Source organism: Hakea prostrata, chromosome 1 (genome assembly GCF_041222555.1).
Source record: "Hakea prostrata isolate BN-2017 chromosome 1, UWA_Hpros_2, whole genome shotgun sequence".
Lineage (NCBI taxonomy): Eukaryota > Viridiplantae > Streptophyta > Magnoliopsida > Proteales > Proteaceae > Hakea > Hakea prostrata.
Window position 1 is genome coordinate 41,040,346 of NC_142600.1, and position 72,089 is coordinate 41,112,434.

The window sequence follows — 72,089 nt, forward strand, 5'->3', positions numbered from 1 at the left end:
TAGAAAGGTTTGATCTGATGACTAATGAAGAAGGGTTGACAGCAAATCTTGAATTTTTAGATGAAGTCAAAGAGAGAGCTCTATATCGCAATATATAATACCAGAGGAAAACAGCGGCGTACTATAACACTCGTGTCAGACCTAAATCTTTTAGAGTGGGGGATTTGGTCTTGAGAAAGAAATCAACATTAGATCCGACGAACTGTGGAAAACTTTCTGCAAACTGGGAAGGACCATATGTGGTGACGAAAATTGTAAGCAAAAATACAATTGGCTTAAGGATGCTTATGGGAGTTGTTTGAGGCGACCGTGGAATGTAATTCACCTCAAGAAATACTATCAATAGAGAGGAAACAGAATTTTCTGGTATTCTTGAAGAAATCATTTTATCAACCATTTGTCATCAAAAGATTCTTCTTCAATTTGCGCAAAAGGACTTTCTCGTTGAACCAGTCTTCTGATCATGCCTTTAACGCTGATCCAGGGTCATTCCTTCGGAGTATGATCTTGACTTTCCAAAGTCAGGCTCTAGAAAGCCAGCCTTACGAGGCAACATTCTAAGGTCTGATCATGCCTTTCAACACTGATCCAGGGTCATTCCTTTCGAGGGTGATCCCGACTTTCCGAAGTCAGGCTCTAGAAAGCCAGCCTTCCGAGGCCTGATTATGCTAGCTGATCACAGATCATTCCTTCTGAGGGTGGTCCCGACTTTTCGTAAGTCAGGCTCAAGTAGCCAGCCTTCCGAGGCTTGGTCATGCTAGCTTAATCATGGATCATTCCTTCCGAGGATGGTCCTGACTTTCCGAAGTCAGGCTCAAGTAGCCAGCCTTCCGAGGCAGCCTTTCGATCGAGGGCAAAGGAGCTGATCAAGAAAAATTCTCACAAAGCAAATTATATGGAGGATTTTAATAAAAAACGCAAAGACTTTCTCCAAACTATTATCTAAGGATATCTGATCAGTTATGAAAGCTTCATCAGCGATTTTTCTCTAAGGATATCTGATCAGTTATGAAAGCTTCATCAGCAATTTTTCTCTAAAGATATTTGATTAGTTATAATAGCTTGATCAGTTGTATTTTCCTCAGGAATATTTCGTTGGAAACTAATCAAAGATATAGTAGTTGGTCAGAAGGGTGATATCTGATCAGATGTGCAACAGCCTGAGGATGGTTATCATTTTATATCTATGGTCAACATTGCAAAGATTCTCTTTAAAGTATCATTTTATCAAAACCGCAAGGAGCAAAAGAGAAGAGGGGGAAATTCTATTGATATAAAAAGATTGACAAAGTCAGAAATCTTATATTAAAAAGGTTAACAGAAAGGTAAGTTGAAAAACAAAGGAAAATGTTTTCTTAAATCTCTGAATTTGCAGGTGGATCATCATCTGCAACAACTTCTTTATCACCTTGAGGAGGTGAATCATCATCATCATTCTGATCACTGGCAGAGTGACTGTTGCCAGAACAGGAAGAATCATCATTGTCATCTTCTGAAGAACTATTTGAGTTCAGATGCTTTAAACTCCTAAGATCAAAAAAATTTCTAGATGGGAGGAATTCTGGAGGCAGCAGCTTGAAATCCATATTGGGATAAATCTTGAGCATTTCCGAAAAGATTAGGTCAGAACAGTCCTTTACCATATTCTTGCAAAATCCAAGGAAAGTTGGATTATCTCCAACTTCCTTCATGGATGAGGTAACTGAGCTGAGGACAACTTGATGTTCGTCTTGCATTCTTTTCTTCTCTACCTCAAATTGTCTTCTTTCTGACCGCATATCTTCAAGCATAAAGGTTTTATCTCTCAGAGTTTCATCTAAAAGAACATTTAGATTTTCTTTTTCCTATGAAATCAAATTCAAGGAAACCTTGAGATTATCTTTTTCTACTGCAACCTCGCAAAGTCTCAATCCCAAACTATCATTCTGATTTTCCAAAATAGATTTTTCTTGCAAAATGGAGTTAAAGGCTTTAAGATGGTATTCATGAGCCAACTCCAGGTCCACATTCAAATTTTCAATCTTTTCAAACTTCTCTAGGAGCTCATTCTTCTCTCTTTCAACATCTTTTGACCAGGCAAAGGCTCTGGCTAACTTTTCTTTGAGATCTTCTCTCTCAACAGTAGCAAGTCTGGCCCTTTCCAGGGTATCATTCTTTGACATTTCGAGCTGAAGAAGCTCATCCTTGTGTTTCAAAACAACACTCCTTAACATAGAAACTTCTTCTTGCAAGTCAGCGCATAAATCAGAGCAGAGTTGATAGTCAGTTTGTAAATCATCTAGGTCATTGACCAAATCTATTTCTCTGAATTCAGCAGCTGTCAGTTTTCTTTATGAAGAGTTCAAGCTTTTTCGGAGTTCTTGTACCTCATTGACCAGTTCAAAATTTCTTTTAATCAGGCTGTCATTTTCCTGAGACAAAACTTTTTCTCTTTCCAGTACTTCATAAAAAGCATTGAAAGCAGCTCCAAAGCATTTGTAGGTTAATCAATAAAGACCAAATAGAGTAAATACATAAAATCAATAATAGAGCAGTTTTAATAAGAAAGATAGAAATTTGTTCCTTACCCCCATCCATGCGAGTAAAGATCAGGGTCAGACATACAGGTTGTTTCTCTCTTGTCACGAGGAATCCTGCCCTTAGTTCCCCATTCTCTGGCAACCTCCCAATTACGGCTAGCTGTATGATTCTCTTTCAAAAACCATCCAGGGTTAAAGAGATCTCCTGAGTTGGCAACACTCGGGGTATCATCTGGTTGACCAGGATTTGGTTGGAGATTGGCAACCTCAATCATGTTATGAGGATCCACATTCACAGCAACATCATTTGAATTAGCTTGCATAGCAAAATCTTCAGCCACAATGTTTTCTTGATCTCCAAGACCAATTTGGGGATCGACTGCCATATTGACATCTTGAGGAGCAATATTAATTTCTGGAGGGACAACTTCAAGGATTTCTTCAGGTGGTGGGATATTCTGGACATTTTCTTCAGGAAAGGGAGCTATATTAATGTCAGGAATGACATCATTCATAGCAGGAATTGATAAAGGCAAAACAAAAACAGGAGGAACATTCATAGAAATATTTTCTTCAGCATCAACTTCCAAAGGAGGATTGGAAGTATCAACATTCACATCAAATAATTGATCAGCATTCTCTTCAATGATATCACCTGCAGCATGAGCAAGTATATCTTCAGCAATTTTCTTCAAATGATCAAAAGAGTAATCAAAAATTTCCTTACCTTGACCTTCATTCTCGACCATCTTTTCTAGGAGAATCGAAGTGTCATGGGGTAATTCGGCTGATGCAGTGGGAAGTATGTATTCTGTAACTTCTTCAACATTGATTTCAGTAGTAGTGGGGGCTTCTTCTTGAGGATTGTTTTCTTCAGTGGGGGCTTCAGTGGGGGTAGAATCAGATTCTTTCTTCTTCCTCTTCTTAGAACCAGATAACCCCTGACCAGAAGGCTGGACCGTAGACCGAAGCCTACATCTCAAAGTGTTGGAAGTTCTGGAAGTCCTTCTCTTGACATCAGGAGTATTACTGGCAACAATCTTAAGAAGTTGTACATCAGGGTTTTCTTTATCAGGATTTTCTCTAACGGAATCCTCTGGTGCCTGGTCAATTTTCTCCTGACCAAGAGAAGATTTCTTCTCAACAGACTTTCTTTTGTAGGAACAGAGGGCAATGTGCTTTCTTTTCTTGGTGGGTTTGGCAAGCTTGGGATCATATTTTTCTTCTTCTAAAGCAACTATTCGAAGTTCAGCGACACTGGGAATTTGGTGAGCAATAGTTCCTGTATATGCATGAAGTGGAGATAAGGCTTAAAGAAAACGTAATAATAAAAAGGAGGAAAAGTATATCATTGTTATTATCCTTTACCTGGGAAAAGACCATGGTTGGCTAGGCCTGCAGCAGTTTTCAGGTCAGCCGCATCGATCGGAGCTCCAACAGAAATTAAGCCCCAGGTCTCTCGATCATACTCACCGAGTTTCGGACACTTATTTAGAGGAAGCAGAGAGTTCAAAGAATGTAAACACCATCGGGAGCGGAAATTTGGATTTGGAATGGCACAGAAAAAGTATTTTTCTCGCCACTGTTTGTTGTCATGAGGAATGGAAGAGTCAATGGAAATCTGGGATTCTCTACCCAGTTCATTTGCAATACAGGTTCTTCTGGCAAAATGAATGTATCCGCGTTCGCGGGATACTTTCAAAGTGTAGTAGTTCCTAAAAAGTTCAACAGAAGGAATGCGATTCATTCTAAGAATGAAGGCGAAAAAGCAATAAACTAACCTCCAACTATTTGGAGTGAGTTGGGAAGGGCAAACATGATAATAATCCAACAGGGACTGGACTATCGGGATTAAAGGAATTCTGAAACCTGATTCAAGATGGTCAAGATAAATAGTGATAACTCCAGGATCAACGATATATGGATGATCGGAAGGTTCGGGAGCCCATACTCTGGCATTAGAAGGAAAGGGGTAGTTTTCTAAATAAGAAGATATATGAGATTTCTTTACCTTGGTAGGATACCACTCTGGACCTGCGTATTTTGGATCTTTTTTCTCCTTGGACATGTCCACGGGCGTGTAAGCAACGATAACTTCGTCATGGGCATATGGAGAGGGTTTCCAGTCCGAAGGATTCTGACAGGAAGAAGAAGCACCAGAGGTATCTTTCAGTCGTTCGGTACTTGGAGGCACAATGGGCTGTGTAGAGGTACTGGGTGTTGAAGAGGTGGAAGCAGGATCCATGGTTGAAACAGAAAAGAAAGAGGAGGAAAACTTGCAAAATGAAACTTGGGAGGAAACTTGAAGAGGAGTGATAGAAAATGGCGGATGAATATATTTGATATTCTCGAAGAAGGAAGACAGAGTACGGACGATAGTAGGTGACAGTTGACAAATAAATAGACTTCGGATATTTACACTTATGAGGATGTGTTTTATGTGACTGATGAAACATTCATTCATTGTTGTATTTGGAATTCTCATTAAGACCGGATCTGTAACTTAACCTTCTTGATACACTCCATAGATTTTGGTTTTGTAAACTTAACTTAAAGCTACTTTCCGCTGCTGTATGAGGAAGTGACTTTTGATCACTCTCTTTCCTTCCTTTTTGGATTATATATATCTTGGTATCACCTTTATTCTGCAGTCTGATTATCTGTTTTATCTTATTCATGATTCTTTATTACATTCTTAAACCGTGATTATTATCGTTCATGATTGTGTTATTGCGTATGTGGGAGGCATGATTGCTCGATACTTGATCTTCGGGACTGTGGATCACATACCCGGGTATGCCCGATGGGGTACCGGCTAGGTGGATGTGGCAGTTGTCCTATTGGTCGATTGGCCTAGTCGACCAAGCATGATAGCAAGGCCAAAATAGGACTTCAAGGCCCAATCCACTTGAAACACAAGTGGGCTTCTCCCAACTCAACAAATGACCTTCCTAGCACAGTGGAGTACCTTCAAACCATGTCCAACTAGGCTTTAGGTCCATCAACTAAGCTCTTAAACATCAAGGTGTAGTTCATCTCCAATTCGTGTTTCCAAAAAGAGAATTCCATCATCAATTTCCATGGGTTTTGGGCCAAACACCATGTCTTCTATTGAGATGGCCCGCAAGGTCTTCGTCCTTCACTTCGGGTCTTCGGATCGACACTAAGAGGTCTGACTTGACTTCTTAGGACCTTCTAAACATATCCAAATTGAACTCAGGGTCCCACTTCAAGGTCAAACACCCACAAGTCACTTCTTTATCCAAAACAAATAGAGTGTCAAGGCTAGGTTTGGGGCTGGATTCCACACTATTCCCCAATTATACTTAAGCAATCACATTCCAAATCAATCATTCATAAGTACAACTGACGAATTAATACATAGGGCAATAACCACTCATACATGATCAAAACGATAATTGAATTACATGAGCAAGTCCTACTGTAGTTACAGTACTTACAGCAGCAAATTAATTATAAGAAAATTATAAGAACAGTAGTATGATCATGCAATCTGAATCAAATAAAAGTAACATGCATTTTAGGTTATTAGGGAACAACCATCCTTACCTTAATTAACTTCGAAGAATTCCAGAGAAAAGAATGAGGATAGGTTCAAAGTTAGCAATAAACCCTAAACAAACATAGTTTAAGCATTAGGAACAAACCCTCGAAGATCGGAAGTGAAACGAATCAAAACAGACCAAACTTGAAGCTACTAGCACTATGGGCAGCTCAGCTAGGTTGCTTAGGTTGATCGACCCAAGTGATCAACCTCCTGTATGGATAGAAACTCCAATTTTTTATTCGAAACTCAATTTCTAGGATTCGAAACACTCCGAAATTTTAAGGAAAACTCTAGAATAGTAGTCTATGACTATCTAGCATAGATTAGGCATTAACAATGATCAATAGAGGAGAATTCTAAATTAATCAAAAGCTAGGTTTTATAGAAATCAATCCATGAATTCTACGGAGAGGCTAGAGAGAATGAGAATCCACTCTAGAAAGAAAAGAACAGTAGATCTTAGATAGAAATAATCATAGGAATGATTCTAGCAAGCTTTAGAAATAAAAAAACCTAGAATGGTTACTCAATCATGAAGATCACACTTGATTTCCCTTCAAAATCATCATGTGGAGATTCACAAAGTCATAGAGTGTATGGAGATCCACTCTAGAACAGCAGGGATAGGAGGATCAGTCATGGGAATGACATATGATCATCCTCTCCCATGACTGGTCATCCTCCTAATTAAAATAATATAAGGAACCAAAAGAAATAGAAGATGAAGTGTGTTTACCAACCTTGAGAAGAAGAATCGCCAAAAAGCTTGAGGGTTCGAAGAGGATCTTCCACAACTCCAATGTGAAGGCTTGAGAGAGGCTTCCCACATTCTCCGAAGGCTTTAGAACAATGTGGGGTTGATTACCACGGAGTTCTATTAAATAGAGCATAAAAAACCTAAAAATCAGAGATTTTACACTTAAGCCCCAGTCACTGTGGGTCGCTCAGCCTGGTTGACCCAGGTGATCGACCTAGGCTGACAGAAGGCCCAAAACAGGGAAATAATGCTTCAAACCTCAAAGTTTTCAATGGAGCTTCTCCCAACACAACAAGTGACTTACCTAGCATTGAGGGACCTTCCAAAACATGTCCAACTAGGCCTCAAGTCCATCAACCAAGCTCTTCAACACCAAAGTGTAGTTTCTTCTTCAATTCAGACAAGGTTTCCAAGTAGGGAACTCCAACATCAATCTCCATGGATTTTGGGTCAAACAACATGTCTTCCACTGAGATGGCCCACAATTGCCTTCTACCTTCACTTCGGGTCTTTGGACCTACAAACAAATGGGTTTCTGTGTTAGGGTTTGGACTGGATTTCACATCGATAGTCTAGAGAAATTCTCAATGAAGCGCCTATAATAACCAACCATACCCAGAAAACTTCTAATCTTGGTGACTGACTTGGGCTTGTCCCAATCTGCCACAGTTTTCACCTTAGAGGATCAACTTTAATACCTTCAGCTAACATAAAATGTCCCAGAAAGACAACCTAGGACAACCAAAAGTCACATTTACTGAATTTGGCATATAGCTTCTTTTCTCTCAGTCGTTGTAAGGCAAACCTTAAGTGCTCAACATGATCTTCCTCATTCTTAGAATATATTAGAATGTCATCAATGAATACTATAATGAATTTGTCCAAGACATCCTGAAATACTCGGTTCATCAAGTCCAAAAAATGCCGCCGGTGCATTAGTAAGACCAAATGGCATAACTTTGAATTTGTAGTGCCCATATCTGGTCCTAAATGTCGTTCTACAAACATCATTGGACTTCACTCTCAACTGATGATATCCAGATTTTTAGATCGATCTTTGAGAATACAACAACAAGTTTCAATTGATCAAACAAGTCATCGATCCTATAAAGAGGATACTTGTTCTTAATTGTCAACTTGTTCAATTCACGGCAGTCTATGCACATCCACATACTATTATCCTTCTTCTTCACGAATAACACTGGGCTCCCCATGGTGAAACATTGGGTTGAATAAACCCTTTGTCTAATAACTCATTAAGCTGGGTTTTAAGTTCTTTCAACTCAATTGGAGCCATTCAATACAAAGCTTTGAAACTAGGGACGCTCCAAGAATTAGATCAATAGAAAAGTCTAATTCCCTCTCTGGGGGTAAACCCGACAAATCATCAGGAAAAACATCAACAAAATCCCTGACTACCTCATATCAGACAACTATTTCACACCTTTTGAAACATCCATAGAAGAGGAGAATAGTCCAACATCCTTAGTCCATTCTCTAACTTTCACTGTCGCGGCAACAATCTTCTTGCTCAGCTTTCCTTGATTTCCTTGATATTCAAATGGATGAGTATCTTTAGGATGAAAAAGTACTTTCCTTTTAGAATGTAGGATGACAACTCTATGCTTTGTCAGCCAATCCATTCCGAGTATCACATCAAAGTTTTTCATATCCAGCTTCACTAACCGAGCATCCAAGTTTCTATCAGCTATGGTTACCAGACAAGATTCTACCATCTCATCTAATCTCACAACAGACCTAGTAGCACTAATAACAAGTCCCCTTTCTAGCTTCTCAAGTGTGACAAGGATACGACTCACAAATGAAGATGTAATGAATGAATGAGATGCGCCAATATCAAGTAGTACAAAAGCAGAGATAGATGATACTGGGATAATACCTGTCACCACATCATGATCAGTCTCAAGTTCGGTACTAGTGACATTGAAAACTTTCCCTGCAGGAGCATTTTGTGCTGGCTTTGTCATAGCTGACATCTGAGGATTTGGTCTCTGAGTGCAGTTACGGGAATAGTGACCCCCCTTTCCACAGGTGAAGCAAGTAACATCTCTAGCGCCTGCTAGAGCTGCTGAGGTTGGAACTATAGGTCTCTGATTACTCACTGTTGGACTGAGGTTAGCATACACCGATTCAGTACCTTGACTTCTTGTAGGTGGATGTACCGGTCCACTGCTAGATCCATGACTCTAACTAGAGCTAAAACTAGAAGTAGCACCTCTAGGCTGAAATGCAAGTGCAGGATATGGAGCAGGCTTAGAGAATCTCCTATTACGGTCCACCGGATTGTTCCTGTTCGCCACTGATCTCTGAAGCTGATAGTGCTCTCTCTCATTATCTTCAACTTTCTTGGCATTCTGCACCATTTGCGCATATCCTTCTACCTTTTGATTGGCAAGGTAGGTCTTGAGTGATGGCCTCAATCCTTTGAAGAATTTCTTTGCCTTTTCTTGATCATTTTTTGTGGCTTTAGGGGCAAAGAAGAACAACTCTTCAAATTTCTGCTGATATTCCAGGACTATACTAGATCCCTGAATAAGAGCCAAACTCGAACTGTGAAACCCAGCCCTAACCTTGAACCGGAAAACCCTGTTGTTTGTAGGTCCGACAACTCGAAGTAAAGCAAGAAGTCACCTTTGGGCCATCCCAGTGGAAGACTTGGTGTCTGGCTTTGAATCCATGAGTGTTGATGACAATGTTCTATTTATGGAAATTGAATCTTGATGAAGATCAGATTAGTTGATGGACTTGGAGTGTTCTCTATCATGGTTCGAAGGCATTTCTACCTATTAGGTAAGTCACTTGGTGTGTGTGCAAAACCCCTTTATGTTTGGATTTGATCTGAGCCTTCAATTCCCTGTTTTGAACTTGCTGAACTGATTGGTCGACTCATTGGTCGACTGGACCAGTCGACCAATCAATCGACCAATGGGTTCTGTATTTGCTAATTAGGTTTTGCTTGCTTTATTTAAGTCCAATCTCGAGTCTACTTCGTATTTTCTGCCTCCAAACTCTTTGGAACGAACCAAAGACTTCTGCAAGTCATCTCCCTTGCGTTCTTGGTGTTTATCTTGACGGATCTTCGTCAAAACTCGTGTTCTTACACAAAAAGGTATGTTTACACTCTCTTCTTCTTCATCATCCTTGTTTTCTTTCCTTTTTAAGTTGAGACAGTAGAGGAGATGCTGCATTCTCTGTTGCAAACATCTTTGAACTTATCTCTCATGATCTTCCTAAGGATTAATGGCTAAAGCAATGTCCGTAATCATGATCATTGCAAACTTTTGAAGGAATCATGATCTTCTCTTCGTTCATCTTTGATTTAAATTCTGATCTTCTTAGATCTATTTTACTGATCATATTAGTAGTCAATCGCTGTGTTTTCCTTACATGATCCATGATCTATCAATCTCTAGTTGTTTCTCTATCATACCATGCTTTCTTCAAGAATCATGACTGATACATCTATGGTAAGTTTTGTTTCCTTATTTAGATTCATGTTCTTAGATCTATTTTCTTGAAGATCTATTTATGCCTTCTATGATATCTTTATCAAAATCAATGATTCATTCTCCTATTGTTCTTGTCTATGATTTGTAATTTGAATTCTTCAAGAACCATGATTAATCTAATTATGGTAATTTTTATTTCCTAATTTTTAACTCGAAAACTTGATTCGATTAGTGTTTTGAAGTCCTCTTTATGTTAGGATACTACCATTGTAGTTTACCCCTTGTTTAGTACCCTTTTGAACCACAAATTCGGTTCTTTATTCTCAAAACTCTGATTTTGTAGGCCACTATCTCTGTTGGTCGACTGATTGGTCGACTGAGACAGTAGACCAATCCAATCGACCAATGAGTACAACAACTCCATATTTGGTCTGTTTTGGATGTTTTGATATCTTTTCTTTTAGGGATCTTTCCTAATATGTTGTATACACTTGTTTAGGACCTTCTTCTCAAGATTGTCAAGATCTTACATGAATTCTTAAGATTCATTTGCAAGTTATAAAAGGTAAGGATGGTTACTCCCTTAACAACATAAATTGTATATTTTCTATATTTGAATCTTGTTAGTTTATTTCTTTAATTAGATTCTTACAATGTTATACTACTGTTGTACTGTCTTGATATCAGTAGCATTACTTGTTTATATTAAATTGACTCATGTATGATTTACTTACCAGTTATATACAAGTTGAATGTTATTATTGATTTCTTTCCATATATGAAGTTACCATATATGTGATGTTATGGATTGATGCTTGTGTATGCTTAAGTATGGTTTGGGAAGGAGAGGTGTTCTTTTGACACTTCTGTCCTAGGACTACTACGGGAATATTATGGGATGTTTCCGGAGATGCCCTTTGGACACCTTCCTAAACTGTTGGATGACATATTAGGACTGTCTAGTAGTGTTTGGCTAGGATTTCCCGTTATGTCAGACCCTAATCGGAGGGGTATTGAGACCGAACGACCCGTGGTAGCAATGGGGATTTATGGGCGCTCAAGATCGATAACCAATCCGTGAGAGGACATAGATCACATTGTGGATACTCGAAAGAGGCCATTTATAGGTAGGGTTGCATATGGATAGACTTGGGCTCACGGGCGCTTAAGACCGGTAACCAACCTGTGAGAGGACGTGAGAGCTTCCTGTTTACCATATGTGGATGACCTATAGGGTTGATGAGTCCGTAGTCAGGGACTATGAGGACTCTAGTGTGAAGGATACCGGAAAGGATCGCCAGGGGCGAGGAATGGACGTATCTAGATCTGACTTGATGTAACTGAGTAGGAGACTTGCATTTGGTTAGGCTTTGACCCTGACATGCGCCGGTACTTAGACCAATGGTGATGTGAGAGAGTGGTGACCTATACCCCCAGCCATGGAATATCCTGAGGGATGAAGGACCCATTACCAACTGATGATGAGTGAATGAGACTTTCCTAAAGAAGTACGGTCCTATGACTTAAAACATGTCTGCCAATAGAGACCAGCATACATAGAGTTAGAATCATATTGCATCATGTGCTTCATACTATATAGCATTTACTCTATTTGAAATCCTGTTATATCCGTTGTCATGGTTTAACTGCCTTACTGAGTTTCTTTGAAACTCATTCCTTTTGTACAATGTTTTGTTAGATTACTCTACAGGTTCTGAGTATCATGACTGCTCGTATGAAGAAGCGCAAGGAGAAGAGGCATATCTCTAGGAAAGTGATTGCGGTTACGACAATTACACTGAAGATTCCGCGGGTGGTTATGCTCCGTACGATGCTTAGTCCGACCATAGAGTGGAAGCGCCCTTGTGTCATTTATGAGATTTATACTTATAGAGATGTTGTCTATAAGATTGAGAACAATTTAGTTACCTATTGTACCTGCTATTGGGATTAGATTTCATTCTGCTTTTTTTTTTTTTTTTTTCTCTTTTAGAACTACATTTCCGCTGGTTGTAGAGTGGGATTTCGCCTCACTTTACTTTATTGATTTAGACACTTTGATTATAATTCGTACTTTGATTATATATACGATTTACTCTTTCTTAATTTGGATCTTTGGTTTATCTGTTGCACATCGATTATTATTGTTCATGATTATGTTATTGTTTATGTGGGAGGTTGATTACTCGATACCTGATCTTCGGGGCTGTGGATCACACTCTCGGGTATGCCAGTTTGGGTACCGGCTGGGAGGATGTGACACGAACTCCTTAGCATTTCTCACAGTAGCATTTCTCACAGACTCAAGAAAGTAGTTCTTGCAGAAGGCCTCGTTGAAAATCTCCCAGGTAATGTTTTAATGCAAAGCTTCCAAAATTGGTCAAGTAGCATTCCACCAAGCATCGATCTCGTGCTATAGTCTCTGCTCAGTACGCAGGATCTTCTGAGTTTCATTATAGCGGAGGTTGTGGAAAGATTTCTCCATCTATCTAATCCACTTTTTTGGAAACAGAACATCCTTGGTGATTCCAGAAAAGGCAGGGACTTGAAGTTTCATGAAATGCTCCATCAGTTTCGAATGAAGTCTCGAAGCAAAACTATCAACATTGGCACCTACTGCTGTAGTACCAGTCCCAAGAGGATTACAAGTTTCTTGCCCGGTCTGTTGCATAGTCATAAAACCATGCATCATATTGTTGAACTGGTTTTGTTGTTGATGCATCATGTTTCCTAGAATGTTCATCACATCTTGAATGGAGACTACAACAAGTGGGTTCGGCGGATTAGGGTTTCCACCAGCAGAAGGGTCTTCAATTACCTAATTCCCGGCATTCACATTTCCAGTAGTGTTATCAGCATTGGCCTGGTAATTCACATCATTTCCTTCTTCATTCTGGCCATTCAGTACACTGTGATTCCTTAACTAAACCATTCTGCAAATTTCCAAAATTGATAAACAGTGAAATTTTAAGTCCAAGAAACGATTCTTCATGCTAAACATACTTCAATTTAATGCAAATATCAACATACGAAGGTTGTATTTAGCACAAAATCCAAAATTCCAAAACAGAGCCAAAATCCTTCAAAACTTGGGCAACAGCAAACGGGTTGGTCGCTTATGGCGGTCGGGGGCAGTTGCTTAAGGTGGTTGCACTACAAATTCAGAGTCATGCCATTTGGTCTTACTAATGCTCCAGCAGCATTCGTGGATTTGATGAATCGGGTATTTAATTATGTTTTGGACAAATGCATTATAGTGTTCATTGATGACATTTTGATATATTCAAAAAGCGAGAAAGAACATGTTGAGCATTTGAGTTTTGCCTTGCAGCAATTGAGAGAGAAGAAGTTGTATGCCAAATTCAACAAATGTGACTTTTGGTTGTCCAAGGTTATCTCTTTGGGACACATGGTTTCTGCTGAAGGTATTAAAGTTGATCCTGCAAAGGTGAAAGTTGTGGTAGATTAGAACATACCTAAGTCAGTCACTGAGATCTGAAGTTTTCTGGGTATGGCTGGAATAATATGTGCTTTATTGAGAATTTCTATAGGCTATCGGCTTCTATGGCGAAGCTTACCAGAAAGGAAATCAAGTTTGAGTGGAATGAAGCCTGCGAAGAGAGTTTTCAAGAACTCAAGAAGCGGTTGACTAATGCTCCGGTGTTGACTATACCAGATGACTCAAGAGGCTTGACAGTATATATTGATGCCTCTAAAGTTGATTTGGGTTGTGTGCTAATGCAGCATGGAAAGTTAGTGGCTTATGCATCAAGATAGTTGAAGAACTACAAGCATAATTACCCTACTCACAATTTGGAATTAGCTGCAGTGATTTTTGCTTTAAAGATCTGGCGTCACTATTTGTATGGTGAGAGGATAGCAATATTCACTAACCACAAGAGTCTCAAGTATTTCTTAACCCAGATGGAACTGAATATGAGACAGTGAAGATGGCTAGAAATGGTGAAAGATTATGATTGTGATATTCAATATCATCCAGGGAAAGCTAATGTGGTTACTGATGCGTTGAGTAGAAAGAGTAATCGAGAAAGTAAAGATATGGCATCTTTGAGTAAGCCCTTGTTGTTTTCCATCCTTGAACTTGGACTTGAGATCGTGCCAAAAGGTTCCGATGCTATTCTGTCAGCTGTATCAGTTCAACCGAGTCTAAGAGACAGAACTATTTCTTTGCAGTCGACTGATCCGGAACTGAAGAAGAAGATTGATTTGATTACCTCAAAGACTAAGGAAGTGACAGATTTCTCCCTAGCCTTTGACGGTGCTCTTGTTTTCAAGGAAAGAATTTGTGTTCCAGCAGTGGAAGACCTCATGACCGAGATTTTGACTAATGCCCATCAGTCCATCTTCACCATTCATCCAGGTAGTGTAAAGATGTATCATGATATGAAGGGATATTTCTGGTGGCCTGGTATGAAGATGATGTGGAAGACTTCATTGCCAAGTGTGGAACTTGTCAGCGGGTGAAAGCTGTCAGACAGCCTTAATCTGGTCTTTTGCAACCTCTTCCTGTACCTAGTTGGAAATGGGAGGACATTGCCATGGATTTTGTTACAGGTGTACCCCGAACTAGTAAAAGGAATGACTCAGTGTGGGTGGTAGTGGACCGACTGACTAAATCGTCACACTTCATTTCGATGAAGATCACCTATACTATCGACAAGTTGGCAAGGCTGTATGTTGATAATGTGGTGAGACTACACGATGTACCGGTTAGCATTGTGTTGGATAGAGATTCGAGGTTCACCTTTCATTTCTGGAATAGTTTGCAGAAAGCCCTAGGACTCAGTTAAATTTGAGTACTGCTCATCATCCGCAGACTGATGGACAATTAGAAAGGACCATTCAGATATTGGAAGACATGCTTTGAGCGTGTGTCATCGACATGAGTGGTAACTGGGATGACCACCTATCCTTGGTGGAGTTTGCTTATAATAATAGTTACCAGGTGATGATTGGAATGGCCCTGTTTAAAGCTTTGTATGGAAGGACCTGTAGAACTCCTCTATATTGGGATGAAGTTGGGGAAAGGTGTGTTCTTGGCCCTGATCTGATTGAAACCACGGGGTGGATATGATTAGAGAAAGTATCAAGGCTGCTCAATCTCGACAGAAGTCTTATGTGGATAAAAGAAGGTCAAATCTGGAATTTCAAGTTGGTGAGCGAGCATTCTTGAAGATCTCGACTATGAAGGGTGTTATGCGATTTAATATCAAAGGGAAACTCAGCCCTAGATATATTGGACCCTTTGAGATTACTGAGAAGGTTGGACCAGTAGCTTACAGGTTGGCCCTTCCTTCATCTTTAGCTGGTGTACATGATGTATTCCATGTTTCCATGCTAAGGCAATGCTTAACAAGCTCAGAACAATTGCTTCAACATGAACCTGAAGGTTTGAGTGCATATTTGACTTATGAAGAAGAACCAGCAAAAATTTTGGACCGAAAGGATAAACAGCTGAGGAATCGGACCATACCCCTAGTGAAGATAAGATGGAATCATTCATTTGAGGAAGCATCTTGGGAAAAAGAAGATAAGATGCGGACCAAATACCCTCATCTCTTTGGACTTACAGGTACGCTGTAATTTTAGGGATGAAATTTCTTTTAAGGGGAGAGGGATGTATCAAGCCCTGGAATTTTAACCCGGGATCCGTATTGTAGGTCTGATAACCCGAAGGTCTAGCCGGAATAAATTGTGGAGTACCTGGATTGAAGTCCATGATCCATGTCTTGAGTCCATGGATCCAGATTTTGCTACTGAAGAACCTGCCTTGCTGGGAAAGTAGATCACTAGTCAGAGTCAGGAGGTGTCTAAAGATGTCTATAATTAAGGTAACATCTCCCCCACATGTTGTATAGGGTTAGGTTTGAGTTGGGGATCAACCCCTTCAACAAAGCACCCAAGTACTGAAAAGTACTAAGGGGCGGTTGCCAATCAACCGCCCCAAGCGACCGCCAGGTCTGCTCGCTTGGTTTTTGCCCTAATTTCCCCCAGTCCCAAAGATATAGCAAACCCCGAGCTTTTTACTTATTATTTTATTTGGGATTGCTGTTGTGGACGGTTGGGAGGTAGAGAACACATGCTGAAATGTGAGAAAAGCATGGTTTGCGAAGAAGATCCAATCCTTCGTCCGTTTTACGAATCTAGTGGAGGTAAATGTCCCCCACACCCTTTATTTCTTTTCCTCATCTCTTTTAAATGGTGTGGATCCATCCCTTTTGGATTGGTGGTGGTTGAATTGTATTGGTTCTATTCCCCATCAGTGAATTTGATTGAATCTTGTCCGAAAACGAATCCTTGCATTCGAATAAAGGATAGATCTAATTGAAGGAGATAATTTCAATAGTGAATCTTTAGAATTTTAGGTTGTTGTTTCGTACTTGTGTTGTAGGCTCCTTAAGGACAAAATCTGGATTTGAATCTTCCCAAAATCAAATTAAAATTGGGAGATCAAAAGTTGGAATTTCAGACTTAGAGGCTGTCTGTAACAAGGGCGGTCGCTTATGGCAATTGCTTGACCCAACCAACGCCCTAAGCAACCGACTAGGTCATAGTAGCTCTATGAAGTTGGACTTTGCTCTGATTTGACTCATGTCTTCTATGTATTTTTGCAACTATATATTTAGATGATCTCTGAGTTTATTGGAAGTGTTGTGGGTGAAGCTTATTTGCATTTTAGTAAGCTTTTACATAATTACAGGTAAGGACACATTCTTGTATGTATGCGATGTTATGTCCATGATGAATTGTTTAATTCTTATATATATATATATATATATATATCATTGCTCTTTTAACTTGCTATAGTTGTATAATTAAATGATTAATAGTTGAATGTATGTTGTAAATGATGTTTATATGTACTTTACTACTTTGTGATATAGAATGAATGATTATGTTATAATGGTTGATGATGTGATGTAGTTGTGATGGAACGGTATCCATTTGGGTATCCATTGCTTGGGATATCAAAGGACTGTGGTATGTAACACATGCTTACTGATGCCCCCAGCATTATCATATTTGCTGGATGACATACCTAGGGAGTCTAGATTGCATGGCTAGGTACCCATACATCCTACTACCCTTTCGGTAGGGGAATTGAAGCCAAATGACCAGTGATAATATTAACGTGACTCTGTTTCATCCTACAACGGTAGCCAGTCCGTGAAGATTCAGGGGTCCACTGTTGATCATGCATTGGTAGGGTTGCATATGTTAGGATTTGGGCTCATGGACATCCAAGGAGTGGCCGGGAGTCGTGAGGGGTCATGCGAGCGTCCACCCTAACAATATGTGGATGACCATGGGGTTAGGGAATGGAGTCCAACAACGGTAGCCAGTCCGTGAGGGTTCTCATTCCTAGGTAGGGAAGGATATTGAACCGAGTTGGTTGGTGCCATAGGGGAAGTATCTAGACTACATGTAGTATGTTGCTGTATGACCTTGCATTGGATTAGAAACCTCAACATGCGCCAATACTCATGCCAATGGTCGTGGTAAGAGAGTGTTGACTTAAACCCCAGCCATGGATGATTGAAGAGGACTGAACCCCCTTACCTGAGATCCCGACAAAGGTAGCCAGTCTGTGAGGGATCAGAGTGACTAGACCTACCCAAAGGAGGGCTAGTGTTATATCTTAAAGCATGTCAATCATCTAGAGACTTGCATAGTTAGATTTTAGTTGCATTCATATATTTGCATATCATTGTTTACTTATATGTTTACTTGGATATACTGTCGATACGTATGTGAGATGTGATTTCCTTACTGAGTTCATTAGAACTCATTTCTTTCTTTGTATGTTAAACTATATTGTACATATGGTTTTACCGAATCGGGAGAAGTTCCATGTGACTGGAGCAACTCCTATGAACAGATTGTGGTACCGTTAATGGAAGGCAAAGATGTGGGCCATAAAGCCTATTGCGGATGCTTGGAGTGTGCTTACAGCACCCATTGACAGTAAAAGGAGGCAGATCGCTCGGCATTTTGAGAAATCCTTGGAGAAGAACTAGATAACCCCCTATCTTTTTAGAACTAGCCTTAAGAGTTCGTCGGCCATAGTATTTTCTTTCCTGGAGATTTGATAGACTTGAACTTCCTTGAATTCTTTCCTCAAAATCTATATTATTTCTTGATACTATTGCAGCCCAGGTTCCTTCATCCTGAACTCTCCCTATAATTGGTTAACAATGAGCTGAGAGTCACTGTAAATTGCTATCTCAAATATTGCCAAGGCCTTCGCTAACTGAAGGCCCGCTATGAATGCTTCATATTCGGCTTCGTTGTTGCTTGCCTTGAATCCGAACCTCACCTCATATCGTATGATAAAGCCCCCTAGACTTTTTAATAACACATCTGCTCTAGCCCTCTACTTGTTGCTCGAACCTTCTACATAGATATCCCACATGGTCAGGAAGTTGGGCTCAATGACTTCTTCCATTGGAACTGTAGTCTCCACCATAAAATCAGCTAAGGCTAGAGCCTTTATAGCTGTTCAGGGCTTGCAATTTACCTGGAATTCTCCCAATTCTACCGACCATGCTACCATTCTTCCAGACAAATCAAGCTTATAAATAACTTTTTTAAGGGAAAAGTTGTTAGTACCTCGATCGAGAGTGCTTGAAATTAGGGCCTTAGATTTCTGGCCGCCATCATTAGAGCCAACGCTTGTTTCTCGATCTCCAAATATTTGGTTTTGGCACTCAGGAGTACGTGGCTGACGTAGTAGATTGACCATTGCTTTTTGTCCTTCCCCCGAACAAGAACTACACTTACGGCCGAAAGTGAAGTTGCCAAATAGACTTGTAAAGTCTCACCTTTCTCTGGTCGGGATAACAGGGGTGGTTTTCCGAGCATCATCTTCAAGTTCTCAAACATTGCTTGACATTCTTCCGTTCATCACTCTTCCTTTCTCCCTTTAAGATCTTTCAAAGCTTTGAAGAAAGGAAGGCATTTCTATCCCGATTGTGCTATGAATCTGTTCAGGGTTGCTACTCTTTCTGTTAAGCATTGCACGTCCTGAACAGTTTTTGGGCTCCATATCAATCAAGGCCTTATCTTCACCGAATTTGCTTCCATTCCTCTTTGGGAAACCATGAATCCTAGGAATTTACCTGAGGACACCCCGAACGCGCACTTCTCTGGATTTAACTTCGCCTGGTATTTCCTCAAGACTGAAAATACTTCTGTCAAATCTGTTGTATGTCCTGAACACCGAAGGCTCTCACCATCATGTTGTCCACATAAGCTTCCATGTTCTTCTTGATCAGATCTTAGAAGATTTTGTTCACAGCTCTTTGATAAGTTGCTCCCGCATTCTTCAACCAGAACGGCATGACTTTGCAGTAAAAGCTTTCGTGATCAGTTATGAACGTGGTAAACTTTCCATCCTCCACGCTCATCAAGATCTGATTATATCCCAAATACGCGTCCATGAAACTCAAAGTTTCATAACTAGCTGTTGCATCAATCAAGAGATCTATTCGGGGTAAAGGGTAGCAGTCCTTGGGGCATGTCTTGTTGACGTCTGTGTAATTGGTACACATCCTCTACTTCCCGTTCGACTTCTTGACCATTACAACATTGGCTAACCAAGTTGGATACTCGATCGGATGGATGAACCCCGAACCCTTTAGCTTCTCGACCTCATTTCTGATCATGTTTCTCAATTGAGAAATTTTTTCTTCTTTGTATCATAGGTTTGGCTTTAGGGTCTATCCACAACTTGTCTTCTGCCACTGATCGGTTTATACCAGGCATGTCATCTGCTGACCATGCAAACACGTCAATATTCTTCTGCAGGAAACCCTTCAATTCTTCTTTGAAGTTTGTTGATTGCTCAGACCTGATGAAAGTTGTTTTTCCTTCATCATCATAATCCAACTGGATTCTTTCCAACTTTTCTACAAGTTCAGGCTTTGCATCATGTCCTCGTCCCGATCATCACGAACCTCAATTGATAGGGTTGTTGCCTTTCTGGGCCCAGCTTTATCCTTCAAGTATGAAACATAATATTGTCGGAAGGTTTTTTGATCATAAATTACCTCTCCTGTACCCTTGTCAGTTGGGAATTTGATCTTCATATGTTTGGTCGACTCCACTGCCCCCAATTTTGTAAGGGACGGCCTCCCGAGTATCACATTGTATGCTGGCAGCTCTTGAACGACCAAAAAAATTACTCGAACAATGGTTTCTTTCGAAAAATTTCCAACTATCAGGTCCACTTGTACTGATCCCTCTGCAATTGTTGACGATCCAGCAAATCCATAAAAATGAGTAGAAGATGGCTTCGACAAATCCTCCTCCATTTTTTGTTTCTGGTATGCATCATATGACAAAAGATCTGCATATGATCCTGTGTCCACCAATACCCTGTGTACCTCCCGACGGCTGATCTCGACCTTGATCACGATCGCATCGTCATGGGTTGTGCATACACCTTTCTCATCTTCTTAATTAAATGTGATGTTCTCCTCCATGTTCGGTCTTTTTCTTTTTTGTGTCTCTCGTGAACCCATGAACTTAGACTTGGCTTTATATTTTCTGAGGGATTCAGGCTCTGAGTGTAAAACCCAGCCCTAACCTTGACCCGGAAACCTTGTTATTTGTAGGTCCGATGACCCGAAGTAAAGTAAGAAGTCAGCTTTGGGCCATCCCAGTAGAGGACTTGGTGTCTGGCTTTGAATCCATGAAAGTTGATGATGAGGTTCTATTTATGGAAACTGAATCCTGATGAAGATCTGATTAGTTGATGGACTTGGAGTGCTCTCTATCTTGGTTTGAAGGCATTTCTACCTATTAGGTAAGTCACTTGACTTGTGTGCAAAACCCCTTTAGGATTGGATTTGATCTGGACCTTCAATTCCCTGTTTTGGTCTTGTCGACAAGATTGGTCGATCGATTGGTCGATGGGCCGAGTCGACCAATCCACTCGACCAATGAGTGTCTTGTCTTTGGCAATTAGGTTGTTCTTGCTCTATTTAAGTCCAATCTCGAGTCCACTTCGTATTTGCTGCCTCCAAACCCTCTGGAACGAACCAAAGACCTCTCGCAAGTCATCTCTCTTGCATCCTTGGTGTTTTCTTGACGGATCTTCGTCGAAACTCTTCTTTTTGCATCAAAAGGTATGTCTACTCTCTCTTCTTCTCCTCCATCTTTGTTTTTCTTTCCTTTTTGAGTTGAGACAGTAGAAGAGATGCTGCATTCTCTATTGCAAACATCTCTGAACATGTTCTCATGATCATCCTAAGGATTTGAGGCTAGAACAATGATCTTAACCATGATCATTGCAAGCTTTTGAAGGAATCATGATCAAACCATGATCTAATCTTTGATTAAACTTCTAATCTGAATTCGATCTCTTTGGATCTTCTTGTTGATCATGTTAGTAGTTAATTACTGTGTTTTCTTTCCATGATCCATAATCTATAGATTTCTAGTTGTTCTCTTCTACCATACTATGTGTTCTTCATGATGCATGGTAGTTACATATATGGTAGGTTTTATTTCCTTATTTAGATTTATGCTTCTAAGCCTTATTCCATGAAGATCTATGTATGTTTTCATGATACCATTACCGAAAGCAATGATCCATCCTCCTATTGTTCTTGTCTTTGTTTTCTATTTCAAATTCATCAAGATCCATGATTGATTTAATTATGGTAACTTTTTGTTTCCTAATTTGGATCTTGATATCTTGATTGGATTAGTGTTTTGAGGTCCCCTATATGTTAGAATACTACTGATGTAGTCTACCCCTTGATTAGTACCCTTTTGAACCACCAAATTCGGATTTCATATCTTAAAACTCTTTTTTTTTAGGCTATCCTGTATGCATTGGTCGACTGATTGGTCGTTGGACCACTCGACCAATCCACTCGACCAATGAGTACAGCAACTCCAGAATTAGTCTATGTTGGATGTTTTGGTATCTTTTCTGTTAGGGATCTTTCCTAATATGTTGTATATACTTGTTTAGGACCTTCTTCTCAAGTTTGCCAAGATCTTACTTGATTTCTTAGGATTCCTTTGCGAGTTATAAAAGGTAAGGATGGTTATTTCCTTAATTACATAGATAGCATGAATCTAGTTTCTATATTTGAATATCATAGATATGATTCCTAAATTAGATTCTTACAATGATATACTACTGTTGCATAACTTTGATTACATTAGCATTACTTATTCATATTAAATTGATTCATGTATGATTTACTTACCAATTATATACAAGTGATTGTAATTATTGATTTCTTTCCATATATGAAGTTACCATATATGTGATGATATGATTTGATGCATGTGTATGCTTAAGTATGGTTTGGAAAGGAGAGGTGTCCTTTTGACACTTCTGTCCTTGGACTACTACGGGAATATTATGGGATGTTTCCGGAGATGCCCTCTGGACACCTTCCTAAACTGTTGGATGACATATCTAGGATTTGTCTAGTAGTGTTTGGCTAGGATGTCATGTTATGTCAGACCCTAATCGGAGGGGTATTGAGACTGAACGACCCGTGGTAGCAATGGGGATTCATGGGCGCTCAAGACCGGTAACCAACCCGTGAGAGGACAGGAATCACATTGTGGGGGCCATTTATTGGTAGGGTTGCATATGGTTAGACTTGGGCTCACGGGCGCTTAAGACCGGTAACCAACCCGTGAGAGGACGTGAGAGCTTCCCGTTTACCATATGTGGATAACCAATAGGGTTGATGAGTCCGTAGTCCGAGTTGGTCGGTGCCATAGGATACGCTGACTCTAGTGTGAAGGATACCGGAAAGGATCGTTAGGGACGAGGAATGGAAGTATCCGGATCCGACTTGATGTAACTAAGTAGAAGACTTGCATTTGGCTAGGTTTTACCCCCGACATGCGCCAAGTACTTATACCAAATGGTTGTGAGAGAGTGTGTTGACTTAACCCCCGCCAAGGTTTGTCCCGAGGGATGAAGGACCCATTACCAATCGGCTGCTCAAGACCGGTGAAATGATCCGTGAGAGAATCCAAGATATCTTAAATGGTTGAGGATGTGAGTGGACTTTCCTAAAGAAGTACGGTGCTATGACTTAAAGCATGTCTGCCAATAGAGACCAAAGCATACATAGAGTTAGATTCATTCATTCATTGCTTGTCTCATATCATATTGCATTTATGTTTGTTCCGGAATCCCGCCATTTATGTTATTATGGATTTTAATCGCTTTACCGAGTTTCTTTGAAACTCATTCCTTTATTGTACAATGTTGTTAGACTATCCTGCAGGTAGTCGAGTACTATGACGGTCCCTATGAAGAAGCGCAAGGCGAAGAGGCATATCTCCAGGAAGGTGATTGCGGTTACCACAATTACTCTGAAGATCCCACGAGTGGTTATGCTCCGTACGATGCTTAGTCCGACCATTGAGTGGAAGCGTCCTTGTGCCATTTTTGAGATTTACACTTACAAGGATGTTGTCTATAAAGTGGAGAACAATTTAGTTACCCAATGTACTTGCTACTGGGATTAGATTTTATCTAGTTTATTCTTTAGAGCTACTTTTCCGCTGGATGTAAAGTGGAATTTTTGCCTCACTTTACTTATCTGTTTGATACTCTGATTATATCTATTATTCTGATTCATTTATGATTCATTCTTTCTTTATTGGATCTATGATTTGTCTTCCGCACTTTTATTATGATTGTTCATGATTATGTTATTGTCTATGTGGGAGGTTGATCACTCGATACCTGATCTTCGGGCTGTGGATCACACTCTCGGGTATCCCAGATAGGGTACCGGCTGGGAGGGCGTGACACTGAGCCCCTGAATATGGTAAGGATTGGAGATCGGCTGGCTCCTACAATTTCTTTTCCCTTCTTGGATTAGGGAGCTTCAGCCCGACGATCTCTGCTTCTCGAGGGCTCCCTTCTATTTTCACCAATGGCTCTTCTTTCTCGCTCATTGCCTCGACCCTTCACAAAGTTGGACAAGTGTCCCTAGGATATTAGCCTTTCGATGTCCACCTTCAGATGTCTGCATTCATTTTTGTAATGTCTATAATCTTTATGAAAACAACAATACTTTTTTATATTCCTTTCTCCAGGCTTTGCTATCATCTTTGGTGGCCATTTCAAGATGTCCTGATCTTTAATTTGCATTGGGATTTTCGATTGTGGACTATTCAGTTGTGTATACTTCGAATGATCGGGTGAACGCTTCCTCCATCCTGAACGTGTTTTTCTCCCTCGACCATTATTTGCCACCTTCGACCCTTGGCCTTTTTTAGATGCCTTTTGCTCTTTATTTGCAGATTTCATTTCTCCTTGCCGAGTGTCAAGGCTCTTTGTCACCTCAGCCTGTTTTTGACACCTCTGTATGAGTTCGGGGTATGTGACTGGCATATCTTGCAATAACAATTCCAAGAGTCGTCTGTTGGTGAGGCCGGTGAAGAGAGCAGTCTTGGCTACTTGTTCATCCAAGTTCTAGATCTCCATTGTAGCTTTATTAAACTTTTGTGAGTGGTCTCAAATAGACTCGTTCTTTCCTTGCTTTACGGTGAACAATGTTTCCTCGGTCTTTTTGGTCTGGATCCTACTTTGGAACCAACCTATGAACTTTCAGGCCAATTCTTCAAAGTCATCAATTCTTCCCCAAGGTAGCTTGGAGAACCACTTTTGTGTTGCCATTGTAAGTGATGACCCGAATACTCTACACACAATTTCATCCGAATTACTAGCAACAACCATGGTCTGTTGGTAGTAACTTATATGGGCAATTGGACGCGATCTGTCAAACGGGGAGAACATTGGGAGCCTAAAATTATGGGGAACTAATACCTGGCAATGGCATCCACAAATGGAGTTTTCCTGATGATTGAGTATATGTCTTCAGTCCTTCTTCCTCTCATAAATTGTCCCAACTTCTGGTTGATGTCTGCTAGCTTTTGATCGATTTGTACTACTCGAGTACCATATGATCAAACACTATCCTATCCAGGACATTGGGATGAAGCTGTATGCGTGTGAACTCTTAGTTCACGTCTGGTGAGAGTCCCAGTTCGAATCCCTTGCGCTCAATCTTGAATGTTATGCTCATCCCTTCTAGACAATTTCCTAGTTCTTCTTGCTCCCGGTTGACCTTCTAGATCTCTTTGCAGATTTTGCCTGAAGTTTTGGACTTCGGTTTGTTGTCTATTTCTCTAAGGGAACACCCTCAGACTGAGGAAACTCATATCCCAGCCCTTCGTGCTAGCCCTTGAGCTTCCTCTCGATCATGGAGATTAGGATGCTTGGGAGCTCCCAAGCACTGGCCATTGTCAGAAGCATTTGTTACATCTCCAGGAAATTGGGTTTGCATCTGGTTAATCTGTTCCTGGAGGTTATTTGAGTTGTTCAGGCGTTCTCATCCCCTAATTCTTCGTCTTCTTGAATTTCTTCGTTAGGTACATGATTTCCTTTAGGTGGTTTCCTCCCGGAGAAGGGGGTATATTCTGATTCCTCACGTAGTAGATCTTGTATCCACCATGACTCATTGAAGCATTCCCCACAGACGGCGCCAAATGATGTGTCTAAAATCTACTAAGTCCTTAGATCCTTGGGGAACAACTTGCAAAACAGTGTTAGATGTGGCCTGACCTTGGGGTCGGGAGGCCACCTCCGAAGGCTAAGTTAGTAATGGAACTGATCACAGAGCTCTAACGAGTTGCAAAGCTTGAATTGAATATAATAATGGGGTAAATGATTCAGATACCTTCACTGTGCGTAAGTCTTATTTTTAAATAGGTTTTACCTTTGATTCCCGACTACTGGATTCGTTCGTGCCTCCTTTTAATGGCCTTTCGATCTGAGGGTTTTACCCCTCTTTCATAAGTAATGGCAGTTACCATGATTAGTATGATTGCCCACTTCGCATAATGGGAGTTACCATTTATAACTCGATCACATATCCTGAATTCTACGGGATCATGCTTATCTCCTTAGTCGTAAGATTCCTTCTTCCCTATGTAACGTTCTGGTTCGAACTTTAGGCCAATCTCGACCATGGTTGAACCTCTCCCGACCGGAATCTATGGCCCTACTGTGTTCAGACCCGATTTGGTGCTGTTTTATCCACATTAAATTTTAAATCCTGCAACTTCATGTGCATCTGCAATACTATATTCATTTACAATTTCAAATTTTACAATTTCAAGCGCATCCAACAATATTTGTGGTGCAAAACTAACAACTACTATATACAATAAATACAATTATTATGTTGAGATTGATTAATAACAAACCATATTTATTAAACAAACCTAATATCTTATAATTTGTTTGATTTTTAGATTCAATAAATCACATACTTTAATCACGATGCACTTACATTGCAAGATCGACATGGCAAACTCTATTGTTTTCAAAAACGCACGTGGAGATCGATCATCCTTTTTACTTTGGAATATAAAACATAGTTATACATAGTCTGTTGTCTTTCTTTTCAAATGCAATATTTTGAGCGGAGTCGTGCTGATAACATATTATAAAATAAAAAATATATATTAGAGACAAAGAAGAAAACTAGAATGAGATCAATCAAACTATTTACTGAGTTGAGTGCATTACATATTTATAATAGAAGTAATATATTCTCTGATATGAAAATATCAGATTTTACAAAGAAATACAATGTATGATTCTTGTACACAATAAAATGTTATTGATATGGAAAAATAGATAATCACCCAAGATAGAAGGTGCATATAATAGAAATATTAACTGCCAACATTGTGTGTTGAGATGACCGTGCCGTTCAATTCAGATGGGAATGTGAATCACCAAGATTGCATGTTGCGGTGACTGAGATCTTTAATTAAAAGCATCATCTCTTTGGATATTATTTATAACATAAATGTGATAGTCTCTTAACATTATAGTAGAGAGGGATAATAATAATTATCCTAAAAAAATTGGAGAAACCGAAGCAATAATCTAAGTCAAGTTCTTGCCACAACACCGATCATTTGACCGGTGCATGTGGAGACCGAGAATCATAAACAAAATTTGGAGAAACAATGATGGCATTATCGAGAGCAGCAAGAAGGAAGTTGCGTGGGATCTTCGTTTTCTCCATTTGTTTGTTCTTTTCGTTCACATGGGGCCACCACCAGCGAAACTAAACGCGTTGACGCACATGCATTCGAAGCTATATATTTTTCTTTTTCTCAGCTCCAACCATCGAGCAACCAAATGTGCAAACTGTTTGTGCTACTGCAATGGAAAAGAAAGGAAAATGGAATTCATGTTCTTTAGAGTCTGGGTGGGAATACGAGGTGTTCTTGAGCTTTAGAGGTGAAGACACTCGCAGAACCTTCACAGACCATCTCTACAACTCCCTCATGGATCGTGGAATCCACACATTCAGAGACAATGAAAAACTGGAACTAGGGCAAAAGATTGGTCCGGGGCTCTTTTCTGCAATCCAACAATCCAAAATCGCTATACCCGTCATATCACAAAGCTATGTTTCTAGTAAATGGTGCCTCCATGAGCTTGCCGAGATCATTCAGTGTATGAAACAGAGGGGCCAAATTGTGCTGCCTCTATTTTATCATGTAGATCCGTCCGCAATTCGAAACGCGTCTACTAGCTATAGAAGGACTTTTCGGAAGCACAACAAGGAATTCGACTACCAAACTGTTGAGGGATGGAAGATGGCTCTGAGAGAGGTCGGTGAACTGAAAGGATGGGAAGCGTCCAAGACTGCTGATGGGTTAGTACTCTTTGACATTTTTCTTATTTTCATTTAACTTTTTCTCTTCTTGGTCGTGGTTAGGGAAAAAAAATCCTCACCACAAATCGACACATGGCTTATTCCTATTAAACAGAGCAGATTAGAAGGAGGAAATTGACCCACCTTCTGATCCATTTTAAGACCCGCCTTTAGATGAGATTTCTTTCCGTTTTAGTTGGAATGTTTTCCCGCGAACTTCCCTCTCCTCCGTCTCTCTCGCCCCATGAGCAGCTGCAGAGTTGCAGGTAGAAGAGGAGGCGTAGCGGAGAAAGCTCTTTGACGGCTCTGTTTGTGGGTGGTAGTGGTGGTGCAGAACTGATGCTAGTAGGTTTCATTTCACTTATATTGGCAACAACAACACAGAGAGCCATTCCTAAAATCTGTATACCCATTAAAGCTGCAGACACCATGCTTCCATGCCGTAAATATGAAACTAGTAGCAGTTCCAGTTCTGATAAATGTGCCAGTAAAGTATGTCTGCAATTTATTATTAACTGTTTTCTTAATCATCTAAAATCAAATTAAACCTGCGAAACAGAGCAGTTTATAATAGTAATGATGGATTATGTTAAATGATTTGCAAGGAATGGTTTCTCTGGTTTCACAGGAAGGGTTAAACCAGCTACATATTTTCATCTTTATATTAGCAGCGACTCAACTTATTTACAGTCTTCTCACCGTGGCATTAGGAAAAGCTAAGGTACAGAGTCTCCATAGTTGAAGAACCCAACCACTTTCCCAAGAAGAAACCTGTTTTCATGGGAGAATATTGACTCAGACCATTAACCCAAAATGTTAATCCTCCTTCCTGAGAACAATCAATCTCCTATTTTTCTCCAAACCACGAACAGAGCCGTCTAAGAGCTTTCTCCCCTACGCCTCCTCTTCTACCTGCAACTTTGCAGCTGCTCATGGGGCGAGAGACGGAGGAGAGGGAAGGAAAACATTCCAACTAAAACGGAAAGAAAACTCGGCATCCATATCTAGAACCGGGTCACAAAACGGGTTAATTTTTTTCTGTTAAAATGGGTCAGAAGGTGGGTCAGTTTCACTTAAAATCCTCCTTCTAATCTGCTCCGTTTAATAGGAATAAGCCATGTGTCGATTTGTGGTGCCCCATTGCTGTGCACAGCAGAGAGATGTGCACAGCAGAGGACTTTTTTCCCATGGTTGGTGCTGTTGGAAGACTCCTCCGTTAATCAAGGGTCGTGTTACGTGCACAAATATCTTTAAAATTGAAAGAACACAAACAGTTACTGTCGCTGGTTGGTCGGTTGGTAAAACCAACACCTCTTGACGGAGAGTGGAGAGGTGGTTCGATTCTGCTTTGATTGTATGTTATTAATACCCTCATCCCCCAATATATAAAAAATCTCCTTTTTCCAAAAAAAAAAAAAAAAAAGAAAAAAAATGAGAGAAATTAGGGAAAGAAGTTGTGGTTTTATTAAGAAACTATTGCCTCCCTACTCAATGAGCAGAATTATTGTTGCTAACTTCCTCTCAATCGTAGTCCAACTACTAAAAGAACGGGTTTATTACTAGTTGAAGGCTTATGAGTTATGATTAGAAGGTAGAATGAATGTGGAAGAAAACCAAGAACTCTAAAATCTCGGATCTTGCTTTGGTAGTGCATTTGACTTGGTGGTGCCTAGGGTTGTCAATTTATAGCCCAAACCGTTAAAACTGAACTGCACCGGCCCGTTATAGCCCAAGCCGGCCCGAACTGAACCTTTATGGGCCTTAATTGGGCTGAGGGTTATGGAGCCCGCACCAACCCGAAACCGAACCATAACCCGTTATAACCCGTTTTGTAATTTTACATTAAATAGTATTTGAATCATTGTATTACCATTAGGTAGTTGGTATAGACAATTAAAAAAAATAAGCATGAATTCAAAGATCAAATAGTCATTTTACTACTTAATATCTAGGTTCTTGATTTCTATAGAATGGGTGGTTTTTTTTTTTTAATGGAAATTGACCAATAGCAACTTTGCTTTCCATATAATTTTCACTTTTGTTGTAGGATGCTCAATTGTTTTTTCTTGTTCTTTTTCTTACACACCATAAACCGTTGTTGAACCCGAATCTAAACCTTTAGCTCAAATCGTTAGTTAGCCCGAAGCCAAACCGCACCAAACTGAAGCCGGCCCGAAACCGTTATTTTGCTAATGGGCCGTGTTTGGGCTAGGTGTTTTTTAGCCCGAAACCATTAGGCCCAGTCCAAAACCGCCCCAAACTGCACCGTTGACACCCCTAGTGGTGCCTATGTTGCCCACCCTTGGATGCACGCTACCCAAGTGGTGTTCATCCAACGGTGGGCACCATAAACACCACGATGTCAAATGCACTACTGAAACAAGATCCAAAAATCTCATAGCCCCTTGTCATTATGAAAGATGGATATAATGCAACGTATGTGATTCATAGGGTGAAATAGGGCTGGGTTGTGCCAGGTTTTATCAAATCCAAGCCAAACCTTAAGACCCTTTAGCTAAACTTAGACCCGCCCTAACTCGACCCTAATTCATGGTTAAAATGTCCCAACCCAGGCTCTACCCTGCTGAGTTCAGCCCAGCCCAAGCCACCTTGAAAGACCCTAATCGGGTTGGACTGGGCTAGGTTGGCCTTGATTAACCCTATTGACCTTGATTAATCTTGCATTAGAAAAAATTAATGAAAATGCAACATTTTAGAATTTCAGGGTTTTTGAAACCTTAAAATAAAAAGAAAATTTTAGGGACACCCCAAAATGAATAGTGAAAAGCACAAACACCACAATAATATATCAAATTGACAAAGACACCCCAAAATGTCTCTTAAATTTGTACACCCTATTAGCAAATTCTGTTAAATCATGGTTAGATAATTTGATTATTCCTAAATTGCCTTTAATATCTTGTGACTTTACAGTATTGACCTTGACCTTAATGCCTTGACTATACTTTAAGAAAATTTCCTTGATCTACTATATTTGAAGAAGACTTACTTTATAAGGTTGTTTGAAAAGGTTTTTCCTTAAAGGTTTAATTTTGAAAATATTTACTTTCTTTTTGGGTAGAAAGAACGCGGTAACGCAAGACCCAACAAAAAACAATAGAAAGAAAAAAGGGATAATTACTATAGCCCCCTGTACTTTGATTTTATTACTACTGTATTACTAATCCAACCTTTAACTTTGTCTACAATTACTATTGCCCCCCTACCGTTAAGTTCTCTTAGCTTACTGATGATGTGGCATCTTTATATTTTCTCAAAAACCCCAAAATACCCTTATACTTATCTCTTTACTTATTTACCCTTTTGTCAAGTTACAATAGTACCCTTAATTAATTGTGGAGAAAAGAGTAACTATAATCAGTTTTATTCTCAAAAAAAAAAAAAAAACCACCAAATAAAGAAAGAATGATTGAATAAAACTCAAATAGAAACTGAAGGAGAAGGAAATTCAAATTCAACTCAAATTGGAAACTGAATATCACCTAAAATATTCTCAAAATAAATGAAGTTAAGTGAAGGTGGGAAATGAAATTGGATTTGGATTTTGTTCATTTATTTAATTCAAAATAAATGAATTCAAAATAAATGAAGTTTAGTGAAGGTGGGAAACCAAATCGGGTTTGGATTTTGCCCATTTCTTTAATTCAAAATAAATGAAGTTTAGTGAAGGCGGGAAACCAAATTGGATTTGGAATTTGCCCATTTCTTTAATTCAAAATAAATGAAGTTTAGTGAAGGTGGGAAACCAAATCGGATTTGGTTTTGCCCATTTCATTAATTCAAAATAAATGAAGTTTAGTGAAGGTGGGAAACCAAATCGGATTTGGTTTTGCCCATTTCATTAATTCAAAATAAATGAAGTTTAGGGTAAAATTGACATTTAATTTGGTTTTTATAAATGGGGTAGCATCGTCTTTTGATTTCTTAAGTTTAATGAAGGGCAAATTAGACATTACGTATTCAAACTTAATGGCTACTTAACACCATTTTAAGGAAGGGGGGGCAACAGTAATTTCATAAAGAACAGGGTTTTATTAGTAATAAAATCAAACTACTGGGAGGCAACAGTAATTATCCCAAGAAACAACTAATTTGGCCTAGCCAACATATCCACTTGAAGAAGTTCTTCTAATTTTGGAGTTGGCTTTTGTAGGATTTTCAGGATTTCCATTTCATCACAGAACATCCTTGAACACCAATCGGCTACTTGGTTTCCTTCCCGTGGGTGAAACGGACTTGTTCATTTGATATGAATTTTTGACGGATGTCATTAATAATGTTCCCAAACTTTCCTTGGATCTTCGAGTAAGGATGAAGAAGCAGGATAGCCTGCGGGAGTTGGATTCCATTTCAATAGGCCATGCCCCCATATTGAGTGAAATGTCCAATACTTCCTTCAATACCAAAAGTTCAGCTTCTAGAACTTCCTTACGTCGCACATTTTTTTGTGAATCCGCCTTGGAAAGCTCCATTATGGTCTCTAATAACTCCTCTCACTTGAGCAATTTGACTTTGTTTGATAATGGAGGTGTCAGTATTGCATTTAAACCAACCCTTTGGTGGTTTAGGCCAATTACGCTTCTTTGTAATACTTGGTGGTTTCTGCACTTTCGCATTGCAGGATTCCTAAGCTTCCTTTACTGTGGTGAAGTAATCCTCAATTATTAACTTCCCATTTCTAGGTCGGACATAATTGATATTATGCACATCTTTTTTCCTCCAGTTCCACACAAAATAAATCGCACAGATGAATTTCTCTAGCCATCCTGAAAACCATTTAGAAGCTTCTCCACAAATGTTAAGTTCATACCAAGAGGTTCGATCACAAGTATAAAATGAATTTGGACGAGTCGGGTGGACTAGCTGATTCCATATACCCGTAGCAAAACCACATTGTTGGAAGACATGCATATTTTCTTCCACCCCAACATTACAAAAATTCCATCAATTTTCATCCTGGAGTTTCAAATTTTTTTTGCAAGCATTCGTTAAGAGGCGATCTTTGCTTGTAAACTAGGCAAACAAACACAATCTACTCGGTAGTTTTAGTTTCCACACGCCGTCCTAGAAGGCTGCTGTGTACGAATTAGGAGCTGACATTATTAGTTTATTTGAAATAGCTTCATAAGCTATGCGAACAGTGAATCGCCCATCTAGAGAATGCTTCCATATAAACCTGCCACTACCATTATCTTCTAAAGGGGGATCGCATGCTTTAATTTGTTGACAGATATTATCAAGGCAAAAAATTAGTAAATTTGTCATTCCACAACCTCTCACTAGTTTGTACATAAGACTGTATATTCTCTTCTAACCAATCAACATGAATAGGTTTTAAGCCATATCTACAAGAGCATGCTTAGTTCTTGTCCAATTGTCCCTCCAGAAAAGAATAGACTTACCGTTCCTACCTACCGCTTCACAATGTTTCTTGACGGTTACAACTTCTTTTGTTATTGCTTTCCAGAGTGGAGAGTCGGTCAATGAACTGTTTAATGGGTTGCTCCTCTTTGTAAAGCCATATTTCTCCCTTAAAATTGTTGCCCACATAGTATCTTGATGGAGAATCCCTCATGTTAGCTTCATGATGAAGCCTTGTTTATAATAGCTAAATTTTTGAAGTTTAAACTTCCATTTCCCTTGGCATTGTACAAACTTCCCCAATTAACTAGATGAGTTCTTTTTTGGTGTTTAGTATCTCCCCAAACAAATGCTCTAGTGGCCTTTTCCACCTCCTGCAGAATTCCTTTTTGGATAGGATTTGATTGCATCGTGTAGTACGAGATTGTTTTGATTACTGATTTAGCTAATACAAGTCGACACACAAGAGATAAAGAATTTGCTTTCCAGGAAGATAGCCTCTCCTTCACTTTGTTGACAATATAATTGTAGTTGGCTTTCTTGGTTCTTCCATTCCAAATAGGGACTCTCAAATAGCAACTTATATCGTCAGTTGTAGAAAATCCACTGACATATATTATTTCCCTAGCTTTTTGTCTATCCACATTTTTTGAGAAGTATATTTGTGTTTTCGCCACACTAACCTTGCTTTTTAAAGCATTGCATAATTTATTCAAACACTAAAGGACTGTTGAAATTTGATCTTTAGAAGCTTTGGAAAACAAGACGACGTCGTTTGCAAACATTAGGTGGGAGATCCTAGTTCCTCCCTTTCTGATCTTAACTGGTTTTTCCTTCTGCAACAACATCTTGAATAATATGAGTCAATCTTTCTATGCATAGAACAAACAGGTAGGGAGAGAGGGGTCCCGTTGTCAAATTCCTCTAGAGGGCTGGAAATACTCTGTCAATTCACTATTCCAAAGAACATGAGCTTAGAAGTTGTGACATAGTTCATAATGACATTAATCAAACTTTTAGGAATTCTTGCTAGAGAAAGTGAGTTAGCAATAAAATTCTACTAGATTTTGTTATATGTTTTTCTAGATCAATTTTTATAGCCATATATTGGATTCTTCTGTCCTTTTATTCATATCATAAAAGATTTCCTGCACTACAATAGTGTTATCCTAGATGTGACGTCCAGGAACAAAGCTGGCTTGATTAGGGGCAATAAGACTAGGCATAGAATCCTTAAGTCTGTTAGTGATCACTTTAGTAATAATTTTAAAACTCACATTGCAGAGAGATGGACCGAAATTGGGCGATTCTCTCAAGATTGTTAACTTTGGGTATTAGAGCCAACATAGTTTCGTTTACCTTATATCCATATCATCTGCAAAGGCTTCCCGTACAATCTGATGTACAAATTCTCCAATGGTTGTCCATGTTGTTTGGTAAAATGCTATTTGAATACCATCTCGTCTAGGAGCTTTCCACGGTCCCATTTGTTTCACAACTTTGAAGGTTTCTTCTTTTGACACATCAAAGTTTAAAATTGATAGCCAATTCTGGTCTAGAGCAGGAAATCATGCTAGAGCAGGAAATCCATGATTCAAATTAATGGGACTCGGCTCATGATGTTTCCCATTTAATAAATTCTTATAATAGTTTATTATATGCACTTTGAGATTGGTCTCTTCTTGGATCCGCTCACCTCTATCATCTATTAAAGCATTCACTCTATTCCTTGTTATGGTAGAGGTATGAAAAAATCTTGCGTTTCTATCTCCTTTAAAAAACCAGTTTTTTTGAGATTTTTGGGACTAGAGAATCTCTTAGGGCCTGTTTGGTTACATGAATCCAGAGATTTCAAATCTCTAGATTCATGAATCTGAGAATTATACCCGTTTGGTTGTAAAAATCTCTAGATTCATGAAATCTAGAGATTCACCTTTTTACACTAAAACGTGAATCTGTAGATTTATGGGTAAGGGGTGAAATCCAAAGATTTCAAAAAAGCTATACATTTGCACATTCTTACAAAAATCATGTCGATCAAATAATTTTTTACGATGAATTCACAGATTTCATTTCACAACCAAACATCTAATTTTATAAATTATAACTCCATAGATTTGAAATCTACAGATTTGAAATCTCTAAATATTTTAAATCTCCAGACTCATGTAACCAAACAGGCCCTTATATACTTAGAACTTTTTCCAAATACAACCTCAAATTTTTTTTCAAGATCAATTAGAAAGGGATTTAGAGGGCCATCATCTAGTTTTTTTTTGAATCCCTCCTAGTTTAGCATTCGACTTATTTTTTTCATTCTCTAATCTTCCAAAAGTATTTCTATTCCAGTCTTGTAATTTTTCTTGCATGTGGGACAGAGTTGCAGGAAGATTAATAGTTCTTTGCTAGCCTTCTTTAACAATATTGTCAAATCACTCATGAGTAAGCCACATGATTTGCATACGGAAAGGTCTTCTGCGGGGTTCCTCTTGGAAGGATAGAAGTCGACCAAAAGAGGGTGGTGATTAGATTTTATTCTAGGGAGAACTTTGACCACAACGTTAGAAAATAATAACCTCTAGGAGTCCGTACTTAAACTCCAATCTAATTTTCTGTAAGTGTGTTTCAAGCCCCTCCATTTTGGCCCCCTCTAGGTAAATGTAGGTCTAAACGATCCAGACCTATCAAGTTGTAGTGATTTAAATTTTCCTTGAACTTTTTGCATTTTCTTTTCGATACCGACGCTCCCCCTTTTACTTCGGATGAGTTTAGATCATCATTTAAGTCTCCTATAACCAAGCAAGGCTGGTTTGAGATGCTTATAATTGTATGGAGATCATCCCAACCTTTCTGCCTCAATGTATCCGATGGATTTGCATACATTGCTACCATATTCCATATAAAATTACCCATTCGATCTTGAACTTCCATAAACAAATATTGATCATAAGTCTGAATCAGTGATACGAGTCAAATTCCCTCAAACATGCCCACAACGTCACTTCTAAAGTTACCTTCTCCACAAAGCTTTTTAATCACATCCTCGTCTTTTACCATTTATACAGGTCTCCAAAATAATAATTCCATTAGGATTGTATTCTTGTCTGTAAAATTTGAGCGTTGAAGTAAATGCTTTACTTTCTGCCCCTCTACAATTCCACACTAAAATCTTCATAATTAATAGATCGAAGGTTGGACATTCTCTTGCATAAACTCATTGTCCTCAAGGGGATGGATCGATTATTCATTTGTGATTAGTTTTTCCACATGTGCCCCATTTGCAGGGTTGATATCTGATGGTTTACCCACCTCTGTTCTCAATGCCAATTGATCGACGTCCATCTGGTTCTCTATACTAATAGTAGTAATATTTCCCAATATGCGGTTTTGATATTGATTTTTTCTTTCTTCCATTATTGCCCATAAAATTCTGCATGCATTCAACCCCTACATTATTTTTCACTTTACCTATCGTGGCGTGTGCTCGTTGAATCTCTACTGGCAACGTGTAACTTCTGCAAGCATCAGTTATTGGATTTGTTGCTTTTAGACATGGACCGATATTGTTAATTGATAATTGTGTCGGAATTTCATCCTGTTTATCAATGTTGGAGTTCTTTTCCTATTGAAACTTTGTTGAATTTGTCTAACTTGACCAGTTTCTGGAACCATTGTAGGATTTGAATCCTATTGAGACTCTATCGGCACCTCATTAGTTTCCTTCGACATGAGCGCTGCGAACCTAGAGCCTGGAACTTGTACGATAGTTCTGTTTCCCAGTTGTTCCCTATTCTGGTTTTGCCTTCTCTGATCTTCGTTTCCTTCTTTGGCCATTCCTTCGGTAGTTTTCTTGTTATCTTTCTTGTATCTAGTTTTTTGGGCATGCATCCATGGGCCATATGTGGCATCAAGGGGATGTTCTTCAATCTCCTTTTCCTTTCTCTTCAAGTTCATAGCTTCTCCTCTCGAAGGAATAATTGCATGTAGCTCAATTTCTGTAGGAGGTATAGCTGTGCATTATTCTTGGGAATGCCCAAATTTACCACATGTGTAGCATAAAAGATGTAATGACTCATATAAGCTTTGATGAACTCGACCGTTAACTTAGAGAGTAGAGGTTTAGTAAGGTCCACTTCTACACATCTCCTAGCATCTTTACCTCTTAAGGCCTGCGTTGTTGTTGTATCAATTTTGATAATTTTTTCCACCCTATTCCCCAGCCTACATAGGAATAGATGGTCAAAATATTCTATTGAAACACCTAGAAATCAAACCCAAACAATTAATCGTTTCAATACTTCTTCTTTCGGGATGAAATTAGGCTCCCATCTTCGGACCGATAGATAATGATCAGATATAATCCAAGGTCCATTGGTAAGTAATGTAGTACTGTATTTGATTGATCAAAACAGTAGCCAAATAGGACCTTTCACAGGGAATAATGTTCAGATTTGATAGACTTAAGATGAAACAAAAGTTAGATGTGAAAGAGGGCTGAAACTAGATTGGTTTTATAAGGATAATAACATAACAAAACGGGCTAAATAGATCTTCAAAACAGGGGTAGAACTATGATGAAGAAATTGAAAGGACAATATGAGGGAATTGAAAATAATAATATAACACCCGGGCTTCACACTGCAAGGTGGGTCGATTGGATCGAACACCAGCCTACCTTGATCAAACACAAGGAGTCTCCATAGAAAGGAATGCTAACAAAGCAATTTGATTTCAATAGATGAGTTGTGTCTTCCCCTCTTACATAAGTCTCTTTATATAGCATTCTAAAGAGACATAAACATTATGGTAACATCTAACCACTAGCTATCACCACCTACCTAATAATAACTCAACTACTACCTAACTCTTGACAAAGAAAAACTCCTTTGACAATAAGTCCTTTTATTTTCAAAGCACAGCCCCTTTTATTGACTTTTCAAAAACTAGACTTGGGCTTAGGTCTAGACTATGAAGTATAACATATGTGGGCTAACTTTAACCCACTAAAACAGTCTTAGCCCATGAAAGCCATGGGCTGATTCAGGTGATAGCTTTAGACCTTTGATGGGCCTGACCTAATGGGCTTCTTCTTTCTTAAATATGTCTTCAATTCTGCATCAGTAAGGACCTTTAGGTAGTCCTCTTGCTACCCAAATTTTGCAATATAGAATGCATTGCCAATATCAATAAGATCTAGGGCTCCACAAGGCTTCCACAAGGTATTCAGTCTACCAGAAAGGGTTTTGAAACTTACTGTCTTTCCTTCAAGCTTAATTATCAATGACTGTCTCCAATGTTTTCACATTCTTTCTTTCTTTGCCTTTGAAAGCTTGATAGTTGGGCAGAATCTCTCGTCACCTAAACCTTCCTCTTTGCCTTCGTTGGCCTCCAAGTCCCATTCAGATTGCACCAACTAGAAATCCATTCTGATCGATCCGTCCAGTTTCCTCCATAGTTTCATCTCTGTCTCCTGCAGTTTGAAAGCCAGCCAACAATGCAACATAGGTTCTGGTTGGTGGGGATTCCTGCGGTTCCCATCACCAGCCCGCCATTTCATCTTCTTGTTGCTCCGGTGAATCTGATTGAGTTCTTCCACCCACTCCCCAACAACGTCCTTCCCTCCTCACGGCAACATCGTTCCCTTAGCTTGAAAATATTTACTTACTACGTGTTTTAATGCTTTTCGTTCCCTCTTAATAATAATTTTGACCTTAATTACCCAAAATATCATTTTAACGTTTTCTTCTCAATAATTTACTCCTAAAATTTAGTAACCACTACACAATAAACTCAAGACATAAAGGGCAATTTAGGAATTAGGAGATTATCTAATCATAACTTAATGGAATTTGCTAACAGAATGTACCATTGTGCAAATTTAAGAGACATTTTGGGGTGTCTTTGCCAGTTTGATATATTCTTGGGGTATTTGTGCTTTTTGCTATTTTTTCTAGGGTGTCCCTGAAACTTTTCCTAAAATAAAAGGTAAAATCCAAATGTTCACCAACCCAAATAACTGAAATCAATAGACCAATATATGTTCTAAATACCTCCTTATAAGAGGAATTACATGTACTAATCATATTCAAAATAATTTTGAACATCTATGGTTCATGCACAATTTTTAAAACCTAACCAAAATATTGAAGATAAAAGTTCAAGATGCATTAACTGCCTCAATATAAATCATTTATTAGGTCAAGGTTAAAGTAGGGCAAAAGCCTCAACCCTAACCCATCCTTGGGGTTGAAAAAAGCAACCCAAACTCAGTTCAGACTAAAGATGGGTTAAGGTGAGTTCGAACTGTAAAGGCCAACTTTTTTTTTTTTTTTTTTGGGGGGGGGGGGGAAGGGGGTTGAAGTCAAGGTCAAATTTTCACCATTAACTGCAAGGCAGATTTGTAAGCTTAGATGCCATGGTGATTAAGTCCTATAATAATCCATGTTTGACGGCCTCACAAGAGTGGAGTAGACCCAAAATAACATCTAGTTGGACCTGTCTTGAACTTGGAAGGAATTTATGTTGGTCATACGATTACAGTTAGCATGTCAACACTTTTATGTTTTGGGCCCTAAATGATTACGTGATGCATTCCTTTATGCAAGGAGCGCATGTATACCTGTCACCCCTCTTTAGGTCAAGGTGATCAAGTACTGGTAAGATGGCAGCAGCCTCTTTATATGCACAGAAGAGTATTGTGCTAAGAATTTTGGTTTCACCAAGAGAGAGATGATTCCAGTTAGTACATGGTTCGGTTGCGCTTAGCACACCTACATCCACAAGATGAATGATATATTCTTCACAGTATTTTTGCACCCACACAATCATGCTTTTTATAGGAGGTGATTTAATTTATTGAGGATTTACTTTGCAAGGAAACAATTCAAATTGTGTGTTTGCCTTACAAAGAAATGTTTTAAATTGTGACCTTGTCTCATAAGGAAGTAATTCGAATTGCTTCATTGCCTCACAAGGAAGTAATTTGAATTGGAATTGAGTGCAATAACATCTCTTTGATGGGTTCCCCCCACCCCCTCCAGTCATTGGGCTTCAATTTGAATTGAAATTGAGTGCAATAACAGCTCTTTGATTTGTTTGCTTTCCTTCTTTTGGTCTTCATGATTTGAATCTCTTACACACTCCTTCAAACTCGAGGGAGGTGGAGAGACCTTGAGGTTGCCAATAGTGGATAGCATACTTCGAGATCCCCTTTGGCAACTTTATCCCTGTTAAAGTAGCAATCAATTTCAACATGTTTCGTTCTGGTGCGAAATTCCAAATTTATTGTTAAATAGGTTGCCCCCACATTGTTGTACTATAGAATTGGGGCGGTTGGCAAAAAGACCTGGAGCTCTTGTGGAAGAGATTGTAACCAAGAGTTTGGCAGCAGCATAAACAAGGTGCAGTATTCAAATTCAATACTGGATCGGACCACGATGACCTGCTTTTTAGAACTCCAGGAGATCATATTTTGGCCCAAAAAAATAGTGTACCCGCCAATTAATTCAGGATCACCATGGCATCCAACCTAGTCCACATCGGAGAAGGCAGAGAGAAGCATTTTCAAATGGGCGTGGAATGTGATTGCATTAGAGAAGGTGCCTCTCAAATATCGAAGAATTCATTTGACTAAGTTCTGATGGTCCTATATTGGCCAATGCATGAACTGACTGACACTCATTATTCATTGGGAATTGAATGTCTGGCCTTGTGAGAGGAGCATATTGTAGGGACCCAATAATGCTTTGATAGTGAGTGGGCTCAGACGTAAGTTCACCTTTAAATTTGTGTAACTGGGCTGAAGTAGAGAGATGAGAAGACACTAGTTTGCATTCGGCCATGTTGGCCTTGGTTAGAAATCAATGATGTATTACCTCTTGTTCAAGTGTAGTCTCCCATCAAATAGTAACAGACATTCAAAGAAAATCATGCAGAGGACCAAAATCTTCCACAGAAAATATAGAACCAAGTCATAGTAGAAGCTGTGATGGAAGATGTTCCCCACTTCATGTTAGGATGATATCATTCACATAGATCAGAATATAAACAATGCCTTGTTCACCATTGAAGATGAATAAAGATGTGTCAATCTTGGAACTCTGGAAACCTTGTTCAAGTAAAAAGGACTAAGCCATTCAAACAAGGCCTGCAACACTTGTTAAAGCCCATAGAGAGATCTTTGCAATTTAAAGACATGATTTGGTTGGAGAGGATAAAAAAACCCTGGGGGCTGTCATATAAACCGTTTCATTGAGAAAGCCATGTAGAAAGGTATTTTGAGTATCCGACTGTCGAATGAGCCAAGAATTAGAAGTGGCTATGGATAGTACTAGTCGAATGGTGGTGGGTTTAAAGACAGGACTGAATGTGTCATTATAATTGAGGCCGCCTTCTTGAGGGAAACCTTTAGCAACTAAGTGAACTTTGTATCTGCATATGGTACCATCTTCTTTATGTTGGATTCAAAAAAACCCATTTGCCCCTGATAATATTCTCTGTTTCAATGGAACTATTACCCATGCTATCCAACCATCCAGAGGAATTCTACAGGGGGATCCCCTGTCAGGCCCTTTTCATTTTATATTCACAGGGTCTGAGTTCAATCTTGAAGAAGCACCTATCCCGAATCAAGGGCATCAGTGTAAATGGTAGAGCACGCCATATTTCCTGTTAAGTTGTTATTTGTTGATTACATGTTATCGTTTTCAGAATTAAAGTTGACAGCAACTTACAACCTAGAGGAGGTGCTAGACCCATATTGCAGAAGCAGTGGCCAGGTTATTAACTTCAACAAGTCTAGCATGGTGTCTAGCCCCAATATACAAACCAAATCCAAGCGTTGGTGTTCCAGAATTTTGAAAGTCTCTTGCAAGAAAGACCTCACCAAATACCTTGGGTTACCGCCAGAGATAGGGATTTCAAAGGCCGATACATTTTCATATTTGAAGGACAGGGTTTTAGCAAAGCTGGAGAGTTGGAAAGTCAAATTGCTGTCACACATAGGGAAAGAAATACTTCTGGAATCAGTGGCCTTAGCCCTTGCCCAATTTGTAGGTGCAAATTTCAAAATACCTGAAACTATTCATGGAGGGATGAGAAAATTTCAGCAAAATATTATTGGGGTGAAACAGGTGGGGGGGAATCCAAGATACATTGGATCTCATGAGACAAACTATGTATGTCAAAAGACAGCATAGGTTTGGGGTTTAAGGACTAGCTAGACGGAACCTAGCATTACTAACTAAGGTGGCATATCGGCTTTGGGAAGAAAGGGATGTATTATGGAAAAACTTATGAAAGCCATTTACTTCCCCAATAATTCCTTTTTAGAAGCAACAATAGGGCAACAACCTTCTTTGGCATAGTCTAGTATTGTTGAAGGAAAGAAATTCTTGAGGCCAACATCATATGGAGAATAGGAAAAGGAGAACAAACTAGAAGGATACCCACCTTACCAGGTTATAAAGTCCAATATCCAATACCCAAATGGGTATGAGCTAGATATGTCTCAGATCTAATTGATGAAATGAACAGAACATGGAAAGAGGAAGAGTTGCTGCATTTCTTCCACCCAACAGATGCTTTGTCAATTAGGGAGATGCACCTAAGCCTATTCCCACAAGTAGATAGACAAGAATGGGGGGCTTCGCACACTGGGAATTCATAGTCTAATCGACTTGTCAGGCCATTACAAATGCCAAATAGAGAGAAGAAGGCCAAGCAAGCATTACTTTAACAACTCTGAGCTAGAGGAGAATTGAAATCCAAAATTTGGAGAACACATACCAGTCCAAAAATCAAATTTGTTTGGAGGGCCTGTGCAAACATTTTACATATAGGAAAGGGATTAATGAAGAGGAAGGTGCCTCTGAGTCCATGCCTGTCACAGAGGCTGTGAATCAGTGGAAGCCATGTACTGTTTGGATGCAACTTCGCCTAACTAGGGTGGTTTTCTAGCAATGTAAACCACATTCCCCCATCATCCACTTAGCCAGAATTGAAGATTGGCTTGACAAAAGATAAACGACATGGTAGGAACAAGAGGCCAGGAGTTTAACAACTTGTGCTTCTTCACATGCTAGTTTATTTGGATTGCTAGTATATTCAGAAAGCAATAATGAAGCCTAGTTCTTTTTTGGTCAAAATGGATGGAGCCCAGTTCAAGTGGCAAGGAAAGCAAAGGAAGCCCATCAGGAGTACTGGCACATTATGGAGTCCATGAAAAGTCAGCCTACTTCTACAGGACAAGCCCTTGTCCCAATACCAGAATCGAGCACATCAAATTTAAACCAATGGGTTCCGCCAAATATGGGCTGATAAAAAGCAAACTGTGACAATTTAGTTGATACAAAGAAGGGCAAAATGGGTTTGGGCCTTATTATTCAGGATCTTAGAAGCAAAGCTATCATTGCTGCCTCTGAACCAGAGTCATTCAATTATATCCTTAATGGCGAGGCTATCTCAATTAATTCTGCAATTCTTGGATTGAAAATTTGAGGGTGGAATTGGATTGGATTGGAACGAAGCAATTCTTCTGTTTCAAACCAAGCCTGGAAGCCCAATACCCCAGGACATGGAGTCCATAATCATAAATATTAGACATATGAAGCATATTTTATAAATTGCGAGTTTCCTTAAGTTCCTAGGTAGATCAATACTGTAGCTCAGCTTGGAAGTCTCACTCCATTGCGAGCGCGACTGTTTAGTCAAATTCCACTCCTTGACTTGTGGGTTCATGTTCACCCCAGTCCCCAATCCATGATTTTGCCAAAATTTTCCACCAAGTAAAATCCTTTAAAATGACTAAACTATGCTCCTTTCCTTCCATCGTGTTGTTCCATTTTTCTCTCCCTTTTTTCCTACTCTTCCATTTTTTCTTCCATTTCATCTTCCACAATCTTTGAGGGGTGGGGGGGATCCACTATCTGAGTTCTCTAACCCTGTCAATAGGACTGTAGTACTTCCTAACGAAATACGAATTGAAATGTTTTATTCTTCAGTATATTATTCAGAACTTTACAATCAATATATACACAGCTGCTATTTATGACATAGGAAAAAAGCTATACAGCTGCCATCTACAGAATAGGAAGATATCCTATACAGCTACTATCTACAGAATAGGAAAAAATATCCTACCTAGAAGATTAGAATAAATGAGAAATCTACCTAGAATAGAAGATTACAATAAATGAGAAATCTACCTAGAATAGAAGATTACAATCAATGAGAAATCTACCTAGAATAGAAGATTAATAAGAAAAATACCTATAATAGAATATTACAATCTGATCTACTTAGATTAAAGATACTAATAAAATATTATGATATGATTCTAAGATTTTCCACACTTCCCATGGTCAAAATCGCTTCGCTGGAAGCAATTATGCGTTGGATTTCTACAGCATAGGAGATTCTAGTTTCAGGTATGTTGTATTTTGATATGATCCTGCATAAGGGAGATGCCACGGAAGACACCATGGTGGAAGGGAGAGCACATTACGCGTGAGGAAGCTCCAGCCGAACCTGCTCCGCGACATTCATCCAGAGCTGCAAAGCAATCCTCCTGTTTGCAGGATTAGGTTCAATAAGAATGTTCCATCTGTTTGTTTGCTTTTTACCTTCTTCTTTACAAATGCTAGCATGTCATAGAAAGGGGGTGATCTGGGATGTTAGGGTAGCATGGAATCCTAACAGTTTTGTAAGATAACTATGAAAGAGCACTGTGAATATCAGAGAAGGCACAAAAAGAATTATCCCCAACTTATGTTTTCCTCCTCTACAATTCTTCTCCTTCGTCTAATCCCTGTCTTCTTACTTGCTGTCCCCATCCTTCTAAAATTTCTCTTTGAATCAGAAGCAGGTTTGTAATATTTGGTCTGACCTGCCATAGTCGCTCATGGCAGAGAACACTTTACTTAGGCAATTGGACGAAGTGGTGAAACAGCTAGGGGCGAACGCAATTGAGCAAGGAGCGGCGATTGTCTTGCTTAGGGAACCGGTGAACGAGCAAAAGGAGATTCTGTCTTAATTAGTGATCCATCTCATTGCAATGGATGGGTGACTTGCAAAGCACCCCATCTCGTCCCACATTGGAAGCTTCACCACGAGTAAGGGCATCGTTTACAACACCTTTGGCAATGGCTAGCGGAGGCATTCTGATGCGGACCATGAAACTTGACTCCCTAGATTTGATGGAGTTCCCATTGGTTGGGTCTTCAAGGCCAAAGGGTTCTTTGATTAGCATCATTCTCCTGATGATCAACACATAATGGTCTCATCTTTTCACCTGGGTAGACTAGGCTTAGCGTGGTTTCAATGGATGCATAAATCCAAACCATTCACTACCTGGACGACATTCTTTTGAGCTCTAGAAGTTCGTTTTGGACCTTTTGCTTTTTGACGACCCCTAAGTGGTGTTGGCCAAGCTGGTCAGACCTCTACCTTTGCTTAGCATCAGGGGAGATTTGAGGCGCTTGCCAATTGTATATCAAATTTGCCAACCTCTTTCTTGGTAAGTTGTTTCATATCAGGACTGGAGACAGAGATTAGGAATGAAATCAAGGCCTTCCAACCCACTGAGGGTTGGCGCAGTTATAGGAAACCAAATTATAGGAGATGAGACGTCCCCCTCTGCGAGCAATACCCATTTCAACACATCCTCCTCTCTTGCCAACACAAATAGTGAGCCCTATTGCAAGTAATTTGGCTACACCAACCATTCCAATCTAGATGTTCTCCGGTTGAGATGCAATAGAGGAGAGAAAAAGGACTATGCTATAATTGCAATGAAAAATTCACTTGGGGGCATCGCTGCAAGTCATGGCAGTTATTTTTGCTCGAGTATAAGGGAGACGAATTAAAACCACAAGTGAAGGCATTTGGTGCAGAGTTAGAACCCACAAAACCTCTTGATGCTATTCAAGAAGTAACAATAGAACTTTTCTACAATGCGATGATGGGGTTAGTCACATTGACTGCCATGGGCTTCGGTAGAAAGGTTGCGGGAAGGGAGATTCAGGTTCTTGTGGACGGAGGAAGCACACACAACTTTTCTGTAAAGTAGGGTGGTATAGAGTCTCGGTTTGGCAATTGAAGATGCACCACACATGATAGTGCTCGTCGACGACTATAACCGGTTGCAATGTGAGGGGGTTATTTGAACAATGCTGCTAATATGGGGTTACACACTCTCAGTTGATGCATTCGTTCTTTCAATTTTTGGGGCCAACTTGATACTAGGGGTACAGTGGTTGGTTGGGCTAGGACCAGTTCTGTTTGACTACCAAAATATGAGGCTTCAATTTAATGAGGGAACTCGGCGAGTCAAGATAAATGGCAACTTAACTCACTCATCAACTCAGTTGAACTACCATGGGTTAGAGGCCCATACCTATGCAGGCCTATTTAAGATCAAGTTAGAAGAAGAAGAAGGCAATGGCCATTTATAGAAGAGAGCTCAGAACTTCAAAACCTTTTTGAATCCTTTAGCCCAGTTTTCCAAGAATCAAATGTCTACCCCCAAAACGCCAACAAGATCAGCACATCCATCTTCAAGAGGGTTTTGAACCTGTCAATGTGAGGCCTTATAGGCATCCTCATTTCCAAAAAATAGAGATAGAAGGGCAAGTGGCTGAGATGTTGGCAAACGGAACCATTTGAAGTAGCACTAGCCCTTTTTCCTCTCTCGTGTTGCTAGTAAAGAAATGAGATGGCACTTGGCGTTTTTGTGTGGACTACTGAGCCCTCAACGCCATTACCTTTATAGGTCGTTTTCGAATCCCAACCATAGACGAACTATTCGATGAGTTGCATGGAGCCCATTTCTTCTCCAGATTGACTTAAGATTGGGTTATCACCATGGGTGTGGGGAGGAGACATAGGAAGATTGCTTTCAGGACTCATGAAGACCATTGCGAGTTCCTCATAATGCCTTTTGGGCATACCAATGCCAGGTCCATGCTTCAGTCTATGATGATCAACATCTTCAAGCTGTTCCTTTGGAGGTATGTATTGGTCTTTTTTGATGATTTATTGAATATTGATATATAGTGGTACAAAAGCTGAGCACAACCATTTGCATTTAGTTCTAACTACACTTCAGGCCCACCAATGATTTGCTAAAAGGTCCAAATGCATTTTTGAAGAAAGGGAAATTGAGTATCTAAGCCATATAGTATCACCCCAAGGGTTGTCTATTGACCCAAATAAGATCAATTTTGTTTTGAATTGGTCCATACCTAGAAATATTAAGGAGATAAGGGGGTTTCTTGGTCAAACCGGATACTATTGCCGGTTTGCTCTAATCTAGTTGCTCCACTTACTAACCTACTTTGAAAAGGGGGATATGAATGGATAAGGGAAGCTTCATATGCATTCCAGTCGACTCCAAATGGCAATAACATTGGCACAGGGATTGGCCCTACCTGATTTCACAAAATCATTCATCATTGTAGCAAATGCTTCTGGCATTAGAGTCGGTGCCATGTTATCACAAGAGGGGCACCCTCTAGCTATTTCAGCCGTAAACTTTCACCAACAATGCAATAGGTGTCAACTTATACTAGAGAAATGTTTGCTATAATGTAAGCCGTAAACTTCACCAACAATGCAATTGGTGTCAACTTATACTAGAGAAATGTTTGCTATAATGTAAGCTGTTGTGAGATGGAGATAGTATCTCTTGGGGGGGGAAGTTCCTCATTCTCACCATCAAAGGTCTCACAGAGTTAGCCACTTAGGTAATACAAACCCTTGACCAATAGAGATGGTTGATGAATTGTTAGGGTTTTCATTTGAGATTTGCTACAAGTCGAGCCACGATAACAATCCCGTTGACACACTGTCATGGGTGCTAGAGGTAGACTCTACAGTGATGATGTGGCCTGTGGGTGACCACTATTTTTGATTTCCTTGATGAGCTCTGGCAAGAGAATGAGGAATTGGATGAACTCCTCAAACTTCAATCGACGCTTGAAAAGAGATAAGAATGTTGTAGGGGTATATGTTTCGAGATGGAATCCTCTTTCACTGAAACCGAGTGGTGCTTAGTGCTAATTCCACCATGAAAGGGTGATTTCTCTATAAGTATCACTTGTTGCCTCATGAAGGCCATGCCGGACACCTCCGCACATGAAGCGACTTGTGGCTAACGTCTTCTGAAACGAAAGGACACAATATATTAAGTGATTTGTGGAGGAGTGTCACACATGCCAGCAGGTTAAATCTCTTCAATCGAGCCCTGTGGGTTATTGCAACCGTTGCTTGTACCAAACCATGTCTGGGAGGACATATCTCTAGATTTCATAACTGGCTTACCACTGTCCAAGGGGAAGACGACAATAATGGTAGTGGTGGAAGGTTGTAGAAATATGCACATTTCAGTCCATTTCCACCGGGGTTCACTAGTCATCGCGTCCCTGAAGTCTTTGCCACTAAGATTTTGAAACTCTATAAACTACCAAGATCCATAGTCAGTGACAGAGATCCCATCTACCTCAGTTTGTTTTGGAAGGATCTTCATGGGTTGCAGGGTACTACTTTGTCAATGAGCACCTCTTATCATCTGCAAACCGGTGTTTAGAAATGTATTTGAGGAGTTCTGTTGCAAAATAACCTACTCAGTGGGCTCGACATCTTGGTTGGGTAGAGTTATGGTATAACACCTCTTATCACTTGGCAATAGTGGTGACCCCTTCTCAGGCGTTATATGGTTGGCAAACTCCAACTATATCGTCAGGTACCTTCCAGGTTCTTCCCCAATCAAAGCAGTGGACCAAGAATTGAAGACCAAAGACACTGTGCTTGACGGACTGGAACAGAGCATGCATCAAACTAGGGATTGTATGAAAACAATGGCAAACCGTCAAGGGACAGATAGGAAGTATTCTAAAGGAGATTGGGTTTATGTTAGATTCTGACCTCGCTGCCAAACTTCTGTTGCTCGCCAGCTTACTCAGAAGCTGTCCAAGAGGTATTTTGGCCCTTACCTAGTGACTGAGTGAATTGGTAAGGTCGCCTACTGACTAGCTTTGCCGGCAACTTCTCAGATACATCCGGTGTTTCAGGTGTAGGATCTCAAACCATGCATGGCTGTGCCAAATCCATCACTGGTGGCAGAATTTTACCCCTGAGGAGCAAATCCCAGCAGCCATTTTGAATTTTTGCAATTTGCGTCAACAGAACCAAGTCATCCACTGAGCACTTGTGCAGTGGGAAGGTCTGCCCTGGAGGCATCTTGGTTGATGTTAGTGACCTCAGACATAGGTTCCCTACCTTCAACCTTGACGACAAGGTTGGTTTGTGAGAGGCTGGCAATGATACAATCCTGCACAAGGGAGATGTCACGCAGGATGCCATGGTGGAAGGGGAGCACATTATGCATGAGGAAGCTTCAACTGAACCTGCTCCATGATGTTCATCTAGAGCTGCAAAGCAACCTCCTTTTTGCAGGATTACATACAATAAGAATGTTCCCTCTGTTTGCATTTTAACTTTTTCTTACGAATGTTAGCATGTCATGGAAAGGGAGTGATTGGGGATGTTAGGGTAGTAAGGAATTCCTAATGGTTGTGTAAGATCACTGTAAAAGAGCACTTTGATTGCAAGATAAGGCATAAAAAGAATTATCCCCGAACCACTATTTTCCTTCTCTGCAATTCGTTTCCTTCCTCTAATCCCTATCTTCTTACTTGCTGTCCCAAACCCTCTAAAATTCCTTTTTGAATCAGAAGCAGGTTCATAACATATTTGGTATCGCAAGTTTCCAGAAAGAACTGGGGCTTGGGTCACCGACAGAGATTGCCTATAGAAGAATCAAGGTACATTAAAATTAGAACATGGTAAAAGAAGAACAAACCATACTCAAAAGGATGACTAAAAGAAAATCCGTACGGAGTATTGATGTTTTAGAGAGGTCACTGGAGCTCTATCTTCAGATCATGAGCAATTTCCTTTGTTGATGATGAAACCATAGAGATGTTGCTATTGCTGGAGTAGAAAGTTTGGATAGAATTTGATATCTTCCTTGTAAGCATCTGTATTGAGCTCCTGAAATTACAGGGGTCTGCCACATATAAATATATGGGTATCAGCATAAACTATGTTGGGCTTAATCACTTGTTTCTGTGGGAATGAGAAAGAACTCTCCTTTGCTTGCTTGTGCTTCGTCATCTTCAAATTAAGAAAGATGGTTTTGTTGGAATGAGGCATTCTTACCATTTTTAAATTTTAACTAAAGAGATAATACAGTGCAGCAGGAACAGGTGTGTCGTATGTGTGCTGGTGAGTGGTTGCAGTGGAAGGTTTCAACAGGGCTTTTTAGCTTACACAGAAAAAAATGGAACAGCCATGAAGCTGGCAGGTTCATTTTCCAATGGCGAGGCGATCGCCTCGCCATTTTCCAAAATTGGATAAGCTTGCAGGTTCCTTTTCCCTCTTACAAAACTAAGGGTGAGGGGTTTGACTAATATTTTGATTTTGTTGAGAATTGAGTTTCTATTTTTGGAGAAGAATACTTGGTGGACAAGTAACCAAAAAAGGACAGACTAGATTTCCTAGAAAAATCTGTCCAGAAAAGGAAAGAACTAGAAAATAGAAACTAATCTGGAAATAGAAAGTAACTAAATAGGAAACTTCAGAACTTCAAAGTGACTTCAATAACTTGCACACCACGCAACCCCTAACTCTGACTTGTGCATCAAGTATTCTTCTCTAAAATAGAAAGTCAATTACTTGGGCACCAAGGCTGCTCAATTCTCAACAGATTTGTTTTGGGGTGGCATTAATTTCAGGGGTTAACCCTGGGGGTGACATCGAAAATCTTCCTGAGAAAAATGTAATAAAATATAACCAGTATACTTTGTTTATCTATCGTTTTAAACTAATCGACTTATGATTCTTCCATCTCTATTCTAATGACTTTTTTTTCAATTCATTACCTATCACAGCTATTCGTTCTTATTTATTTATTTTCCAGTAAAGCTCTTATTTGATTTGTGCAGGTATGAAGGGAAGTTAGTGCAAATAATTGTCCAAAAAGTTTGGAGTGAATTAAGAAATGGTCTCGGTCTCTTGACTGTTTCTAACAACCTGGTGGGAATCCACTCTCATGTAGAAAAAATGATAAAAATGTTGAAAATGGGATCGGATGATGTACAAATTGTGGGAATCCATGGCTTTGTCGGAATTGGTAAGACAGAAATTTCCAGGTGTGTGTACAATGCAGTGTATCATAAGTTTGATGGATGCTGCTTTATACTGAATACTCAAGACATTTTTGAGAGGTCTGGAGCTGTCTATGTGCAAAATCAGATTCTCAAAACAATCTTAAACATAGAGAATCCAAACATTACAAGCATCGATGATGGAATGAAAATGATAGGGAGAAGATTATCAAATAAGAAAGTTCTTATTGTCCTTGATGATGTAGGTGATAATACTGACTTAAATGTGATAATTGGGAACAGTAACTGGTTTGGTAATGGAAGTAGGATCATTATAACAACCAGGGACAAGCAAGTCTTAAATTGTCTTGAAAAAGACAATACGTATGAGCCGAATGAAATGAATCCTGATCAATCTCTTCTACTTTTCAGCAGAATTGCCTTCAAGATGGACCAACCTTCAGAACAATTTTTGGGTCTCTCAGAAAGAGTGGTTAAAACTATTAATGGACTTCCTTTGGCTCTTGAGGTTATAGGTACATATTTATTTGGCAAAAGTGAATCAGTATGGAAAGAAACAGTGGAGCGGCTTGAAAGAATTGCAAATGAAAAAGTGGTGAAGAAGTTAAGAATATGCTATGATGGTTTAAGTTTTGAGGAGAAACAGATGTTTCTTGATATTGCATGCTTTTTCATTGGAATGGATAAGGATCTGGTGTGTTACATATGGCAGGCCTGTGGCTTTTCCTCTGAAGCTAGAATTGAAGATCTTAGACTAAAGTCATTGGTAAAGATTGGTGAAAAAAATGAATTATGGATGCACAATCAACTTCGGGACCTTGGAAGGGAAATTGTTCGTCAAGAAAATTATATGAAGCCTGGGGAACGTAGTAGGTTGTGGTTTCATACGGAAGCCTTGGAAGTATTGTATACTAAAAAGGTTTGTATTCTATAAGCTAATCCTCATAGCATTGGCCTAGGAATCAGAAGCAGATTACTAAGATTCTGATAGGATCAGAAGAGTTGGCTGCTCCTGATTCTCTCTGATTCCTGTCTATTCATGCGACCTTTTATTTTTCAGACCAATTAATACATATTTTGTGCTAATTTAAGTCTTTTTGTTCTGCAGGGAACTGAGCAAGTTATAGGATTCTATATTGACATGCTTTATGAAAATAGTCAATGTGTGATGACTGAAGGATTCGCAAACTTGACTCAACTAAGATTACTTCAAATCAATAATGCAGTGGTTACTGGAGAATTCAAACCTTCTTTTTCAGAACTGAGATGGCTTAGTCTCAGATTTTGCTCCATACAATTTACTCCAACCAATCCCATGAAATTGGCTGTTCTAGATCTGTCATACACTGACCTCACAGAATGTTGGATGGGCTGGAACCATATCAAGGTCTCATAAGAACTTGCTCTTTTATTTCTAGAATCCTTTAAACATCAATTAATATCTGAAAGAAGTTGTTTTGTCATGCAGGTGGCCAAAAGTCTAAAAGTTGTAAATCTGTCTTGGTGCAATGGATTATCCAAAACTCCAGACTTTTCAGCAAATCTTCTTTTGGAGGAATTGCATTTTCAAGGCTGTGAAAATTTGGCTAAAATTGACCCTTCAATTGGTCTTCTTAAGAGGTTAGTCATGTTGAACTTGTATGGCTGCTGGAGGCTCAAGTATCTCCCAGCCAGAACTTATCAATTGAGCTCTCTCAAAACACTAGACATTAGATATACAGGAATCAACCAGTTGCTTTTACCCAAGAAAAAGAAAAGAATCCATCGGTTGCCAGAAACATTCATCCACTTGGAGGCTTTGACCGAGCTTCTCATTGACCATTCTGAAGTTAGCAGGTTAGCCAATTCAATATGTAATCTGAGAAACCTCAAGATTTTAAGTGCTGAATCTTGCAAAATCCAGCAAGGAGGGATTCCTCATGAAATTGGGAGACTGTCTTCACTGGAAGATTTGAGGTTAGGGGGAAACAAGTTTCAAACCCTGCCAGCAACCATTTCTAGCCTTTCAAAGCTCCAAATACTTTCTATAAAGTCATGTCGTGAACTTCAATCACTTCCAGAGCTTCCTTCGAGTTTGAAATATTTGTATGCTTCCAAATGCAAAATAACGTCGCTTCCAGCACTGTCACAGCTTACAAACTTGGAGGTATTGTGCCTTGATGCTTGTAAGAATTTGGTGGAGATTCCAACTCCAATTACTGCTCTTACAAGGCTGGAGTCACTCAGTATAAGAAGATGCCGCCGCCTTCAGTGCATCCCACAACTTCCCTCAGGTCTGAGGAGCCTGATGGCTTATAAATGTGGAAATCTGAGAGAAATATCAGGTTTCTCAGACATGAAAAAGTTAGCAGCATTATGTCTTAACAGTTGCTCCAGTCTAGAAAGAATTGAAAGTCTTGACGGACTAGATTCCTTACAGACGTTCAACATAAATTACTGTTGGTCGTTGAAAAAATTGCCCAAACTACAGCACTCGAAATTATTGAGTTACTTGGAGTTCTGTAATGTATCCTTAGCTGAGATTGAAGGCCTTGAGGGATTGTACTCCCTGAAAAAGTTGATTATAAGGAGTTGCCGTCATTTAAAAAAAATTCCTGATTTGTCAGACTTGAGAAATGTTGCTTACTTGGAAATCCAATTCTGCAAAGAGTTAGCTGAGATTCAGGGCCTTGAGAGATGTGTTAACCTGGCAGAACTGTATATAACAAACTGCCCATTATTGAAGAAGATAAGGCCTCCAGAAAAACTAACGGTATTAAGAATTTATAACTGTGAGAAGTTAGTTTACATTCTGGGAGATGTTTGGTTTCAAAGTTTAGAAGTCTTTTGTATAGAGAAGTGCACTTCAATTGTAATATTATCAAGTCATGTCACCAACTCAGAGAACTTGAAAATTCTCTCAGCTATTGACTGCAAAAAGTTGATCGGAATTCGAGGTGCTGATGCATTTGAATGCTTAGAGAAGCTGAATATCCATGGGTGCAATTCTATTAAGTCATTACCATGTCTGTCAAATTTAAAGAATTTGAGTATTCTATCAGCTACTGAGTGCAAGTTTTTAACTGAGATTGAAGGTTTAGATGGATTGGAATCTTTAGTGGAACTTAATCTCACTGGGTGCGTTTCTCTTAAAAGATTACCATGTCTGTCAAATCTGAAGAAGTTGAGGATTCTATCAGCAATCCGCTGCAAGAAGTTTAATGGGATCCAAGGTGCAGATGGATTGGAATGTCTAGAGAATTTGAATATCAGTTGGTGCAATTCTATTGAATCATTACCATCTCTATCAACCTTAAAGAAGTTGAAGTTTCTATCAGCCATGCATTGCCAGAAGTTAACTGAGATTCAAGGTGTAGACAGATTGGAATCCTTGGTGGAACTGAATATCAATGGGTGCATTTCTCTTGAAACATTACCTTGTCTATCGAAGTTAAAGAAGCTGCAGGTTCTATCAGCTGAATTTTGCGAGAGGCTTACTGGGATTCAAGGTCTAGACAGATTGGAATGCTTAGAAAAGTTGAATATCTGTGGGTGTATTTCCATTGAAACATTACCATCTCTGTTTAAGTTAAAGGAATTGAAGTATCTATTAGCTGTCCGGTGCACCAAGTTAACCAAGATTCAAGGTGCTTACGGATTGAAATCCTTAGAGGTATTGAATGTTCAGGGGTGCATATCCATGGAACTGCCGGATTTGTCCCACCTTGGGAAACTGAGAACATTAGTACTCCCTGATTCTAATGAGAGCTCATGCTCATGGTGTGAAAGGGGGCTGCCATGAAGTTGAGATCAGTAAGGATGACTTTCCTTTGGCTAATCAGCTATTGATCAGTGACGAGTCTCTGGCCATTTGAATGAAGATTTTAGGAGTACGAAAGTCCATCCATTGCAGATCGACATCCTGGATCTTCACAGGTATTCTCACTTTTTGAACGTTTATTTTCTCTACAACTGCACTCCTCTGCCTTCCAATAATAATTCAACATCGTTGCCTTCTCATTGCATTATTATTATTAGCATGGCCGAACTTTCTCCATCTTCTCAACAATGGGTATTGTTAAATGAATCCCCCTGAAGCCATCTCTTTTCTTAACAGCATCAAAACTACTCCAGCAGGTGGATATTTATTATAGAAGCATATTGGGAAAGGCCGACTGGCACTGGTTATTTTGGCTTCCTTCCAAAAGCAGCTCATCTCCCTCCCAAAACACTTCCCTCCTTCTCTTGAATCAGTGGCACAAACTATTATTCACCTTCACACTCATTCCACAGTCACCATTCATTCGATAACCATGCAGACAGTTGAGTTCTGGGAAATGTGGCTACAAAATCTTAGGAACCTAAGGCATCCATAGAAGACACGTTTTGGCTTGATTTTTTTTTTTTTTTTTTTTTTTTTTGAGATCTGAACAAATATGTGAAAGATTAACATTCTAATTAAGTATAAGCTCTGTTCATAAGTCTTCTCATCTCTTGGAAAAAAAGAAAAAAAATAGTAATTATATCATGTCAATATAAATGTTCAATTGGTTGTTCTGATTTAATGCTGGACTATTTCGTTCTTCATTGTCTCAGAGCCAAAATCAATTAATATTCAGTGGATTCCTCTGATGAATCTCTAGCTGCTCCTCGCAGTCCATCATCCAGGTTTGGTACTGTTTCTTTTCAAGCGCCGGTTAAAATATGTTGCATTTTGATTATGATCACTTGTTTTGTTTTGTTTTGTTTTCTTTCATCATTGTTTCGGCAGGTGGTCCGGCAGCATTGTACGAGACCTAGCCATGACTTGCCAAAATATTGGAGGTTATCTGGTTGAATTTGTATGGTTTATTTTTACATTTGATATGATCAATGCTTTGCTGTATTTGAGATTGGTTTAGTTAAGGACTTAATGGATGGGTTTACGTTGGTTTCTTAAGTGAATTTGGTAACCATTTTTTTTGTGAAATCCATAGTGCTGTGTCTGAGAAAGCGTGCATTTAACAAATTTGTCAAATTTTCCTGTTGCATGTTGGATCAAGAGAAAGGTTCAATAAAGAAGTGCAGTGCATGGCAATAAGCCTTGATCAGGACTGTAATAGGTTACATCCTGTTGCTTCTTTCTATTGAAGATGTTTATTTGTTTCTTTTTTTTTTGCAAATATCCCACATTTGTGAAATTCTTTTTTAGAAGACTGACAAACGGTCAGTGATTAGTGAGTTCTGGGTGATTGTGCTAAACTTGCATATTTGGTTGTAAATTGGCATAGTTTATTGCAATGCCTTAAGAGGTATATATATAAGATACACAACAAATGTTTACCTAAAATAAAATGTATAAAGAAGACATCTACAATCAATTAGAAAGATGTAAATTCAATTAATCAGCTATTCAACATAAATGATCTTTTGACTATCAATCAATTTGCTAGCAGATTGGAGGGAGCAAATATGGTGGATTAATGATAGATTAATTATGTGAATTGTCATGCTAAGATTGCCCCTCAAGTTGGATCATGCAGATTTCGAACGTCCAATTTGAATATAAGTTGATCAAAGTGTTTATGCTAAGTGATTTAGTAAAAATATTAAAGATTTATTGAGTCGTGACAATTTTGACCCGTTGAATAAACCCTGTTAGAGCTTCTCTTGTACAACATGACAGTTAATCTCGATGTGCTTTGTATGCTAATGGAAGATAGGGTTTGCAGTGAGGAGAGCTGCTTGATTGTCATAATGTAAAATAATTAGATGGAGACAAGCAATTCAATGTCATGTAATAGATAAGATAATCAAATGAGTTCACATGTGGCAATTGTTATTGCTCGATATTTAGCCTTAGCTGAAGAACGAGATACTATATGTTGCTTTTTGTCTTCCATAAAACAAGGCTAGACCTAATGAAGACACGATAGTTAGTTGTGGATCAATGTGTCATTGGACAAATGGTCCAATCGGAATCACAATATGCTTGAGGTTGAAGTGTTGCATCAGCAGAAATAAAACAAGCGTTGACCGGGGGTAGCCTTAAGATAACGTAGAAGTTGATGAGCATCATTTAAATGAGGTTGAGGTGGTAGGTGCATAAATTGATTGAGAATGTTCACGGCATACACAATGTTAGGCCGAGTAATAGTTAGATATATTAGTCAATCAATCAAGCGTTTATAAGTGTTAGGGTCAGTGAAAATGTCACCCACTGAATTTGTCAATTGAAGATTTTGCTCCATCAGTGTGTTAGTAGGACGAGAGCCGGTAAACCCACAATTAAATAAGATGCTTAAGACACATTTCTGTTGACAAAGATAAAGTCCCTTGGTAGAATGGGTAACCTCAATATGCAAAAAAATACTTGAGAATACCAAGAGCCTTATTGTGAAAAAGTTGATGAAACATATCTGAAACATAACGTGGATAGATTGAATTGAAGTATTGCTAGAACTGATGATGAAAATGTCATACACATATAAGAAAACAAGTACAATATCCTCCCAATGTTTCAGTGTGAACAAAGAATGGTCTGCTTGGGAGTGAGAGAATCCAAATTCATGTAATGCAATGGAAAACTTGGTAAACCATTGTCTAGAGGCTTGTTTGAGCCCATATACAAACTAATGTAGGCGATACTAGCCTTTCCCTTTTGATGATAACCTGGTGAGGAAACCATGTAAACCCCCTCATTGAGATCTCTTGGAGGAACGCATTATGAATGTCCATTTGGTGTATAGGCCAGCCACGTGCAACACCAAGAGTAAGAATGACATGTACAATTACAAGTGTTGAAGTATATGTAAATTTGGTAGTTTTACTGTTCACGTGAACAGTATAAACAGCTTTTACTGTTCACGTTACGGTTCACGTGAACAGTATTATCCTATTGCTTTTATTATATTTTCTATTTTTAATGTCAGAGTTTTGCTATATAAGTTTTGGGAGTTTTTAGAAAGTATAGTTTCTATTTTCAGAACTTTCTATTTTAGGAGTTAGGAAGTTACTAAAGGTGTAATATTTTGTTTCCTTTTTCTAGAGGACAATTACTTGTCTCTCAAGTTGTATTAGATTCATTAGAAACTATAAATAAAAGTGCTCTGTGATTCTAGACTCTTAAGCAAGAATCACAAGCCTCTTCTACTAGTTCTTCATCTTTCTTCTCTTCTTCTTCTTCTCTCTTTTCTTTGTTCAAGTTCAGTTGTTGTTTTGATTATTTAATGCTTGTTTTCTAACATGGCATTAGAGCAAGTTTAATTAACCTAGGGACTGTTTTCTCTCTCTTGGCTGCCCAGTTTTTTATTCTTCTATTTTCCTTTTTCTTATCTAGGGCAGCCGCAACCTTCACTGTAGTAATTGTGAATGGTTGTCCTTCTTTGACTTTTGAAGCACCAAGTATCTATGTATTAATACTACAAAAAGGCCCCAAACTTTTTGGGGATATGTCTACCTATTTGATTCAATTGAGGCTGCTACTACCATTTTTTTGTGTGCAAATCTGAAGTTCAATCTGCACTATACCGATGTCTTGGGATTCCTCTTGATTCTTGCAAAGATATGCCCATAATTCGGATTGCAAGACCTAAGTATTATCTTCCATTGTTTGTGTTATAAGTTTAGTTGCAAGTCGTATACTAGTACCCCTGTTTCATTGAATTTCTCTCTTCTGAAAAATTCTGCTGCTACCTTCTTGCTTTATCTCTGCTTCCATTGTTTATTTCATAATCAAGTTTAGCCTTCTTTTTATCTAATACTTCTACAAAGACCTAGAGGACTATTTTCCCTTCATATCGAGATCTGTTAGAGTTTCAAATGTAGCAGAAGTTTGCTGCTATGGTCCGAGATTTGATATTATCTACTACTGTAGCAACTGTTATTGCACTTCCTCCGAGTGGATTGTTGCAACAACTACTGCAATTTTAAGATTCCAAGCTGGTTCAATATATTTTTTTTTCCTGATCTAATTTGCTCCTGCCTAAGGGTTAGAGGTGGTCCAAATTTTTTTTTTCCGCTTTGGTGCACAAGACTTTGTCCTGTGAGACGATTTGCTGCTACTTGATCAACTTTATTAGTGAATAATACACGCTCTTGTGGTTGCTACTTTTCCTTCTTGGGTTTCTTTTGTGCTCATACTTTAAGATGCCTGTCACTGGTCATCATTAATTGTCCACGTGTAATGCTACACGTGAGGGGGAGAATGGTACCTTATTCTATATCTACTCAAGATGTGTTGATGGATATTATTTGTGAAGATTTTTGCCCTCAACTTATGGCATTCAACAACAATATCATTACCTATCTTTACCTATATTGCCCTTTTACCTACCTACTTGATTTGTAGTAACCCATACTACCTTACCTACTTGGTCTGCAGTAACCTATACTGTCTCTTACCTTGCCTACTTGGTCCGCAGTAACCCATACTGTCTTTTACCTTACCTACTTGGTCCACAGTAACCCATACTGTCTTTTACCTTACCTACTTGGTTCGCAGTAACCTATACTGTCTTTTACTTTACCTACTTGGTTCACAGTAACTCGTACTGTCCTTTACCTACCTACTTGGTCTATAGTATCCCATACTACCTTACCAACTTGGTCCACAATAATCAATATTGTCTTTTACCTACCCATACTTTACCTGTTACTTGCCTTCTTGTGAAGCATTTATATGGACATTGGAGTTGCAATTTTGAAGATTTAGCGTGGATATTTCTCCCTACTACCGGCATTACGTGGATAATGCTTTTTTCCTACCTACTACTTGCGTTCTTGTGAAGCATTTATATAGACTTTGGAGTTACAATTTTAAAGATCTAGTGTGGATATTTCTCCCTACTACAGGCATTATATGGATAGTGTCTTTGATCCTTCTATACTTATGGACTTTGTTCGTCTTCGACATTGTTGATGGTTCTCAATATTGGATGGTTCTATTGCAATGAAGAATTAAAGTTTTTTTTTAAGTCGGTGTTGATTATCTCCTGGGTGAAGTTTTCTCAGTGTTTATCGACATCTGCCATTGCTACATGATCAAGATTGGTGCTACTTTTCAAGTTTATTTTTATTGTGCAAGCTGAAGTTTTCTTTGTGTACACTCCAGCTTGAGGGGGAGTGTTGAAGTATATGTAAATTTGGTAGTTTTACTGTTCACGTGAACAGTGTTTTTACTGTTCACGTGAACAGTATAAACAGCTTTTACTGTTCACATTACTGTTCACGTGAACAGTATTATGCTATTGCTTTTATTATATTTTCTATTTTTAATGTGGGAGTCTTGCTACATAAGTTTTGGGAGTTTTTAGAAAGTATAGTTTTTATTTTCAGAACTTTCTATTTTAGGAGTTAGGAAGTTACTAAAGCTGTAATATTTTGTTTCCTTTTTCTAGAGGACAATTACTTGTCTCTCAAGTTGTATTAGATTCATTAGAAACTATAAATAAAAGTGCTCTGTGATTCTAGACTCTTAAGCAAGAATCACAAGCCTCTTCTACTAGTTCTTCATTTCTCTTCTCTTCTTCTTCTTCTCTCTTTTCTTTGTTCAAGTTCAGCTGTTGTTTTGATTATTTAATGCTTGTTTTCTAACAACAAGTTTTGCCACAAGGGCAAATGTGTCATCATAATCCATACCTTCAATTCAATTTTATCCTTTAGCCACCAAACAAGCTTTATAACGTTCAATGCAGCTATCTGAATTCCGCTTAATGTGATAAACCCATTTAGAGCCAATGGGCTTTTTGCCAGGTGGTAAGGGAAAGAGTGATCAAGTGTTCTTATTGGATATGGCTGCAATTTTAGATTGCATAGCATCACGCCATTCTTGGATTCTCATTGCTTCAGCAACTGTCGTAGGTTCAACAACATTTGAAAGTGAGGTTAGAAAAGCAACATGGAGTGGGGAGAAATGGGAATAATTTAAAAAATCAACGGGGGTGGGGGGGTGTACCTATACCATGATCAGACAAAAATGATTGGGACGGAGGTAAGACACAATCATAATCTTGTAAATACCTTGGGGGTCATCGTGATCACTTTGGACTATCAATGGGAACAATGGGTGAGGGGAAGGAGGAAGTGTGGGGTTAGTAGGTGCGTTGGTGGAGTGTCAACAATATTGTCGGTTTCAGAAGTAGTATCTGAGATGGGTAAGGGTAACACAGGGGAACCAATAGGAGATGTGTAAGATAAGAAAGAATAAGGAAAAATATATTCATGAAAAATAACATCACGACTGACTATTGTCTTTTTGGATAAAAGGTCAAAGATGCGATAACTTTTTTTCCCATAGGGATAACCAACAAAATTTTTAGGAGAGACCCAAATGTAATGGAGTCATGTTTTTAGCAAAGCACAACCAACCAAACACACACATATAAGAAAAGGTTGGGATCTTGTTAAAAAGTACCTCATAAGGTGTCATACCATGGAGCACAGGGGTGGGACGATTTATGCTGTAACAAGCAGTGAGAATGCAATCCCCCCAAGAATCTAATGGCAGATGAGCGTGGAAACGTAAAGCTTGTGCAATGTTTAATAAATGCCCATGTTTGTGTTCTACAACCCTATTTTGTTGAGGGATGGAATTGCAAATAGATTGGAGGAGAACACCAAAAATTGAGTGATGGGTGCATTAAAAAATTTAGTTTCGTTATTGGAATGAAGAAATTTTATATGAGTGTTAAATTGAGTTTTAACCATATAAAAATTTTGAAGAATGAAATGATTCACCTTAGATTTTGAAGCCATTAAATATAGCCAAGTACTTTGTGAGTAATCATCAACAACTAATAAATAATGGGCACCAGACATAGATGTTAAGTGATGTGGTCCCCAAACATCAAAATGTAACAATTCAAAGCAAGATGAAGTAGAAATGGAGCTATCAAGAAATGGTAGTCTTGTGTGCTTTGCCAAAGGATAGACAGTACAAGTACATTTATTTGATAATAAAATATTGGAATTCAAATGCTTGAGATTAGGGTTGGCCTAATCGCCAATGCCAAAGGTCAAAATGTCTACCATTGACAGTAGAGCAAAGAAAAAATGGAGAGGAAGGTAAGGCCAAGTAATAGAGGCCACATAAAAGTTTACCCATCGCAATAATCTTCATCAATTGTTGGTCTTCAAATAACACAAGAAATAAAAGTAAATATGATAGAACAATTGGTGGCATCTCTAAAATCCCCTAAAATCCTAACCCCCTAACTCGTTGTCTCAGGTTTGCGAACTAGAGTGCTAGTAGAAGGCTACTTTGGACCATTGGAGTTGATACTGAGAGTCTGAAAATCGAACCTATGAACTTGGATGAACTAGGAGATGACCTCGCAACTTTAATTGATTTGAAGAGGAGAGAGAAAGTCAATTGAGAACGCTTGAAAATGAGATTTTGGCATGCATGAAAACCAATGCAAGAGGACCCCAATGGCAAGGTAAAGTATACCATTAGTCAAATATGTCTTGAGGAATCTACTCCCTAAAGCCTGTTGAAAACCGCTTTTGCATGTGAAAGTTATAGGAGCGATTGATAGGGGTGGCTGATCAATTTGACCACCTAACCCCCTACCCATAAAAGGGTAATTTTGGAATTTTAAGCTTTAAACCTTATTTTATTGTTCTCTAGCCTCATAAACAATCCTTTTTTTTTTTTTTTTTTTTTTTTTTTTTTCTTCTTAATGTTCTTGGAGGCTGAAAGCTTGGGAGAGGAGAAGAGCTTGGAATTTGGAGAAATTCTTGCATGTGAGGCAGTGCTGAAGCACTGATTACAAAGATAATCGCATGTGAAGGTAAGAAGACCTAGAAATCCCTTTTCCAACTATTTTTCATGGTATTTAAGTTGATTGATTGCAATAATGATGGTAGTTGTAGAAGTTGGGTTGAGATGAATGCTCATTTATGTTCCCATCATGTTTCTTAAGCCCTTCGAGTGGTGAATCATGCTATCCTTTCCATTTGAGACCAATTCATCCTCTCAAAGACACTCGCATGTGACACTATGAGAACCAAATTGGGTCTTTTTGATTTGAGACTAGTTGGGATGTTTGGAAGGTGTTTTTGGGACAATACTTGTGAAATCCAGCCCAAAACCTAGCTTGGACACCCTATTTGTTTTGCATAAAGAAGTGACTTGTAGGTGTTTGACCTTGAAGTGTGACCTAGACTTCAGTGTGAATATGTTTGGAATGTCCTAGGAAGTCAAGTCAGACCTCTCCCTTAGTGTAGATCTGAAGACCCGAAGTGAAGGAAGAAAACTTTGTGGGCCATCTTAATAGAAGACATGGTGTTTGACCCAAAACCCATGGAGATTGATGATGTAGTCTTTTTTTGGAAACCTTATATGAATTGGAGATGAACTGCACCTTGATGTTTAAGAGCTTAGTTGATGGACCTAAAGCTTATTTGGACATGGTTGGAAGGTACTCCTCTGTGCTAGGAAGGCCATATGTTGAGTTGGGAGAAGCCCATGTGAAGTTGATGAAGTTTGGGACTTGAAGTCCCTGACTAAGCCTTACTGTCGGGCTTGGTCGACTGGGTGGTCGACTAGGCCAGTCGACCAGCCAATTGACCAACAGGACAACAAGATTTGTTAAGATCTTCTTTTAGGGTTTTTAATGCTCTATATTATTAGACTTTGTGTTTCTTAGCCTCCTTTGTTTCTAAAACCCCTTGAGAATGTGGGAAGCTCCTCTCAAAGCCTCTCTTGGTGTTGTGGAAGATCCTCAAGCATTCCTCCTAGTTTCTAATTTGGTTCTTCTTCAACAAGGTTAGTATTCTACATCCTTCTTCTCTAATCTCTTCTCCTTACTATTCTAGCTTATTGTTTTGATTGAGAAGAAGGCATTACACTACTATAATTGTCTATTCTTTGATCTCCTTGTGCCATAGAGTGAAACCCCATTCACTCTATGCATTCCTTGAAGCCATATGGTGAATCTTCTTGATTTTCCTTGTTTCTAAATTGGTTTTGATAGCATGATTCTTTCTTACTGTAGTTTTTCCTTTCTAATCAATATTAGACATGCTTATTCTTAGTTTTCATTGTTGATCTACTATATTCAATGTCTTTGAATGAATCTCCATTCATTCCATTGATGTTATGATCTTCATGCTTGAATTCTTAGTCATGATTGTATGATATCTTCATGATCATTCCTTTAATCTGATTTCTCTAGCGTATTATATCTAAGTTCATGTTAATATTCATATTTGATCTATTGTTAATGATCCTCTTGAGTGAATCCTTAATTCTCCTTTGCAGCCATGGTTGTTTTCTTGAAAACCTTGTTTTTGATCAAAATAGAAGTTCATGTTTCCAAATTAGAAATTCATTGATTTTGATCATGGATGGTGTCTAATCCATGCTAGATAGTCTTAGTATGTTTATGTGGAGTTCCCCTTCGAATTTCAAAGCAATCGGACTTCAATCGAAGAAGTTATGGCCGATTTAGTGTTTGCTGTCGCGTATTGTTCACACTGATCGACTAGGCTAGTAGACCAACCAATCGACCAAGGCTGACAACAACTCTATTTTGCTCTGTTTCGACTCCTATCTCTTGGATTTACTTCTTATGACCTATACATGTTTTGTCAAGCTTGTTTAGGTGATTTTGGATCTGTTCTCTAATCTCTTACTTGAAGATTATAAGTTCGGATTACGAGGTGAGTATTCCAACTCACAATATGCCTATTTACATGTCTTATTGTATTATGACATGAATGCATGACCTAGCTACTACTCTTTAATACAATAAGACATGTAAATTACATCATGATACAATAAGACATGTAAATAGGCATATTAGAATTGATTATTGATTATAATTTCATTTACATCATGATACTTCTGCAACTAAATTAGCTTGTCCATATCGTAAATTACATATTAGAATTGATTATTGATTATAAGAATGTGATATGGATTATGATGTGGATATGAGTGTGAATATGATATGTATGGAATTATGATGTGATGTGAATGCCTAGATTGTAGTTGTGGAATGGGGAATGCCCTATTGGCATTTCGCTTTGGACATCCAGTGGAGGTGATATGGGACACTCTCCTATGTGCCCCTTGACTCTTTCCCTAACTATTGGTTGACATACCTAGGGTTGGTCTAGAAGTGTTTGGCTAAGAATACTCCTGTTATATCAGACTTGATTCAGAAGGGTATTGAAATCGAACGAGCCGTGGCAGCAATGGGGATTTGTGGGCACTCAAGACCGGTAACCAACCCGTGAGATGACATGAATCACATTGTGGGGGCCATTTATTGGTAGGGTTGCAAATAGTAGAATTGGGCTTATGGGCACTCAAGACCGGTAGCCAACCCGTGAGAGGACATGAGAGTTTCCCGTCTAATATTTGTGGATGATCAATAGGGTTAATGAGTCCGTAGTCTAGGACTATGCTGACTCTAGTGAGAAGGATACCGGAAAGGATTGCCTGGGGCGAGGAATGGACGTATCTGGATCTAAGTTGATATAACTAAGTAGAAGACTTGCATTGGGCTAGGATTAACCCTGACATGCGCCAGTACTCAGACCAAACGGTGGCGTGAGAGAGCGGTGACCTAAACCCCAGCCATGGAATGTGCCGAGGGATGCAGGACCCATTACCAACCGGTGAACAGAGTGAGACCTACTCAAAGGAGTATGGTGCTATGACTTAAAACATGTCTACCAATAGAGACCAACATACATACATAGAGTTAGAAACATATTTGCGTTTATTGTTTCATATCATTGCATATATGTTTGTTTGTGAGTGCATGTGAAGATGCTTATTGTGTTTGGATTATTTGCTAAGTTCTTTTGAGCTTACCCTTCGAGGGACTTGTTTTTAGATGACATTGCAGGTTTGAAAGAGAACTCGTGCAGCAACACGGAGGACCCTTCTACACATGGTACAACTCCGGAAGTCCTTGGACAAGGTGTTTACCAGCAAGGCAGCCAACCCTCAAGTTTGGACTGCATTGATGGCTCCTATTGACGGCAGCCGGCATTGTCTTGTTCGCCGATGGGATCGTGTGCTAGATGCTGATCTGAAGCTTCAAGAGCATAACCCAAAGGTGAAGAAGATGAAGATTGAAGAAGAAGAAGAGCCGACTAAAGATGTTGATTAGACTTCTCTTGTTTCTTCTAGTCTTTTCCTTTTACTTGTATTAGATTAAAGCTTTACTATAGATTTCGATCTACCTTCCGCATATGTTGTGGGGTATATTTTCGCTATACTCTACAATTGTCTTTTGATTTGGTATCATTTTACCCGCACTCTGATATTCTTTTGTGATCGTTTTGAGATCATTTCTTGACTTTTATTATTAATTTATTGGAATACAATGATTTGTTCTTGCTTTTGATTATGTTATTTTGCTAAATGGATATGATCGTTCCTAAACTTAATCTTCGGGGTTGTGGATCACACACTCGGGTATTTCAGATAGGGTACCGACTGGGTGGATGTGACAATATTATTGTTCCATTATAGTCCCAAAAACTCGAAATCAATTGATTTCCAAATGAGCTTGGATTAAGGCTTTTTGGTCGTAGCCCCGGTGAGCTTGACTTCCCGCACCCTGTTCAAGTGTGCAAGTTACGTCCAATTGAAGACTAGTTTGATTACCAACTTAAACCTAACCTAGTCTATGTGTCTCTAGGGTTCTTGTAGCGTGTTAACACTCTTGAATTGTGAATTTCTTGGAGATATGGAGATCATTATAGTCATTGACAGGTGAGGAATACATTATTATGTATTGTGTATTTGATTTAAATGCTAACTCTTGTTATTACAAATGTCCAGCACGATGTGCAATTTTTGTTGGGAATAACATCCCTAGGTGAGAAGGATGCCTGAACCAAATGGGCAATAGGCATGGGGGAAGGTATCCAGATCGCGTGTAGCAAGAGACATAGTTGACCTCGCATTGGGTTATATTTATCCTTGATGGGCACCAGTATTCAGACCAAATGATATTGGTGAGAGAGTGGTGACTTAATCCCTAGCCATGGTATGGTGTGACCTAACCCATTGTTGTGGGTTTCCAAAAGAGGTAACTAATCCATGATGGAGATTGACGAGACTGCCCAGAGGAGGCCAGTGTGTAGCTTAATGCGTGTTTGCCATAGAGAGCACTTTTGTTAGCGTTTAGGATCATGCTTGCATATTTATTATAAAACGCAAATTACATCGGCACCCCAAAATGGAGGCCTTAAAACACTGACACCGCACTTTATTTTTGAAAAACACTAACACACTAAAATTGGACTTTTATTGGACAGATTAGTCCAATTTGTCATAGAAAACCGTTAAATCCTTGTTTATTTTCTTTCAAAGTAAAAAAATATTCCTATCAAAATATGAAGGAAAAAAGATAAATAAAAAATGATATAGCAATTTTAAGTGAAAAATTAGACTAATGTGTCCAATGAAAGTCCAATTATATATATATATATATTGCATATTGTGTGTGTTAAATGTGCGGTATACGATTATGTTGACTTCACTGAGTTTTGTGGAACTCACTCCTCGAATATATATTTCTTCTCAGATTTTGTTGCAGGTTATAAGGACCCCGTTTACTTGGAGATTTTGCCGCTGGTGGAATCCTATGAAGGACCAGCGGAGAGGACACCGAGGTACATGGAGAGTCATGTCCCTGCTTGGATTGCTCCTATAGAGTCCAACCGTTTTGAGACTCCGAAGAGATTTTATGGAGACATTGTTGCCTTGATTTCATTATTGTACACTCTTTATCGTATTGTTAGGCAACACTATCAAATATTCTACCCTTCCTGATAGCATTTGAGACTTCACCTATTAAACATTTTATTTCTTTTAAACTTTGATTAAAATTTTGGACGACTATAATAATTTTGATATTTGGTATCTTTTATTCCTGTGCTCTTGGATTATGCTATATTGTGTTATGTACTTATGGATTTGGCCGTGAACCTATATCATGTAGTTGATCACCTCCATGTGTATTCGGGTGAGTCTGGATCTGGCAGGGTGCGGTGTGAAACTCTCGAAACCCTAACCCTAAAATCCATATTGTAGGTCCTAAAACCCGGAGTACGGGAAGAAGGCAACGGTGGGCCATCCAAATTGAAACCATTGGATTTGACTTTGAACCAATCGAAGTAGATGGCGATGAAGCTAAGTTGGGAACTCTATCAAATCATGGAAGAAGAACTAACTCAAACGTTGATGGATTTGGTAGATGGATCAAGAGTATAGTAATGACACAAGTGGAAGGTCTTGAAAAACCAAGTAAGACCCTTATATAACTGGGAAAATGACCCAAGAAAAAGCTAGGGCTTCCGGAGCACCAATTTCTCTTTTTGACCAAAAGTCCAGGGGTTGGCAGCTTGCCAACCAAGCTTGTCTCGGGGTAAAAGTGGCACTTTTGGGAAATTAGGTTTTTGAAGCCCTATTTAATTGCTTTTCGTTCTAAAATGTGTCATTACGTTCTAAAGCCGTCAAAGAACGTCAGAGACTCTTTAGAGAACACTCTTCAAGGTGAAGGAAGGTTTGGGAGCATCCGTCAAGCTTTCTGTTCATCAATTCTTCTTCTAAAAGGTTAGCAATCATTCTATTCTTTCTAATTCCTCTTTTTCTTTTGTTTCTACCTACTGTATAGAACTTATACAAGGTTTATACTTGTTGTTATTACTTATTTTTCTATTCTCTATGTTCTAGACTGAATCTCCATTCACCCGAGCTCTATTCAGAGATCCCTTCCTTATACAATACAATTGAGGAACCAGTGGGAGTTGACGGTAGCACGTGGTACGATCCAGGTTCCGGTATGGAGTACTCTTACGGTACCACTCAATAATGATAGAAGATGCCTTGCTCAACGGTGGGTTTACGAGCTTGACATTGATCCCAAGTTACAAGAGCACAATCCATCATAGAAGAAGGCAAAATTAGAAGAAAGCAAACCATTAGAAGACATATATTAGTTTTGATAGTTTTCTATTTCTTTCAGTTGTAATACTTTAGTTTTGACTATTCTTCAGCACTTTGATTATTTGAGTTTACTTCCGCACAATTTTACTCTGATTATTTTGACATCACCTCTGCACTCTGATATTGTTTTGAGATCCTTATAAGATCCTTACTTTTGATTTTATTCTTTAATTACATTATTATAATGACTTATTCTTGCTCATGATTGTACTATTGTGTGGCGTGGGAGGATGATTGTCTGAGACTTGATTTTCGGTGTTGTGGATCACACCTTCTGTTATTTCAGTTAGAGTACTGGCTGATATGGGGTGTGACAGACGTTGGTATCAGAGCTTAGGTTCAGTTACAAGACTAACTTTAGTACTATATAGTGGAGCATCTTAAGTCACCGATTCATTAGTGGCTCAACTAAAATAGATGTGAATAATAGGTACAAGCTTCTTACTTGAAAACCAATAATGTGATAATTGGAGGATAACGAAGCGGGCTTGAATAATACACAATAACACTGTTAAACTTAAGTGTCATGTAATGATATTAACCAAACAAAGCATATGACAATAATATATATAAAAAAACATAAGAAAAGTGCGTGACTCTTACATTTTACAACCCAAATAAAGAAGTGCAAGTGCGTGATTAAACACACAATAAGTACATAAAACATGTCTATAATTAAACACTAGCCGAAATAAGAAATCCCTAACTAGACTAGCATCTGAGACCAAAGCATCAAAAGTCTTGAGGTGGTGGTGGTGGATGCATGTACCAGCAAAGGAAGTTCTCCTAGTGGATCAATTGGTCCTGCACCTCCCTCAATCTTTGAAACATGTCTCGCTGGTGAGTCTCGATGTCTACCACTAGGTTCTATATAGTGGAGCATCTTAAGTCACAGATCCATTAGTGGCTCAACTAAAATAGATGTGAATAATAGGTACAAGCTTCTTACTTGAAAACCAATAATGTGATAATTGGAGGATAATGAAGCGGGCTTGAATAATACACAATAACATTGTCAAACTTAAGGGTCATGTAATGATATCAACCAAACAAAGCATATGACAATAATATATATAAAAAAACATAAGAAAAGTGCGTGACTCTTACATTTTACAACCCAAATAAAGAAGTGCAAGTGCGTGATTAAACACACAATAAGTACATAAAACATGTCTATAATTAAACACTAGCCGAAATAAGAAATCCCTAACTAGACTAGCATCTGAGACCAAAGCATCAAAAGTCTTGAGGTGGTGGTGGTGGATGCATGTACTGGCAAAGGAAGTTTTCCTAGTGGATCAATTGGTCCTGCACCTCCCTCAATCTTTGAAACATGTCTTGTTGGTGAGTCTCGATGTCAACTGTGGGCCATCTCAGTGGAAGATATGAATTTTGACTCTAAACCCATGGATGTTGATGTTGGTGTTCCAATTATGGAAACTTGCTCTGAACTAGAAAGGAAATTGAACCTGACTGAAGATGAGATTAGTTGAAAGACTTGGAGTATTACCTGACTTGGTTTGAAGGCATGTCTACACCCTAGGTATGTCACTTAATGTGTGTGTAAAAGCTTTTTAGGTTTGGTGTTCATTTGATCCTCCAATTCCCTATTTGGACCTTGCTGACCTGATTGGTCGATTGATTGGTTGACTGGATCAGTCGACCAAGCGACTGGGCCAGTCGACCAAGCAGTCAACCAACAGGGTGTTAAATCCGAGAAAATCCAATTTTAGGGTTTTCACTCTCTATTTAAGCACACTTCATGTTTCTTAGTATCCTCTACCTCCAAAACACTCAGAGAACATGAGAAGACTCGTTTGAAACTCTCTTCGGTGATTTCGAAGAATTCTCCGCAAGATCTGAAGTCTCTCATCTTTGATCTGCCAATTCAAGGTTAGTAATCTCTTCGGTGTCATGATTTATCTTTCAATCTTGTTCTTGGTCGAGATTGAGAAGAAGATGCTGCATCCTTGCAACCATCTCTTCCATGATCTCATTCTTTTCTTAAGGGTTTATGATCAGCATAGTGATCTCAACCCTAATCCTTGTAAGACCCTTTTGAAACCCTAATTCTTCTTATGGATCTAATTTCTTAGCCGACTGAATCTAATTTTCATGACATACTTGCGTTTGATTCTGATTACCTTTTTCTTGGATGAAATCTAAATCATCCCCAGTCTTTTCCGTGATTTCATGGTATATTTTTCATCGAATTCTGGGGTTTTCACCCAATTGGGGAAACCATGATTTCAAATTGGAAGGCAGTGTTTTTAATCATTATTAGTGCCTAATCTTTGCTCCTTTAGTGTTAGAATACTTTTCTAAAGTTTTCCTCCAAGTTTCATGAAGTTCCGAACCCTATAGATTGAGTTTTAGATCAAATTTCCCGTTTTTGTTTCGTACTGACCCTGTTCGTCGACCAACCAATCAATCGATCAATGAAGTTAGAAGCTCTGTTTTTCTCTCAGTTTGATTCGTTTGCTCTCCAATCTTTTAGGCTTCTTTCCTAATGTTGTA

At 39.0% G+C, this 72,089-nt stretch overlaps 2 protein-coding genes across 4 annotated transcripts; both read left to right on the forward strand.

Annotated features, from left to right (window-relative positions):
* Positions 1-15,405: 15,405 nt before the first annotated feature.
* Positions 15,406-20,218, forward strand: LOC149028965 (uncharacterized). Its single transcript, XM_089137368.1, has 2 exons — positions 15,406-15,907; positions 20,040-20,218. The coding sequence occupies exons 1-2, from the start codon at positions 15,406-15,408 to the stop codon at positions 20,216-20,218; spliced, it is 681 nt and encodes a 226-aa protein (XP_088993494.1).
* Positions 20,219-27,282: 7,064 nt separating this feature from the next.
* Positions 27,283-57,430, forward strand: LOC149028966 (TMV resistance protein N-like). Of its 3 annotated transcripts, none has more exons than XR_016170703.1 (5): positions 27,283-28,070; positions 51,455-52,556; positions 52,746-53,024; positions 53,106-55,552; positions 56,213-57,430. XR_016170703.1 is itself a non-coding variant. In XM_089139740.1 (4 exons), exons 1-4 carry the CDS (start codon positions 27,574-27,576, stop codon positions 55,416-55,418), a joined length of 4,191 nt encoding a protein of 1,396 aa, XP_088995866.1. In that variant the 5' UTR covers positions 27,283-27,573; the 3' UTR covers positions 55,419-56,039. The 3 variants fall into 3 exon arrangements, 1 of the variants encoding a protein (XP_088995866.1); XR_016170705.1 differs by lacking the exon at positions 56,213-57,430 and adding an exon at positions 55,734-56,039; XM_089139740.1 differs by lacking the exon at positions 56,213-57,430 and having other exon boundaries at positions 53,106-56,039.
* Positions 57,431-72,089: the final 14,659 nt, after the last annotated feature.

Excerpts from the sequence above, each read along its gene's own strand:
- LOC149028965 (XM_089137368.1), top strand. The coding sequence starts at position 15,406 with ATGATTAGAGAAAGTATCAAGGCTGCTCAATCTCGACAGAAGTCTTAT. Across the intron at positions 15,908-20,039 it reads TCATCTCTTTGGACTTACAG|GTTTGGCTTTAGGGTCTATC; the intron begins GTACGCTGTAAT and ends TTTGTATCATAG.
- LOC149028966 (XM_089139740.1), top strand. The coding sequence starts at position 27,574 with ATGGAAAAGAAAGGAAAATGGAATTCATGTTCTTTAGAGTCTGGGTGG. Across the intron at positions 28,071-51,454 it reads GCGTCCAAGACTGCTGATGG|GTATGAAGGGAAGTTAGTGC; the intron begins GTTAGTACTCTT and ends TGATTTGTGCAG. Across the intron at positions 53,025-53,105 it reads TGGGCTGGAACCATATCAAG|GTGGCCAAAAGTCTAAAAGT; the intron begins GTCTCATAAGAA and ends TTTGTCATGCAG.